Genomic DNA, 69,176 nt, shown 5'->3' with positions numbered 1-69,176 from the left:
CATGCCTGCTCCAGGGCACACAGGCACCTCTCCTGACCAGGCCTGGGCCCATGCTCCCTAGGTGGGACGGTGCTAAAGGTAGGTAGGTATGAGGCAGGTGAACTGGCATCTGGGCACAGTGCTTGCCTCAGCTACCTCGCCCTTCCCAGGTATGGGAAAAGAGACAAAGAGGATACACTGGACTTCCTGCTGTAGGGCGCCCTCATGCAGCTGCCCCCAGGTAAGTTTGACTCTCTTTCCCGACTGGTTGGGGCTGAAGCTGGGGCAGGAGGAGGTATGAATTAGAGCCTTGAAAAGGTGGGGAGAACAGGGGCCCAGGGCTGTTCTGAGGACCCCCCACTCACACCACATCTGCTTCTGCACCCTCGTTACAGAGCGCTCAGCCAGATGGATTTGTAAAGCCACCTCCTGCCTTCTCGACTCCCTGGGCAGTGCTGCCCAGGTTCGCCTTCTGCCCCTTGTTCTCTGGTCCCTCACAGGCTAAATAAAGCAAATCAAAGTCACAGCTTCTCTCTCCGTGGACCTCTGGAGGGGGCAGGGGCAGGCCAAGTGCACATGCCTGGGTGAGAGAAAGGGTGGAAATGGGGAGGCGGGTATAAATGATGGAGAACACCTGCAGGGTCATCAGAGCCATTCCGTGCACCTTCTCCACTTCAGAGGGCAAGTGGTGGCCCTAAGGGAGGCAGCGACTCCCCCAAGGTCATCCACTAGTCAATGAAGTGGCAGTCTTGAATTGCTCCATTTCAGCAGACCCAGGCCTTTCAGATTATCAGTTCAGTGACAGTCCTGCCCCCAGCAGACTCCCATCGAAGCTTTCCTATGCCCCCCCACCTAAGCCTAGGACGTCTCCCATCAAAACTGCCTGGTGCAAGTAGTAATTTATACCACCATGATCTTGGCATGGAGGCAGGGCGCTGGGTCAGCCTGGAGCAATGACTCTCCTGCTGAGGCAGTCACTGCTGCCTCAGTGGCAATAGAGTTGCCCTCCTTCGGACAAGTCTGAGCACATCTCGCTGTGCTGTTTTTAGCTGGGGCTTATCAGGGTACACAGGGCCCAGCTGAAGCATGGCCGTGGAAGGGGCCTGTGATGAGGAGGAGCCTGGAGCTGGTGACACGGGAGGCTCATTGCTTCCAGGGGGGTGGAGTGAAGTCAGAGGATTGGAGCCTGGCTCCTGAGATGGCTCTGCTCCCCCTGCCCTCCGCGTCCCCCGCCACGCCCTCCTCCTGCCCCTACTCTGACTGAAGGGGTGGTGCTTGTGGATTTGGTGGATGAGGTGGTCCACCCGCTGACCCCGTGGTGGTGATGACACCACAGTTGTGTACCCCTTCAAGGCCTGGCTCTGTCTAGTGTGTGTAAATGACCTGGAAATGGAGCCAGGCCCTAAAAGTCTTCAAGAGGGCCCAATTGCTACACAAATGCATGGCTCAGATGATTCTTAAATCAAGGGGGTGTATGGGTGGGGCTGGTTTCGACAGGACAGAGTTTGAGCTTGGATGTTGGAGCTTGAAGTCCCAGCATTTTCTCTGGTGGCTAAGAGAATGGGTTCTGAGTGTAGACACTTCCCAGGGGTAGGACCCTGCTCAGGACAAGCAAGGTCCCCTAAAGGTTTGTGGTTTGAACCCACCCAGAAGCACTTCAGAAGAAAGGCCTGGCAATCTACTTTCATAAAGAGTGTTGTTGCTGTTAGCTGCTGTTGAGTCTGTTCCTGACTCATGGTGACCCCATGTGATTATAGCCAAGAAAATCCTATGGAGCAGTTCTACTCTAACACATGAGATGCCAGGAGTTGGAATCAACTCCATAGCAATGAGTTTGGGTCTTTTTTTTTTTCAGGATAACCTGTATGTGAGATTTGGTTCACGGGAGCTGCTTCTGTAGCCAGCTGACCCCTGCCCCTGTCCAGGCCTCCCTGATGGCCACTGGCCTGCAAAGGGGAGTGCCACCCTCAAAACCAGCTTCTCAGGGACAGGCCCTGGCTGGGCTCCTGACCCTCCCTGTGCTCTACTCAATGCTAAAGGGGCTGAGAGGGTCCAGGAAGCAAAGCGGGCACCTAATGCTCTGTGCACTGAGGGGCAGACAAAGGACTGCTGCTTGTGCCTGTGCCAACACTGACACCCAGACTGGCATGTGAAGCTGCCCCATTTTGTATAGAAAGGTGGAGGGGGGTGTGTCTGGATGAAGTCCCTCCTGTTGCTCTGACCTCTCTGTGCTCAGAGTTCCCCACTCCCACAGTGGTGTAAGTGTGTACGGAGGGGAAGGTGGGTGGGGAAGACCCCCAGGCAGCTGAGGTCTTTTTCTCCCAAAGAAGGAACTCCAGGTCCCCTTTCTCCTTTGAGAACAGGCTCCCTCCTACCCACTGCCCACAGAAGTCACACTAGCAACAGGCTTTGTTTCTCTTTATTGTTCTCACTGGGGGGGTGGGGAGCTGAGGCACCACCTCTCAGGATAAAAAGGGGTCAGCCATAGGGAGACCTGGGTCAGAAACCTGGAGTCAAGGCCCGGCCTGGAGAAGGAAGTCCCTGGGGCCCTGGTATCCCTTCCAGTGGCTTCCTCTCGCTCCCACCCAATCTGCCCGAGTCCGAGGTCCCTGACTTGGTCTCAGCAGTGCTTGGGGCTCTCCTACCTGGCGTCCACGGAGGGGGTCAATGGTTGGGATTCCTAGGCGTTTGGTGGTGGGGCTTTAGTAGCGTTCAAAGGTTTCTTGGAGTTTTTATCGTCTTTAGACTTCTTGGTGTCCTTAGACTTCAAGCTGGGGAACACGTCCTTGCATCAGTCAAAGGGCTGCGGTGCACGTGGGAGGGGTCCGTTTCCTCCCCCAAGCCTGTCCTTTCTCCCTCCCATCCTCCGCTGACCCACCTGCTGTTGAAGAGCTTCTCCATGTATTTGTTGAGCTGGCCAAAGTTTGTCAGCCATTCGGCGACTCTGGGCCCGGGGGAGTGGGACAGTTGCAGCTGCTCACCCAGGACGCCCTCGGGCAGCAAAAGAAGCGGCACCAGGTAGACCAGGACCAGTGCACATGCGCAGTGCAGAGCCGGTCTCTGGAGCGGGCGGGATAGACAGAGCCGCGGGGCGGTCACGCGAGGCCTAGGGGAAGCTTACACCGAGGAGCTTGTCTGCCCCTAGGACATACACAGGTGCGTGAGCGCCGTGAGGGATACCCAGGTGCCAGGTGGAATGGTGCACACCTGGACATGCACAGGGATGCACACAAAGTACCTAGGTAAATGGGCACACATGGCACGTAGGGAAGGCGCGCCTTGGGGTTGATACATGAACACAAGGAGGGCATATGCTACTGAAAGTAGGGCCTCACGTAGTCTGCCTTCTAACCAATCACCTCTCCCTCAACTTCCTGTCCCCCCCTCCACCCCCGCGCTCACTGGACTCCAGCCACTCTGACCTCCTTGCTGTTCCCCCAAAATGCTGAACACGCTGTTCTCTCTGCCTGGAAGACTGTTCATCTGGATATTTGCTTTCTTTTTTTTTTTTTTTAGGTATAAACTCAAAACTCACCTTCTAATTGGGTCCCACCCTGACACCTCTATTTAAAATTGCAGCCCATCCCATTGTCTTGCTTTTTTTCTCCCGTTGAGCTGATCACCTTCTAACTTATTGTATTCTATACTTATTTATTACGTTTATTGTCTGCATCCTTCCCCAGCGTCACCCCTCCCCCAGTGTGAGCACCAGGAAGGCAGGGCTCCTTGTCTGTTTCACCCACTGATGTATCACAAGCACCTAGTACAATGCCTGCCACTTAGCAGGTGCTCAATAATACCTGTGAAATGAATGAACAACACAGTTGAAAAACAGAATGCGAGCCCAGGGATTCCCACGTGCACACCCAGTGATGCACAGAGAAGGCACACACAGTGATTCACACAATATGATGCCCATAAATACCCCCAGAGGCCATCGGCTGTCTTGACCAGGGTTCCCCTCATCCCCAATCACCCCAGCAGGGAAAAAAGGTCCTAGCTCCTGGTCATCCAACTGGCAGAGAGGGCTGCCCTGGCCTCCCTTCTCCATGCCCTTAGTGGGCCTGGGAGGGTCCCTTGGTGCTAGCCCCATCCCTAATCTCATTGAGGGCATAGCTGACTGAGTCCAAGACTCAGACATTATCAGACATTACCATGGTGCTGGGCAGGTGCAGAGCGGCTGGGCAAAGGGTCTCTGGCTGGGACCTCCAAGGCCTTTTATATTCCATTGGGTTCTTGTCCCCCTTCCCTCTGAGGCTGCACACACAGCCTGGGCTCCTCCTCCCACCCCTGTTGGGAACAGGGAGAGGGTGGGGGTGGAAGCACACAGTGCCCAGAGCTAGGGCTGCCAGCTACCCTGACCAGGGCACAGACCCTGCCAGGGGCCTGGAAGGGTAGGTGGGTGGGTGACAGAAGCCAGGAGGCACTGGGGAGGCGGTAACTTTTAGCTCTAAGTCTATAATCTAGGGAGGAACTATCTATGGGCTTGAGAGGGGACAGTGCTTTCTCCAGCCGTTCTTCTCAGGGTTGAGGGGGGTGGGCTGTACTGAAAGACCAGATGCCCCTTCCTGTCATGCTGGACCCAGGACATCTTCTTTCCCTGCTGGGTTGCTGTGGGGCCCAGCATCAGGCTCCTGGCCCCTAGGCCTGCTGGCATGGGAAGGGGTGAAGTTGAAGATTCTGCTTTCAGGACTGCAGGCCTCACTACCCATCCAAAGATTTTCCCAGCCTGCCCAGAGATTTTGGAACCCCTGATGGTGTAGTGGTTACGCATTTGGCTGCTAACCAAAAGGTTGGCAGTTCGAATCCACCAGCCCCTCCTTGGAGACCCTATGAGGCAGTTCTACTCTGTCCTATAGGGTTGCTTTGAGTCGGAATCAACTCAGTGGCAACAGGTTTGGTTTTTTTGGATGGATGACCAGGTCCTTACCAAAAAACCTAACCCATTGCTATAGAGTCAATTCCAACTCATAGCGACCCTATAGCACAGAGTAGAACTGCCCCATAGGGTTTCCAAGGCTGTAATCTTTATGGAAGCAGACTGCCACACCTTTCTCCAGCAGAGGGGCTGGTGGGTTCAAACCGGTGAACTTTCAGTCAGCAGCTGAGCGCTTTAACCACTGTGCCACCAGGGTTCCTAGATGGCACAACCTACAAGTGACTACTAACCTAAAGGTTGGTAGTTTGAACCCATCCAGCAGTACTGTGGAAGAAAGACCTGTCAATCTGCTTCTGTTCAGATTGCTGTTAGGTTCCATGGAGTTAGTTCTGACTCATAGCAAACCTGTGTATGACAGAAGGAAATGCTGCCCGGTCCTGTGCCATCCTCACAGTCATTGCTATGAATCAAAGGATCCGTTAAGATTATAGCCAAGAAAACCTTGTGGAGCAGTTATACTCTGTAACACATGGGGTCATCATGCTTCATAATCAACTCAACATTTTTTGTTTGGATGGATGACCTGCAGAACCTCCTGGAAGGTGGTAGGTCTTGCCCGCTGAAGGATGAACTCCAGGCCTTGGGCTGCCTCAGATCACAGAGCCTCAGCAAGCCCCCAAACCCATGACTAATAAGCCTCCCATTACTTCCAGGAACAAGCCCAGACTTCTGAGCATGACATTTAAAATCCTTCAAAATTTGACCTCAGCTTTCTTTTTTAAAAACCTTTAAAATAAACTTCATGGAAGTATAATTTCCATGTAGTAAAATTCACCCCTTTTAAGTGTACAGTTTGATGAGTTTTGCCAATATGTAACCACCCCCACAGTCAAGATAACAAACATTTCCATCACCCCAGAAAGTTTCCTGCCCCTTTCCAGTCAATCTGGCCCCAGGCAACTACTCATTTGCTCTCTGCCACTATAGATTGGTTGTGCCTCTTCTAGAACTTCATATAATGGCTTCTTTCACTCAGTATAATGTCTTTCAGATTCCTCCCTATTGTTAGGCTTATCAGCCATTTGTTCCCTTTTGTTGCTGAGTAGGAGTCCCTGGGTAGCACAAACTGACTACTAACCTGTGAGGTTAGAGGTTCGAACCTACCTGGAGGTGCCTCAGAAGAAAGGCTGGCTAATTGCTTTTGAAAGGTCACAGCCTTGAAAACCCTATAGAGTGCAGTTCTACTCTGCAACACATGGGGTCACCATGAGTGGGAATCGAATAGATGAACTAGTATGGTGTGGTATTGCTGAGTAGCAGTATTCCCCTGCGATTACCCAGTACCCCCTGTGATTAAGTACCACAATTTGCTTATCTTTATCTGTTTTGAGCATTTGAGTTTTAACCTGCTCTCTTCAGCCCTGTTTGCTGCTGTTCCTCCCTCACAGGGGTTCAGCCCTCTATCTTTATACTCCAGTGGCATCCTGAATAGTTGTGCTCTTTTCCATCCAGGAATTTTTGCTAGTGCTGTTCCTCCCATCTGAAACGCCCTTCTTCTACTCCACCTGGCAGAATCCCACCCCATTAATTTAAATGTGCAAAGACCCCAAGTTACAAAACCAAAAAGGAAGAACACACTAAGCATTTTTGAAGCTGAACAGAACTGAAGGAAAAATTCAAGCCCTGAGTTGCAATTTTGAAGGATTCAGTGGACAAAATACTGAACAACACAGGAAGCATCAAAAGAAAGATGGAAGGAATACACAGAGTCACTGTACCAAAAAGAATTAGTCGACGTTCAACCATTTCACAAGGTAGCATATGATCAAGAACTGATGGTATTAAAGAAGTCCAAACTTCACTAACGGCATTGGCGAAAAACAAGGCTCCAGGAATTGACAGAATACCAACTGAGATGTTTCAACAAATGGCACTGGTGGTACTCACTCATCTATGCTAAGAAATTTGGAAGACAGCTGTCTGGCCAACTGACTGGAAGAGATCCATATTTGTGCCCATTCTGAAGAAAAGTGATCCAACAGAATGCATAAATTATCAGACAAGATCATTAATATCACTTGCAAGTAAAATTTTGCTGAAGCTCATTCAATAGCAGTTGCAGCAGTATATCGATGGGGAATGGCCAGAAATTCAAGCCTGATTCAGAAGAGGATGTGGAACAAAGGATATCATTGCTGATGTCAGCTGGATCTTGGCTGAAAGCAGAGAATACCAGAAAGATGTTTACCTGTGTTTTATTGACTATGCAAAGGCATTTGACTATGTGGATCATAACAGATTATGGATAACATTGTGAAGAATGAGAATTCCAGAACATTTAATTGTGCTCGTAAGGAACCCATACCTAGATCACGAAGTAGTCAATTGAACAGAACGAGGAGTTATGGTGTGATTTAAAATCAGGAAAGGTGTGCGTCAAGTTTGTACCTTTTCATCATACTTATTGAATCTGTATGCTGAGCAGATTATGTGAGAAGATGGACTATACGAAGAAGAAGGTGGCATCAGGATTGGTGGAAGACTCATTAACAACCTGCAATATGCAGATGACATAACCTTGCTTGCTGAAAGTGAAGAGGACTTAAAGCACTTACTGATGAAAATCAAAGACCATAGCCTTCATTAAGGATTATACCTCAACATAAAGAAAACAAAAATTCTCACAACTGGACCAACAAACAAAATCATGAGAAATGGAGAAAAAGATTGAACTTGTCAAGGATTTCATTTTACTTGGATCCACAATAAATGGCCATGGAAGCAGCAGTCAAGAAATCAAACGATGTACTGCATTGGGCACATCCTTTGCAACGACCTCTTTAAAATGTTAAAAAGCAAAGGTGTCACTTTGAGACTTAGGTGCGCCTGACCCAAGCCATGGTATTTTCAGTTGTCTCATATGCATGTGAAAGCTGGACAATGAATAAGGAAGACCAAAGAAGAGTTGATGCCTTTGAATTATGGTTTTGGCGAAAAATATTGAATAGACCATGGACTGCCAGAACAAACAAGTCTGTCTTGGAAGAAGTATAGCCAGAGTGCTCCTTGGAAGTGAGGATGGTGAGACTTTGTCTCACATACTTTGGACATGTTATTAGGAGGGACAAGTCCCTGGAGAAGGACATCGTTATGGATTAGGTTGTGCCCCCTCTAATGTGTATCAACTTGTCTAGTCCATGATTCCCAGTATTGTGTGCTTGTCTACTATTTTGTGATCTGATGTGATTTTCCTATGTGTTGTAAATCCTAATCTCTGCCTGTGATTAATGAGCCAAGATTAGGTTATGTTAAAGAGGATTAGAGTGGAATGCAACACCCTTACTCAGGTCACAGCCTTGAACTGATATAAGGGTAGTTTGCCTGGGGTGTAGTCTGCATCACCTTTTATCTTACAAGAGATAAAAGGGTAGAGAAGCAAGCAGAGAGATGGGACCTCATGTCACCAAGAAGGAAGCACCAGGAGCAGAGCGCATCCTTTGGACCTGGGGTCCCTGCGCTGAGAAGCACCCAGACTGGGGGAAGATTGATGACAAGGACCTTCCCCCAGAGCCCACAGAGACAGAAAGCCTTCCCCGGGAGCTGGTGCCCTGGATTTGGACTTCTACACTGTGAGAAAATAAATGTTTGTTAATGCCATCCACTTGTGGTATTTCTGTTATAGCAGCACTAGATAACTAAAACTTCATGCTTGGTAAGGTAGAGTGTCAACAAAAAAGAGAAAGACCCTTAACGAGATGGATTGACACAGTGGTTGCAACAATGGGCTCAAACATAGCAATCATTGTGAGGATGGCGCAGGACTGGGCAGAGTTTTGTTCTGTTGAACACAGGGTCGCTATGAGTAGGAACTAACTCCATGGCACGTAACAACAACCTAAACTTCCTGCCCTCAAACCTTCTCATCTGTTTTTAAAATAGCTGTCAACCATTTGGTCTTATATAGATAATTTTTTTAGAAAATGCAACACTCAAGGTGAGTTTCCAACTTTGGGCTGTTATGAATAATGTTGCTCTGAACAGTCCTGAACAAGTTTTTATGTGGACATATATTTTCACTCCTCTTGGTTACATACCTAGGAGTAGAATTGCTGGGCCATATGGTAACCCAATGTTTAACCTTTGGAGGAACTGCCAGACTGGTTCCCACAACGGCTGCCTCCTCCATTCCACATACTTTTACTGGCGCCTCCCTTGGGCCAGACAACAGTGAGAACCAGTTAGCCGAACCCCAAAACCTGAAAAACAAAATACCAACAACTTCCCCAGCCTCAATGTAAGATTAAATTATTTTCATTCTTGTCAATTTAATATTTATTTCCCATTAACAAGGGCTTACTATATAAGCTGTTTAATTTCTTAATGCAACATCTACGTCTTTTCATCCAACAGCACAGACAACTGTTTCTATAGAACGCCCTGTCCTGGACCGCATTCTCAGCCTGATGGATGCCCATTTCTGGCTCATTGTCAAGGTGAGCAGCAGTGAGATAGATACCCTAGCAGCTTTGTGCCTGAGGTCTGTGCAGGCAGTGGGAAGGGGAGGAGTCAGAAGGCACCTTTGCTGGGAGAGGGGCTCCCTCCTGTTCTGTGGCCCCCAGACCCAGGAGGAACTGGAGGACCAGCTCAGTTATGGGTTTATCACATTATGTCAAACAAAACTAACCCAGTGCCATCAAGTGGATTCTGACTCATAGTGACCCGGAGAACTGCTCAATAGGGTTTCCAAGGTTGTAGTCTTTATGAAAGCCAATTGCCACATTTTTCTCCCTTGGATCTGCTGGTACGTTCAAACCACAGATCTCGGATCTCTCGGCAGCTCAGCTTAACCCCTACGCCACCAGGGCTCTTCTCCACATTGTGTCACAAAATAACAAATGCCTAATGTGCCCCATTCTGAGCCCCCTTCCTCCTTCCAAATGGGGGTGCATCTGAGAGGGTTGTTAGCCTCACACCAGGCCCAGAAGAAGTGGAAGAAGTTTGGCATTGACTTTATAAAATGTCTGCGCTAGAGAAGGAAGGCGGTCCCTGAAAGCGAGAAAGCTTTAGCCTTAGGGAATCCTTGATAGCTGCTGGTAAGTACTGCTAAGCAGTCCTCAAGCCCAGCATCTGATGCCAAGTTAATATAAGATTTAGAGCATATTAGTAAAAGCGCTTTAATCAAGTCTAGATAAAGTCAAGATTAAATTAAGCTGAGAAGGATAACAGCAAAGGTTTAGGAAGAAAGATAACAAATTGTTTCTAGGTGTTTATTTTTAATGCTGGTAATTATATGCATAGTCTTAAATCAAGCCAAATTTAAATATTTAATTTCAGTGAGGAAGCACTGCTACCGTAAAGTTACAGCCTTGGAAACCCTATGAGGCAGTTCTACTCTGTCCCGTAGGGTCACTATGAGTCAGAATGGATGGCAGTGGGTTAAGTTCAGTTGCTTTTGTAAGTTCCCATCTTTTTGTAAACTGAAGAATAATTGATGGAAAACTAAGCAAACCTCTCAACTCTTTAGATCTCCTAAGCCTAGCTCTGCCATTTTCTTGCTGTGTGATCCTGGGCAAATCATTTACCTCCTCTGACCTTCAGCTTCTTCATCTACAAAATGAAGATAACAATAGTACCTGGTGGCATAGTGATTAAGTGCTACGGCTGCCAACCAAAGGGTCGGCTATTCGAATCCGCCAAGCACTCCTTGGAAACTATGGGGCAGTTCTACTCTGTCCTATAGGGTCGACTCGATGGCACTGAGTTTTTTTTTTTTTTTTAATGAAGTGAGATGCAACATCTACAGGAGCCTGCTGCCAGGTGGCCCGGGGTCAAATCCTGGCTCTACCACTTACTAGTCTAATGCCTTGGGGCAAATTACTTAACTTCTCTGTGCTTCAGTTTCTTTACCTGTAAAATGGGGTACTAATATTAGCTACTTTAACAAGCTGTGAGGAGGATTAAATAAATTAGTCCATGTGAAGAGACTAGCACTGTGTCTGGCAGAGAGCTCAGTGTGCTCAGTAAATGGCAGCTCCAGGCGGATGTTTAGAGCACAGGGCCTCATTCCACAGCTGCAGGATAAACCTTTGAGTTATGAATAAACCTTCTGAAACTTGAAGAATGCAATCTAAACAGTGGAGTGAATCGACCAGGCAAAGGTCCCAGTCACAGTGGGAAGAAAAGAATTGCCCCATTTCTCCTAACTCCATCCAATCTTCTCTCCCCCCTGTAGCTCCTGGGCACTTCCTGGTCCTTTGGGTGGGGTAGGTGTACGACCAGAAAGGGGACCGCCTGAGTGTTCCCTTCGTTAGCACTGGCCCTGCCCTCTTCCCACCTCCAATACAGACCCTGAGATCTGCTGCCCATGGGGGTATCTATTTGACAGTGAGCATGGCCTGCACCTCCCAGGGAGTTTTAGGCAATTGTGGGCCCTCCCACATCCTGAACTAATAGGGGCAAGGGTGGGGCAGCCCAAGCCCCTCCCCCAGTGGCTCTGGCCTGAAAAAGGGCTGTGGTCTGAGGTTGCGGGGATAGCACAATCAAGGACTTCTCCCCTCCCAGGCCCCCCTCCCACACCAACACCTCAGGGCAGGCAGCTGGGTGTGGCAAAGCCAGAGGGCTTGGACGTTTGGGGCTGCAGGGGACTAGCGGGAGGTCCTTCCCCCCACTTTGTCCCCAGGCACCTCAGAGAGGAGAGGCACATAGGATGGATCCACGTAGCTAAACCTTGGTGCAGAGGGCTGGAGAGGGTCCCGGATGGATGGGGTTGGAGCTGAGCAGCTGGTGCCAAGAAGGGTTGGGGGGAAAGTCTTGTTGGGTGGTAAAGGTGGGGCCGGGCAGAGAGTGGCTGCGGGGCTTGGGGCTCCCTGCATTCCTGCATTCCTGCAAAGGGCTATGGCTGGGGACTGGACCTGGGGACCTGGGTGACTTTGAACCAGGCACACTAGTCTCAGCTCCAAAGTTCAGTCACGGTGTAAACTCTTACCCTATCCTTGGCCTTTCTCTCCCCCAACTGTGACTCACAAAGCACTTTTATATGGGTTATTCGTTCAGTCTTCACAGAACTTGTGAGTTGGATGTCACCCCTCTCCATTTTACAGCAGAGAAAGCTCAGTCCCGGCCCCCTCCCTTCTGTCTCAGCCTCAGCTTAATCTGTAAGCACTTCCTTGGTGCAGGGCGGATGGGAGGGAAGCAGCACAGAGCAAGTGTGTGTGTGTGTGTGTGTGTGTGTGTGTGTGTGTGTGTGTGTGTGTGCCCACGCATGCGCATAGACATGCAGCCCCCCTCTAGGTCACCAGTTTAGGTGGGGACACCCTTCAATCTTTCCTTCTTGTCTCCAAATAGCAACTCAAGTGCCTTCGTCTAGTCCTCAGGGTGTTAGTTGTTACTTTGGACCCCTACCCTATCCTCCCTCCACTCCACCTTTGCCCTGCATTCTGCTCTGTCCAGGGCCCCTAAGGGTGCTCCAAGGCATAGTTGGCTTGTAGGAGTCTCCAGCAAGGGACTTTGGGTTACTGGCGTGGTAGTAGGACTTCCTTCCCTTCCCAGGGTTTGCACTGACTTTTGCAAGCTTTTCCCCACTCCTTGGCTCTGTCCCTGAGGCCCACTTTGCCACCCCTCACCCACCTGGCATAGCCAGTCCCTCCACTCAGGTGATGGGCTGCCTGTTCCTGGCCCCCTCATGTGCTCATATCAAAACTATTGGCACATCGGTGGAGGCACTGGAGGGTGAGGAAGATTAGAGAAGTGGGTGGCATAGATGAGACTGGGCAAGTCCCACTAAAGGGCGTGTGGGTAGTAGGAAGGGACATGCTGTCTGTACCAGATAGCTGGGACTCCAGAAGCCCTGGAAGACCTGAGGTCAGTCATGGCACATCAGACAGTCAAAGACAGGGGCTAACCACCCACTGGCCAGCTGGCATTTACCCAATACCTGCCCAGATCTGGTCCTAGAAAAGAACGACATTTATGGAGCATCTTCTGTGTGCCTGGCACTGTGGCAACCGCTCTACATCTGCCCTCGCCCTTAACTCTTCCCAAGGTGGAGGTTGTCACCTCCATCGTACAGATGAGGAAATTGAGCCTCAGAGAGGCTATGTAACCCACCTAAGGACAGGCACACCAAGTAGCTGAGCAAGGAATTCAAACAGAATTGTCTGGCTTCAGAGCTTCCTGCCCCATGGAGTTGTGGCAAAGTACAGCAAGGGGGTGGGGTGAACTGTGAGTACTGGCCAGGGTGCGGTGGGAGGAGGGAAGGAGGCTGCTGCAGGGAGAGGTTTTGGGTCTGCTGCATACAGGCAATCCGATGTGGGTGCAGGGCAGGCTGATGCAGGGGAGGGTGGTTGCGGGGGGCGGGGGGCGGAGGAGGCTTCAGGCTCTGTCTTGAGGTTTGGTGGGTGGTGGAGCAGGACACTTAGCCCTCCTGGGAGGCCTTGGTTTGGCCCAGGGTGGAGGGAGGCAAAGCTACCTTTCTGGTTGCCTCGTTAAGTCTGGGATCATGGGTACTGTAGCTTTTCCTTTAGAACAGTGGTTTCCAAAGCCAGGGTTCACAGTCCCTAGGGGTGTACCAGATGATCATTTGAGGTGTGGGCCTAAAGTATTGGAACTTGTATTCAGAGTTTTTTAAAAAGTTAATCCTTAAAAAAAAAATTTTTTTTTGTTTAAGCCGATCGAAAAAGGTTTTCAGAACTAGGCTCTCGCGGAGAGGATAGGTGTAGACAGACACACCCGGGATAGCTTTTGGTGGCCCCTGCTGGCCATTACCTGAAGTGCAACATCACTGAAAGGGCAGGATCTGCTGGAAAGTCAGAACGTCTGCCCTGAGTTTTACTTCTCTCTATGCCCTGACTCCCAGCGTCCTGGGTTGAACACCCACCAGAAAAAAAACTCCTTGATTTTCGGGTGAACACAGAAACTGCTTGCACCCTTGTGACCTCTGGGCCAGAGGCAGGGAGGGAGACAGAGATATTACAGACCCCAGAGAGGGAGGACTTCTTTCCATCCAACTGGGTACAGCCCCTAAGTGCCATGGGACGCATTGTGGACCTTCTCAAACCTGTTTCCTTTCCCAGATACTCCATTTTCCACCTGTAATACCCCCATTCCTTTGGCTTCCCAGCTTAGAACACTTATTACACCTTTATTATGACATTCTATACCACCATAGAGAACGTGCTTTTTGTGTCTGTGTGACCCTTCCCCACACCCCACCCTACACTGATATCAGGGCCCTTATCTGTCTATCTTGGTATCACTGAAGCTGGCACAGTGTCTGGAACAGAATTAACAAACCCATTGCTGTCAAGTCAATTCTGACTCATGGAGACCCTGTAGGACTGAGTCGGGCTGCCCGTTGGGTTTCCAAGGCTGTAATCTTTATGGAAGCAGACTGCCACATCTTTCTACCGCAGAGCAGCTGGTGGGTTCGAACCACAGACCTTTCAGTTAGCAGCCAAGTGCTTAAACACTGCACCACCAGGACTCCTTGGAACAGAATTGCAGCTCAAGAAATATTTCTCCCCCACTCCGTAACCTCACAGGGCTGTTGTGAGAATCAAACAATTCATCAATTGTACAGCCTTGAACAGATATGAAGGTTGTCCTTCTGCAAAGCTGTCATCAGAGAGGTTCTTATAGACTGACTGATGGGGGAAGCAGACTGTAAGGATCATGAGTTGGGCTCCACCTCCGCAGGTGGACTAGAATCTGCTATCCCACCTTGTCCTGGGGATCCTACCTGAGTGGAATGAAAGGTTTGCTGTGGGTTGCTAAAAAAAAAAAAAAAAAAAAAACGAATTGCCAGATCAGGGAGAAGTTACAAATATTTTGGAGAGATTCAAGATCCTTCCACTTTCCAAGCACATGCAAATAGCTGAGTGATTCCCTGTCCAGAGACAGACAGGTGAGAGTGGACATAGCCTTCACCATGGGAAGAGGACCTCTTTTCTTGAGTTGAATTAGGAGTGTCTTCTGGCTTGAAACTAGAGGGTTGGAAGCAGTGTGCCTTTTTGGTGGGAAACTCGAAGCCTGCAATTCTAGCCCCCACCTTTTGGGGTCACTAAGTAACCTTCTTCCCCTGGCGAAGGGCACCTACACAAAAGGGCTTTCAGCAGCTTGGTCCTGCTCAGTGGCTTTTCCCTCTCCCAACCCCCAAACCTATACCTCGGGGTTTAGGGGCCAGCTGAGTCTCTTGGGACTCAAGGACGAGTCCCCTGCTTCCAGGATGGACTCCCAGCTTAAACCCATTCCGAGGTTCCCGAGCGTGTTTCCAGGACGCAGTCCATTCCTGATCTTAGGGGCCAAATAAACAAGGAGAGGAATAACCTCGCATATTCCGGAGGGCGGCTGGAGGAGGGTGGGCATGAGTTTCGACAGGTACAGCTGCTGGTCCCAAACGCTAGAGCCTCCAGTGTTCCGTGGCATTCAGTCGGAGGCGGGGCGAAGGCGGGCAAGTGGGTTTAACCCTTAATTTACTTTTTGAGATGGGATTCGGAAGAAGGCTAGCGAGTTACTTCTTTCAGTATTCCGTAGGCAGAAGCATGGACCAGCGTCCCAGTCCCGGCCTAAAATAGGACCTCAAATCCCTTCGCAAAGATGTTTCCATTTTTTAAGAGTTACGGACACTGGTATCCACCTGAGTCCTTAAAAGCTGTTCCTGAGCCCGAGGCCCTATGGGGGTATCTCCGGTTCCTGAGAGTCCCTCTAAAGTCCCCCTGTTCCCTTTCCCAGTTGGTGAGAGGGACAACGAGGAAACTGAGGCACGCCTGGAACTGGACCTTGTGTCTAAGCAGAGGGGAGGGGGCGGAGTAATCGATCCGGCCCCACTCGGAGCTGTCTGTCACCATTGCCCTTTTAAGCGATCCCTGGGCCCCGGAGGACGCTATTGGGTACCGGTCGCAGTCCGTGCATCCCCGAATAGGAAGCAGGGGGTCACAGGCTGTGCGGTGTCATCCAAACCACTACCTCCCCGCCGGCCACCAGCTGCTCAGGGCAACTGCTTCTCTCCAGGTGGCCCGCGGCGTCCCTATTCCCCCTCCTCTCTTCTCCCCTCGCGGTCTCCGCCCCTTCGCCCAAAGGAGGCCTCGCCGCTTTAAGAGCTGGGTTAGAGATTGACAAGCGAACAAACGCTGAGCGCCGGTCCGCGCAGGAGCCGCCCCGAGATAGGGGCTACCCGGGAGCAGGTAGGCTCCCCCCTCCCCCGATCATCGGGCCAGCACCCTACCCCTGGGCCCCTGCCTCCTTTCCGGCCTGGCATGGCTCTTGGGGCCCTATTCTCTGAGTCTAGCCTTCCCGGGCCCCCTCCCCAGTCCCGTACCCCCTCTCTCGAACCCCCATCTCCGGCCCTCTCTAGGGTGCTCGAGGGGAGATACCAAACCCCGCTGCCATTGACTCTGGCCCCTGCCCTTGCGCTCTCGGCAGGGGCTCCAAAGCGACACCGGGCACAGAGGTGGTGAACAGTGCGGTCCCGGGTATCCGAGCAGCCTCTCAGCGGGCTGTGCAGGTCCGGGGGACTTCGGAACCCGGCATTACGTAAGAACTGCGCTGGTAGGCATCCCAAGGGGGGCGAGGGGCAGAGGTTCCCCCGGGTCCCCCGAGCGTCCCGTTCCCCAGGGAGGCCAACACCTCAACCTTCCCTGGGAGGGGGGTCCCCAGAGAGGGGTGCGCTGCTTCTCCAGCCTCCCAAGGGTCAGAGGCCTGGGTTGACACCTGGAGATCTGGGAGGGGATCGGTGTCAGAGCAAGGGACCAGGATCGGAAAGTTGGGTCAACTAAAGGTGGGGGGAATGGGGGTTGGGGGGATAGCCATTCGGTGACCTCATCCCCTGGCCTCCGCGGGCGCGCACGCAAAGAGCCTTCTTTGATGGCTCGCAACACACCCCCCTTCCCCCAGGTCCTAGCGCCGAGCGTATTAGGGCTGGGCTAATGGGGCGGGGGCGAGCTGATTGTCGGTTTGTACCCACCGTTTCCGCCTTCAGGTTCCCGTCTCCTGTCCCTCAGTTCTGTCAACCCTCCCCACGGCCTGTCGTGCCCAAAACGCCTTTGCCAGACCTTTCCTCCCCGCACCTCTTTGTATGTGTATTGATGAAGGGGTGGGTGGGAGGTTGCAGGAAACCTCCCCCTTTAGGGCTGGCCTGCATCACCGTAGAAAGTCAGGGTGATGTGGATAACCTGGGAGTAGGGATGTGAGGGCATCTGGGCCCAGCCTTTCGGAAGTCGAGGTGCAGGCTCCCTGTATGCCTGGCCCCCGGCCTTGGCACGCAGCCAGGCTGACTTGCCTGGCACTGCGTTCTCTTGAGGGTACAGCCCGGCCTGCCCTCTCGGAGACTTGGGTGGGGGTGGGGCAGAGCACGCTGATGCCGTGGGAACCCGATTCCCCAGGGAGAAAACCCAGGCAGGCTGGGCAATAACACTTCTGGGTACAGGAATTTCATACAGCATCTTTCCAGCTGCCACCTTCTAGGGAAGGAGGGCATCTGGAGGCCCCCAGACTGCCGGTACCTCTGTCAGATCCCTCCCCCCTGCTCTCTAGGAATAGGGACAGCAGGGATTGGCACCAGGGCACAGGCTGGCACCGTGGATCCCAGCTCTTTCTACCAGCCTGGGTTCTACCCGAAAAACAAAACTGAATGCTGTAGAGTCGATTTCAACTCACAGTGACCCTATAGGACAGAGTAGAACTGCTCCCTAGGGTTTCCAAGGAGCAGCTGGTGGATTCGACCTGCTAACCTAAATGGCCAAGCTCTTAACCACTGTGCCACCAAGACTCCAGCTTGGTGCTAGCCTCCCTGAAAGCTACTTTATTCCATGTCCTCAGGGGCAGAGCCAGGAAGAAGGGGAGTCATCCCCCTTTTATGATTTCTGCCACCTGAGCCCAGGTGACCAGCACAGGCGTGGGAAAGGAATGGGAGCAGAGGGTTTTTTTTTTTTTTTTTTTAAATCAGGTGGTGGTCCCATTTTGGTAGGGGGGAGGTGAACCTGAGGTCCTTCCATCCCCAGGGCCCAGCATACATTCAGTCCTGAAGTGGGCACTGCCAGCTGCTGCTTCCAAGTTTCTCTGCCTCTCCCAACTTCCCCCACCCCTGCTGTGAGCCACTGCCTCCTGTTGTCATGCCAACTGGGAATTAGGGTTTTATCCACAGCACATGCCCAGGAAGGCAAAGGGAGGGTGGGTGGTATCCCCTCCTCTCCCCCTGAGAATGGAGGAGCAACCTCAGTTTGGGGAAGCCCTAGGCTGAAAACTGTAGACTCCATGTCTGGTTCTGCTAGGAGGCCCCTGCTCTCCTTGTCCCAGCTCTGGGCTAAGATGGTGAGAGGGGAGAAAGAGGAAGCCAGAGAGGCCTTGAGGAGGTAGGATGTCCTTTCTATCAGACAGACATTTCAGTCAGTGCAGCCTCAACACTGGTCTCAGCTGGGATCCAGAGGTGAATAAAATGTGATTCTTGCTTTCAGGGAGCTTACAGTCTGGGAACGCGTTCTCTCCTGTTTTTGACTCAAATTCTGCCACCCCCCCCCAAAAAAAAAGAGAGAGCAGGCAGAAACAAACAAACAAAAAAAGTCATAAGATCTGAGTTTTCACTGTAGCTCTTTATTAGCTTTATGTCCTTGGGCAAATCACTTAACTTCTCTGATCCTCAGTCTTCTTCTCCGAGCAATGGGTATGTGTATATATATATATATATATATATACATATATATATAATACCTGCCCTTCTGCTTCCCAGGACTGTTGGATCATTGTTCTCCAATCCCAGTTTCTGGGTGGCGCCCTTTCCCCTCACCTTGTGGTTGGCCCCAAGAGGTGGGGCCCTGAGAGGGAGATCCTTTCTATTCCTTTCCCCTTTGCTTTGCTTTTGCCCCTCCTCACCCCCTTCTTTCCCCCTCCAGGAGAGACATTTCAAAACCCTTGCTGACATCACCATGCCAGTCGCTGCCACCAACTCTGAGTCTGGTAAGAAGGGGATGAGGTTGCCAGCTTATTCCAGTGATTCAGAGGGTGCCAGACAAGGCCTTGGGGGTAGAGAGCAGCAGACAGGCACTCCACAGCTCCCTGCAAACAGCAAAAAACCTCTCCCAACCCCGCCCCCCACTGCCGCTCCACCCACTCAACCATTCATTCAGGCACCTTCTCTGGCTGTCTACTCTGTGTGAGGCCCTGTACTGGGACACAGAAGAGGAGGAAGAAGAGGAAGAAGATCTACACCTGTCCCAGGGCGGGGCTGGAGCCACAACACAAGTCACCTCTGTGGAGGGCAGGGGGAGGCCAGGCTGGTCAGAGAAGTGACTTGCAGGATGTGGCCTAGGTGCTGGGCAGTGGAGGATGGCTTGGGGTGGAGGGACTACAGCGGTGAAGCCTGGGGCTGAGAAGTCCACGGGGTAGTGCTTGTGAGTGTGGAGTAGACCAGCAAGTGCTGGAGGCGAGAGGCAGAGCCAGAGACCTGGGAGGGGGATGCTGGGGCAGGAAGCTGTGTGTGGAGGGGCAAAGGTACCACTGGGAAGCCTGGTCTTGGTTCTGTAGGAGGTTTTTTTTAGGACAGGGGATGGTCCACCTAGACAGGTGAGCAGCAAGCTGTGGAACCTCTCTGAACCTTTGCTTCCCCTTCTGAAAATGGGGTAAAAATTTAAATAGGTTGATTTGTGATGGAAAGGGTGCAGCATGTTGCTTCTGCCACCAAATTGTTGTTATGCCATCTGTGGCCTTGAGTCAGTCACTTCCCTTTTAGGACTTGGGTGTCCCCATCTGTAAGATGAGGTGATGGGATGAGATCAGCGTTCTTACCTTTTATTGGTTCTGAGTCTTTTTGAGAGTCTGAGGACAGCAGTGGGCCCTCATCATAGACTAGTGATTCTGGGCTCAAAACCTGTATTCTACTTCTGGGGTTCATGAACCCGCTTTGGCGCATACAGGGATCCACTCAGGTTCAGCTCCCTATGCTGAAAGCTCTCTAAGAGCCCTGCCAGTGTAGCCTGCTAGGGTTGTGGTTTGATTTATCTGAGTTCCTTCTGTCTTGATGTCTCCCTACCCTCATGCGCCTTCCCTTGCCCTAGGCCCTGCCACTGCCCTTGCAAGATGTTCCAGGGCCCCCACTTTTGTTAGAATGACAGCCTGTCTGTCTCCTCTGAGAAACTGAACCAAGAAAGTGAAGGCTGCTGTGAGTGGTGCCCTCGTCCTGTAGAAAAAGCCTATCCTCCATGCAGTGGAGGGGACTGTACCTATGCCCCCCAGCTTCTGCAGCCTTGGAGGGCTCAGTGCCTCCCCCGTTCTGTCCAGCCCACTGGGCCCCCTGGGCTCTCCCCCTGCTCCATCCTGCCTGAGCCCCACTGTAAGCTCCTTACGGGTTAATTAAACCCATCCCTCAGCCTGTGATTAAAGGCCCCTCAATCCTAAGCCCATTAATGGTACCTACAGGGGTGTGGGGGGGAGGAGCAGGCCCAGAAATTCAGCTCCCTGCTGTAGGCCACTTGATGGGTCATGACTGGGGGCAGGGCGGGGAGCCGAGCCCAGAGCCATGGGACCTACCACCTGAAAGGACTCCTGGGGCCCTGCTCCCCTGGGTGCTGTGCCATGGCTGCTTCTGGCTTCCCATGTCCAAAGGAAGGACTACAAAAATTCTCCTGTCCCCCTCAGGCAGCTCTGCTGCCCCTCCCCTGCTGGATTGGCTCCCACCTCAAAAGCATAATGGTGGACTCTACCCCTTGTCATATGGTAGTCATTACTGTCCCCCCAGGACTGAAGGAGGGACAGCTGTGCCTCTGCCTCTGCGGTCAGACTCCCTCTACCCCTCCCTTCTTCCTTCCCCAAAGAGCTCCATCTTGGGCTAGGCAGAGGGTGAAGCTGGCAAGGTCCTTTGCCCACACTTCCCCAAGGGTCAATTTGGTCATTGTCATTTTGGAGGGAGGGAAATGATGTGGATGGTGAGGGCTGCTGAGCCTTGCTATTGACTGATTCTTGCAGATACCCCAATTTGACTTAGAATAGGTGGAGGGGCCTTTTTCCTGAGGGTTGGGGGATGGTTTGGGACATATGTGGATGATGGCATGGGATGAGCCTTTAGAGGTCTTGCCCTAGGGTCTCCTGATCTGTAGCCTCACCCTTTCTTCCACCTTCACCAGACTCCGTCCTTTCTGTGAACCAAGGCTGGGACAGAGAGCTGCTTTCTTCAGGTGGAGCTGTCCCTTTAAATCTCTCTCACGTCCCTGGGTTAATGTCCTGGTGTGTAATCCAGCCTGCTGCCATGGCAACCAGGGGTGCAATGCGACCTGGTGCCACTCCTTAGGGAATGACTGGCTGGTGGCAGCAGCAGTGCCCTAGCGGTGGCCTTATGGGTATAGGGGCTTAGAGTAAGGGAGACACTGGGCTGCTGAAGTGTGGGGCTAGAGGGGCTTGGGGCACCCTTCTTTGCCCACAAAGGTGCCATCACCCCCTGGCTGGCTGGCTGGCCAGTAAAGGGAGGGATTAGGGGGTTGGAGGCTTGTGCCCAATACCACGGTGGGGCCACAGCCTCCTGGTGGAGGACTAAGAGTCCTTCTCTGGGGCTTCCTTTGGTACTCCGTGAGCAGCTGAGGGGTCATTGTAAAGGATACAGGGTCTGGAGAGGGGACAGAGACCAGAGGGTAGAGGGCAAGAGGAGGAGGGGGCGTGGGGGTATATTAGAGGAGAAACTTTCGGGAAAGAGAAGAGAGGCCAAATCCCTTCCCCAGCTTGGCGTTCCTGCATCTGGGCTGTGAAGGGAGTATCTCTGGGCACCGCACCAGTCCTGAAGGGTATCACGCTTACCCTCCCCTTTTCGTAACCCCTTCTCCCCACCCCGACTAGTACCAAAACGAGGGGATCTGGCCGCCTGTAGGATGAGTACTCTTTCCACCCCCCTCTCACCCTCTCCTCTCCCCCGCCCCACCTTCTCCTCTGCCCCCTCACAGTCTCCACCGGTCCCTCCCCAGCTGTCAGCTCTAGTAGGGGCTTGGGCCAATCGGCGAGGTGGGCAGGGCGGCTAAGCCTTGTTATTGGCTGATTGGGCAGAGGGTTCTCCCCTGAGTCCCTCCTTCTCCAGTGCTGCACCCTCTGGCTGGGAAGGCGGCAGACAGCGGCGTGGTGGCGGCTACTCCACTAGCCTCTGGCTGGGATGTGGGGGGGAGCCATGGCGGGCAGCCCGGGCAGCGGGGCCTCCTTGGAGGGAATATCCCTGGGCTCCTCTGAGGAAGCGGAACTCCAGAGGGAAGGTAGGGAAATGGCAGGGCGGGGAGGCTGGGGGGATGCCGGGTGTGGGACATCTGGAGAGGGGGCACTAGGAGCGACCCCTGTAGACTAAAAGTCCTGGGTGGGGCAAGATCCTCCAGGAAAGCTGGCCTGGGCAGAAGGAAGCGACTCCCCCGGCTCAGTCCTCCCCCCATGACCCGCAGGCTAGGGGTCTGTGTGTGAGGATGACTGGAGAGGGTGCATCTCAGGAGACCACGGCAGAGCGGACCAGTTCCCTTCCTGGCCCCACTAAATGCCTCCCAGGTCCCTGACCAATGCCAAGCCCAGGCCTGGATAGTGGTGATGGGGTGGGTGGGTTTGGTCATTGTTTCTGGAGAAGGTGGGGAGGAGGAGAGGCCAGCTAGCGGGAGTCCAGGGGTTCCTGCACCATCTCTGCCAGCTCCTGTTTCAGTGCCCTCTCCTCCCCACCCCCATTCCTTCCTGGAGGAGGGGAGCAGTGACAGAGCTTTGAGAGGTGCCAGGGACTATATCCACCCCCCTCTTCCATGACTTGGGTGCTGTTAATGCAGATGTGGGTGTGGGTGGCAGGGTGGCAGAGTAATGATAGCCCTGCCCATCTTGGCCTCCAGCTGGGCACACTCTGCTTCTCCCTTCCTTCCCCCGGAACCTGTCCCAGCCTGGAGCCCTCCTCTCTGCCAGTGCGTGAAGGCAGCCCCCCTCGCTTACTCTTCCCTTTCTGTCAGCCCCTTGGTGGCCTGTGCTGTGGCCCAGTTTCAGGTACACTTATGTCCCTGGTTATGTCCTGTCCTAGGTTGAGGGTTTGCTGATGCCTGGGCTCACTTGGTCTGACTTCTACCCTGGGGTGCCCACAGTCACCCCAGATCCCAGGTGCCTGTTTCCCCAGCTCCTGCCAAAGTTCTGGGCCTCAGCGTTGGCTTCCTATCATCCATGTTAATTTCTCAATGCTTATTGATCTGTCAGTGCTGAAGGGCCTGTAGACTCACTCCATCTAGTCCAATTCACCCATTGTACAGGAGGGAAAGACTGAGGCTAGTGAGGGCAGTGACTTATGCAAAGATACACTGAGTTAGTGGTGTGGCTGGCGCCGGAGGCTGTGCAGCTCTGGCCTCCCACATGACTCCTGCTTGACTCTGGGCCTGTGCTCAGGGACCTGCTGCAAGCACTGTCTTTCCCATCCCTGAGCCCCACCAGGTGCAGGCAGCTGGGTCCCAGGTTGAGTGAGGAGCTTGCAATTCTTTGGCTCGAGGCAGAACCTGGAACCTGATACCTGCTTTGCCTTTTCCCCTCCTCCACCTCAGAGTCCACTTCCTGCTGCCTGGAGCCTCCCATTTGCCCAGGCTGGCATTACCTAGGGCATGCAGGGAGGGAAGTGCTGCTGGGACAAGGGGCAGGGGCAGGGCATGTGGCATGTTTAGGCCTCCTGCCTGTTGTACCCAGCTGGTATCTGTGTGTCTCATTGCCTACCCCTTCCCCTCAGCCATGCAGCAAGTCCTGGACAACCTGGGATCCCTTCCCAATGCCACAGGTGCTGCGGAGCTGGACCTGATCTTTCTTCGAGGCATTATGGAAAGTCCCATAGTAAGATCTCTGGCCAAGGTACAGTGCTCCAGGGAGGCAGGCACAGGGGTACTGGGCCTGGGGAGGTACAGTTGTGGGTGGGGTGGTGAGCGGTAGCCACAGGGACCCTAGGAATGGGGCAGGTGGCACGGGAGACCATGTGTGTGTGGGGTGTGTGTGGTGTGTACACGAATGAACATCCACGCCCGAGTAATGAATTGGAGGAACTGCAGGGAAAGGGGGCTGGCCCCACACCTGGGCTGGTGAGTTGTGTGGACATGCCCACGTGGCTGGTGTTTGGTGTCCCCAGTTTGTGGAGGGTGTGATTGATGGGGAGTGAGCATACCTGTGTGTTGGAATCTCCAGATTCCATTTCTCTGCCTTTGGGCCTTTTGTGCAGACTTATTATTATTATTATTATTTTTTGGTATTTGTCTCTTTTTCTGTACTTTAAAAAAATTATTTTTTTTTTGTTGAGAATATACACGGCAAAACATACACCAGTTCAACAGTTTCTGCGTGTACAATTAAGTGACGTTGATTACATTCTTTGAGTTGTGCAACCATTCTCACTCTTCTGAGTTGTTCCTCCCCCGTTAACATAAACTCACTGCTCCTTAAAGTTTCTTATTTAATCTTTGGAGATGCTGTTGTCAATTTGATCCCATATAGATAGTTCTTAAAAGAGCATAATGCTCAAGGCAGATATATTTACTAGTTAATCTAAACTATTCTTTGGTTTTAAGAAGACTTCAGGGGATGTTTTTGGTTTAAGGTTTAAAGATTAACTCTAGGCAATAATTTCAGGCTTTCATCCAGGCTCCAGGACTTCAGAGTGTCTGGAGTCCATGAGAATTTGGAATCCTGGTCTGCATTTCCCTCCTTTTGTCATCATCCTTCTATAGAATCTTTGATCAAAATGTTCAGTAGTGGTAGCTGGGCACCATTCAATTTTTCTGGTCTTATGGCAAAAAGGAGGTATTTTTTTATGGAGGCAATTAGCCACACATTCCACTCCCTTCTCCTATCCCTGACTCTCCTTCCTTTGTTGCTCAAGGTGAAAAAAAAAAAAGGTGAATATAGATCAATTGTTATGCCTCAGATGGCCATTTGCAAGCTTTTAAGACCCTAGGAATTACACAACAAACTAGGAGATAGAACAGAAGCACTAAATGTGTTTTTAGGCCAATTAACTGGAATGTCCCATGAAACCTTGAACCTAAACCAAGGATCTGAATTCCATGAGGTATCTGGTTGTACATATGCAGCCTCAACAGCTACTCTCTCTCTTTTTTTGTTATTGTTGTAAATATGCCTATCACACAACTTTTGCCAATTCAACTTTTTACAGGTGTACAACTTAGTGTTTTTAAATAATTTGATGTGCAACCCTTAATCAATATTTTTTTCCATCACTGTAAACTGAAACTCAGTACTCTGTAAGCAGTAACCCCCCTTTTCCTGGCCCTCCCTCCCCTCTTCTCTCCTTCTTTACCTTTTTTTTTTTAAATTGTGCTTTAAGTGAAAGTTTACAGTTCACGTCACTTTCTCATAAAAAACTTATACACATGTAGTTCTGTGACCCTAGTTGCTCTCCTTATAACGTGACAGCGCATTCCTCCTTTCCTCCGTGTATTTCCCATGTCCATTCAACCAGCTCCTGTACTCTTCTGCCTTCTCATCTCACCTCCGGACAGGAGCTGCCCACTTAGTCTCACATGTCTACTTGAGCTAAGAAGCACGCTCCTCACCAGTATCATTTATGTCTTATAGTCCAGTCTACTCTTTGAAGAGTTGGCTTTGGAAATAGTTTTAGTTCTGGGCTAACAGAGTCTGTGGGCCATGACCTCTGGGGTGCCTCCAATCTCAGTCAGACCATTAAGTCTGGTCTTTTTACTAGAATTTGAGTTCTGCACCCCACTTTTCTCTTGCTCCATCAAGGACTCTCAGTTGTGTTCCCTGTCAGGGCGGTCACTGGTAGTTGCCAGGCACCATCTAGTTCTTCCGGTCTCAGGCTGATGGAGTCTCTGGTTTATGTGGCCCTCTCTGTCTCTTGGGGTCATATTTTCCTTGTATCTTTAGTGTTCTTCATTCTCCTTTGCTCCAGGTGGGTTGGGACCAATTGATGCATCTTAGATGGCCACTTGCTAGCGTGTAAGACCCCAGATGCCACTCACCAAAGTGGGATGCAGAACATTTTCTTAATAAACTTTGTTATGCCAGTTGCCCTAGATATCCCCTTAAACCAGGGTCCCCAGACCCCTGCCCCTGCTACTTTGTCCCTCTAAGTGTTTGGTTGTATTCTTAGTTTTTGGTTTAGTCCAGTTGTGCTGACTTCCCCTGTATTGTGTGTTGTCCTTCACCTAAAATAATTCTTGTCCACTATCTAGTTAGTGAATACTGCTCTCTCTCTCTCCCCACAGACTTCTTTTTTTTAAAATTTGATTGTGGTAAAAGGCATAAAATTTGCCGTTTTAGCCATTTTGAAGTATACATTGCCAGTGGCATTCCTCACATTCACAATGCTGTGTAACCATCACCACAGTCTGTTTCCCAATTTTTTCATCATCCCATACTCTGTGCCTATTAGGCAAGAATTCCCACTTCCCTGCCCCCAGCCCTGGTAACTTTGCTGTTTGTTGTAAATTTTTTTTTTTTTTTTTGTGCTTTAGATAAAGGATTACAGGCCCCTGGTAACTTCTAATCTACTTTCTGTCTCTATGAATTTGCCTATTCTAGATATTTCATATATTTCGATATTTGTCCTTTTGTGTCTGGCTTCTTTTTTCTTAGCATGATATTTCAAGTTTCACCCATGTTGTAGCTTGTATCAGAACTACATTTTTTCTTTACGGCTGAATACTATTCCATGGTATGGATATACCACATTTTGTTTATCCATTCCCCCATTGGTGGATATTTGGGCTCTTTCTGCCTTTTGGCAATTGTGAATAATGCTTCAGTGAGCATTGGTATACAAGTATGCTTGAATCCCTCTTTTCAATTCTTTTTGCTCTATACCTAGGAGTGGAATTGCTGGGTGATATGGTAATTCTATGTTTTAGAGGAATCACCAAACTGTTTTCCATAGCTGTTGCACCATTTTACATTCCACCAGCAATGCACGAGGTTCTAATTTCTCCACATTCTTGCCAGCACTTGTTATTTTCAGTTTTGATAATAGCCATCCTAGTGGGTGTAAAGTGGTATCTCATTATAGTTTTGATTTTCATTTTCCTAATTTTTTTTTAATGACTAATGTACTTGAGCAACTTTTCATGTGCTCACTGGCTATCTGTATATCTTCTTTATAGTCCTTTGCCCATTTTTTAGTTGGGTCGTTTGTCTTGTTGTTGTTTGCCAAGACCTCTTTTTAAGGTACCTGCCATGCATCAGGTGGGAGAGAGACTCACTAAAACAAACTTACAGAACAAAATGGCAGTGATAGAGGCAGATGCGCTGGGGCAGGTGCCTAACCCAGCCTGGGGTGGGCAGAGAAGGCTTCCTGGAGCAAGGGCCACGTGAGCTGAGTCTTGAGGAATGAAAAGGAGTGGAGGGCATTCTGGGCCACAGAAGAGCTTGAGTAGAAACAGAGAGGTGAGAAAGATCCAGAAGTACAACAGGGACTGTAAGTGTTCAGTGTGAGGCTGGAGTGTCAGGTGCAAGACAGGAGTGTGAGTTGTGTGGATGTCACAGGTTGTAGGAGGCCCTGGGCAGCCATTTGGGTGTAGTTCTGTATGTATCACAGAGCCTTTCATGGGCTTTAAGTGGGGGCCTGATGATGGCCAGATGGGTGTTTTAGGAGCCTTCTAGCAGCCATATGGAGGATGGTTGGAGGGTTCTGGGTTGGAGGGTTGTGCCTGGAGTTGGAGGGACAGTTGGGGGGCTGTGTGGCAGTTCCAGTTAGGGATGCTGAGAGCCTGATCTGGAGCTATGGTAACAGGGCTAGAGGGAGGGAGGCAGAAAGAAATATTTAGGAGGTAAATTGGCAGAACGTGGTGTTTGGGTACAGAAGGGGAGAGGTAGCAAGGCACTTTGGATTTTGCCTGGGGAAAGTGTGACATGGTGCCACCTTCAACTAAGAGTGCCAGCAGGGGAGGGGGTCGAGGAAGGACAGGAGGTGAGCTTGGTGTGGGTGGCTGTGTGGGAGGCGAGGCTGGGAGTTGAGAGAAACCAGGCCTACTTAAACAATGTTTCTCAGTAAAGGTGGGGTTGAGCATGGGGATTCAGAAATGAAGGTGTGACTAGTCACTGATGGGGAAGGCAGAGAGAGCCAATCAAAGCCAAGGAGCAGGGATGTCCATGTCAGGCGCCTGATTTTCTGGGGTGGGAGGTGACTCAGTCCAGAGACATCAAAAAAAAGGGGAGGCTTTTGTCCAGAGTTTGTGCTGGGGGGTGCTATGGCAAGGCACAGCGTGAAGGGGGCTTGGGAGAATGGCAGGTCTGGGGGACGACACGGCAATCCAGAGTAGCTGCAGTGGACAGGGAGGTCATTGGTGTGGAGGTCCAAGAATGGAGGGCTTGGGTGTGGGGTGGCTGTCTACACAGGTGTTGGAATCTAGGGTTATGGTAGCTGTTGGGGTGGAGAGAAGACTGAAGCAGTTTCCCTGGTCTTCAGTGAATGGCAGTGCAGTGGGGGGGTGGTGACCAGAAAGTTGGCAAATGACAGTGATGGTAAGGGAGATGGTGGTACTGCAGGTGGTGAGAGCTTCCAGGTTGTCTGGGGGAGGGGTGAGATTGGGAGACCCTGTCACAGGGAGGCCAAGGCCCTGGCCTGGGGCTTGGAGGAAGGCCAGGACCCACTAGAGGGAAAGAGCTGATGCAGGGATGTGGTGTCCATGGGAAGCAAGCAGGTCACAATACCATCTTTGGAATGGTTGAGGACCTGGTGAGGTTGTTAACAACAGAAGATGAAAGGTCTGAGAGGGTTAATGGTGAGAGGTTTAAGGAAGACAAGTCTGAGGAGATTGGGGAAAGGCAAATTGCTTTTCATCAGTGATCGAAGGCTATACTCATTCATGAAAAATAAAAACAAGGAGCTATGCACATTGTAAACAAAGAGAATGTGAGCTCCGCAAGGGCAGAGATGCCTGCTCACTGCTGTATCCCCAGAGCCCAGAACAGTGCCTGGCACATGGTAGGTGCTCCCTGAAAATTTGTTGACTGAATGAATACAAAAGAGTAAAATAACAGACCTTGGAGTCCCTGTCTCCAAGATGTTCACGCTGGCTGCATTTGCCTTAGCTCTTCTTCTTTCTTTTTAAGAAATAAAAAGTACAGACACAGCTAATGCCCTCCACCTTCCTCACTTTCGCTGCTCTTTCCGCATTCCCTCGTCTTCACTTCCACCTCCACACTGGTCACCACTGGCTTGACGTGGGTGATGTCACCTCCCTGGATGCTTGTGTGTCTTGACTGCAGATGCGCTTAGCTGTAAACAATATACTTTTGTTATATGTGTTTTTAAATGTTATATAAATGGAGTTAAACTGTCACTTGCTTATGTTTTTGAGATTTATAGTTGACATAAGTAGATACAGATGAAGATAGAAAGATACTCATTTTGAGTGTTTGCAATACTTCAATATACAAATAGAGTCTGATTTATTTATTGGTTCCCCTCTGAGAGACAGGTATGTTCTTGCTGATTTTCCTCTATTAAGAACAGCGCTGCAGTGGCCATCCTCATAGGCACCTGCGTCTGCACAGGTGTGAGAGTTTCTCTAGGGTGGACACTTGGCAGCGGAATTGCTGAGTGTGTGCATTTCCAGCCTTATTAAACTAAAACCTAACCAGTGGCTGTGGAGTCAATTCCGACTCATAGTTGACGCTATTGGACACAGTAGAACTGCCCGCATAGGGTTTCCAAGTCTGTAATCTTTACAGAAGCAGAGTGCCACATCTTTCTCCAGCTGAGCGGCTGATGGGTTCAAACCGTTGACCTTTTGATTAGCAGCCCAACACCTAACTACTGTTCCACCAGGGTTCCTTTCAGCCTTACTAGTGTTGCCAAATTGTTCTCCGGAGGTACTATATCAGTTACTCCCACCAGTGATGGATGAGTCCCCACACTTGATGTTAGCAGATGGATTGTTAGTAGACTTTATTTTTTTAGAGCAGATTTTAGGCTGGCAGAAAGTACAGAATTTTCATATATCCCCTTCCCCCTGCACATCATTTCTCCTGTTAATGTCTTGCATTCCTGCGGTACATTTGTTACAACTGATGAACCAATATTAACATGCATGATTATTAACTAAAGTTCATAGTTTACAGTACTGCTCTATTTTGAGCTGTGCAGTCCTATGGGTTTTGACAAATGCTTAACGTCAGTATCACACAGGGTAGTTTCACTGCCCTAAAAATGCCCTGGGCTCCAACTGTTCATCCCTCCCCCACCCCGACTACCTGGCAACCACTGACCTTTTTTCACTGTCTCTCATATTGTTGGAGTCGTATAGTATATAGCTTTCCTGGACTGGCTTCTTTGCCTTAGCAGTGTGCATTTAAGCCTCTTCCATGTCTTTTCATGGCTTGATAGCTTATTTCTTTTTATTGCTAAATACAAGTGCATCGTATGGGTGTACTACACACAGTTTGTTTATCTGTTCACCTATTGAAGGACATCTTGGTTGCTTCCAATTTTTGGCAGTTATGAATAAAGCTACAATAAACATTCGTGTGCAGGTTTTATGTGGACATATGTTTTCATCCTATTTGGGTAAATACCTGGGAACGTGATTGCTGGATTGAATGGTAACCCTGTGTTTAGCTTTGTCAGAATGTCTTTTAAAGTGGCTATACCATTTTGCATTCCCATCAGCAATGAATGAGAGTTTCTGGGAGAGCCAGCCACCCATTCTCTATCTCTATGTTCTGGGGTGTGTGCACACAGCAGCATTATCACCCATAAAAGTGTGGGAAGAGCTCCATCGAGACTGTGGGAGAAAGCTCATGACCATTTGGGCAAAACGCGGGGTCTCGGCTACCCAACACAAGGCATAGAAAGAGGAACTCATATGTGAGGGCACGTCTCTTTGGCCCCACGGATTCCTGGCACTGTGAGGGATGGGTGCAGCTGGAGGAGGGCCAGAGCGAGGCCTTTTAAATCAAGGGTCAGGGAAGGTACTGCTCAGGAACTCCCATAAGGAAGTTGACCTCTGATCCCATGTTCCCACAGGGACACACATATCAAGTCATACAACACATGGGCAAATGACATTCTTCCTCATGCTGACACCTTTAGCGCCCAAATAAAGGTGCTAGGACTGGGGGAAGAGTATAGTAGAAAGCAGGGGAGTCATCACACCTGCAGGTGAGTATGTGTGTGTGTGTGCACCCAAGGGTGTGTGGTCTGTGGGTCAAGAAATCTGTGATTTGTAACAAAGGTCGTTCTGAAACTCTCAGTCTGAGCTCCCTACATTGTAACCCTGAGACTGAATAAGGTCAAAACAGTCGGGTGAGATTGAATCTGAACATCTGTAACCTTCCAAAGCTGATTTCAGAGTTGGATTTGTTAGACCACGCCATCTCTGGGTTGCTTTAACTACTGCTTCTACAGTGAGATAACCAAAGAAAGAAGGAGGTCCATACGGGATGGCAAATCTCAGGGTAGTAGGTCCTCTAGCTAATCCCCTTCAAAGCATAACCTCTATCAATAGCATTTCTCTCTGGTGACCATGTCCAGCCTACTTGACAGCTCTCCAGTAATAGGATTGCCAGCTGAATGGCTCTATCACTCACTCACTTGCTGATTAATCCATCGATCCATCGATCCATCGATCCATCGATCCATCGATCCATCGATCCATCGATCCATCGATCCATCGATCCATCGATCCATCCACCCACCCACCCACCCACCCACCCACCCACCCACCCACCCATCCACCCATCCACCCACCCATCCACCCATCCACCTACCCACCCTCCATCATCTGTCTATTCAACAAATACCTATTGGATGCTCACTGTGTACCAAGTCCAGTGCTGGGTCCATAACAATGAACTGCCAGATAGTTTGTCCTTCTCCTGATGGAGCCCAGGTCTATCTTCCTGTATCTTCCTCTCACCGACCCTGCAATGTCCCAGTCCTAGGACTGCACCAATGTTCTGTACCAGCTGTAAGTAAACTCCCTCCTCTAGAAATGTTCTTGGGGATAAGCCGGTCAGAATTTCCTCCCAAGAAATTCCTAGTTTGGTTTCCAGATGCATAGAGCATAATAGAAGATGGTGTGGCCTCTTCTTCAATTCTGAGACCTGCAATAATAGGCTAATGGGCCAAGATAATCCAGTGACTTCTTCCCTTCATCTGATTGTAAAACAATCAGGAAGTGAATATCCATAAAGGCATGTCTGAACTCAGTAAAGATGGAACCTACGTCTTACTGATTTTTTTTTATAATTTTTATTGTGCTTTAAGTGAAAGTTTACAAATCAAGTCAGTCTCTCACACAAAAACCCATATACACCTTGCCACACACTCCCAATTACTCTCCCCCTAATATTTTTTTTTAATGAGACAGCCCGCTGTCTCCCTCCACTCTCTCTTTTCATGTCCATTTCTCCAGGTTCTAACCCCCTCCACCCTCTCGTCTCGCCTTCAGGCAGGAGATGCCAACATAGTCTCAAGTGTCCACCTGATCCAAGAAGCTCACTCCTTACCAGTATCCCTCTCCAACCCATTGTCCAGTCCAATCCATGACCATCAGGGTCCTTCTACTCTTAGTCAGACTATTAAGTCTGGTCTTATGAGAATTTGGGATCTGCATCCCACTGCTCTCCTGCTCCCTCAGGGGTTCTCTGTTGTGTTCCCTGTCAGGGCAGTCATCGGTTGTAGCCGGGCACCATCTAGTTCTTCTGGTCTCAGGATGATGTAGTCTCTGGTTCATGTGGCCCTTTCTGTCTCTTGGGCTTATAATTGCCTTGTGTCTTTGGTGTTCTTCATTATCCTTTGATCCAGGTGGGTTGAGACCAATTGCTGCATCTTAGATGGCTGCTTGCTGGCGTTTAAGACCCCAGACACCACTCTTCAAAGTGGGATGCAGAATGTTTTCTTAATAGATTTTATTATGCCAATTGACTTACATGTCCCCTGAAACCATGGTCCCCAGACCCCTGGCCCTGCTACGCTGGCCTTCGAAGCATTCAGTTTATTCAGGAAACTTCTTTGCTTTTGATTTAGTCTAATTGTGCTCACCTCCCCTGTATTGAGTGCTGTCTTTCCCTTTACCTAAAGTAGTTCTTATCTACCCTCTCCCACCCTCCCTCCCTTCCCCCCCCATAAACACAAAAGAATGTTTTCTTCTCAGTTTAAACTATTACTCAAGTTCTTATAATAGTGGTCTTATACAATATTTGTCCTTTTGCAACTGACTAATTTCACTCAGCATAATGCCTTCCAGGTTCCTCCATGTTATGAAGTGTTTCAGATTCCTCACTGCTCTTTATCGATGCGTAGTATTCCATTGTGTGAATATACCATAATTTATTTATCCATTCATCCATTGATGGGCACCTTGGTTGGTTCCATCTTTTTGCTATTGTAAACAGTGCTGCAATAAACATGGGTGTGCATATATATCTGTTTGTGTAAAGGCTCTTGTTTCTCTAGGATATATTCCAAGGAGTGGGATTCCTGGATCGTATGGTAGTTCTATTTCTAGCTTTTTAAGGAAGCACCAAAATGATTTCCAGAGTGGTTATACCATTTTGCATTCCCACCAGCAGTGTGTAAGTGTTCCAATCTCTCCACAGCCTCTCCAACATTTATTCTTTTGTGTTTTTTCGATTAATGCCAGCCTTGTTGGAGTGATATGGAATCTCATCGTAGTTTTGATTTGCATTTCTCTAATGGCTAATGATCGTGAGCATTTCCTCATCTATCTGTTAGCTACCTGAATGTCTTCTTTAGTGAAGAGTCTATTCATATCTTTTGTACTTCTTACCGATTTTAATGATTATGTATACATGGTTAAATTTCTGTAGTATGCAGACAAAGTACTTCGATCAAAGAGCCAGCTGTAAAAACATGGTTCTTCTGGCATAGTGACCCAGAAGCCCACAGGAATGGAGTCAAGTTGGAACTGCATATGGTAGCTCTCAGCCTCTTCCTCTTACCTTTGTGGAGCTGGGCTGGAGTCTCCTTTCTGGGGGTGTGGCAGACAGTCTTGGCTGGGTAGACCTGGGACCTAGGAGGGGCAGGGCCTGGCTCTGGAGGGAAGTCAAGGCTGGTAGACAGATCATAAGTCCAGGGGGTTGGCTGTAGACAGCAGGTGGCAGCAGCCCTGGTAGGTGAGTGGCATCTGGGAGGGGTGACAGGGATCCAGCAGCAGGTGTTCCAACAGCATGCAGGGCCAAGGTGAGTAATTCAAGGCAGGTGATATTCAGAAATGCAGGCAAGTACTAGTGGGAACATCTGCCAGCTGGGAGGCATGTGAGGGCAGTGTGTGAACTAATCCAATGAAATGAAGAAGAAAGAACACAGGGCTGGGAGTCAGAAGATTCACTGGCTGGTTTTATGACTTTTGTATGCCCATTAACCTCTCTGAGCTTCACTTATTTTTTATGAGAAATGGGGCTAATGATACCTATTTCTCAGAGCTATGGTAGCCACCACTCCCCGCCAAAAGAAATCAAGATTCATTGGAGTAATTGCTAAAGTACAAGATGTACCCATTTCAGAATGGAGGAAGGTGCTCAAAGGCTGATGGAACATATCAAAATGACACAGGTGTGAACGGGGCTCCCACTGGACACATTTGGGATAAACTGAGACAATGAAGATAGTGATGATAATGAATTAGAACACATTGAGTTAAAAAAAAATTCTTAGTGATACAGAGAGACAGGAAAAGGGAGGCAGGGTGGGAGAAAGGGAAAGCTCTTTCTTAAGGCAGGATGCCATCTAATAAATGTAGACTGAATGATGGAGTTAAATAATCATGATTTTGCAACTCTTAATGTGATCACTGATTCAGGCAAGGATCATAAATGAACGCTAAATCCACTGGTGAAAGGTGATTCAGAACAGGACATTCACACTGTCTCAAAGTATCACCCACAGATCTGTGCCTCCTGTGATACAGTAGGAAAGACACAGGTCACCTATATAGAAATTTCTGCCAAAATGGTTAAACTGAGTCTAATCATGAGGAAAAAATCAGGTAAATCCAAGTTATGGGGTAAGACTCTTTAAAAACGTCCGGAATGACCAAAAGTTTCCGGGGTCTCTTCTAGATTAAATGAGACCAAAAAAATGTGACAACCAAATACAACGCATGATCCTTGATTGGCTCCTGTATCAGAAAAGTTAAAAAACTGTAAAGAACATTTTTTTTCTTTTTTTTAATTGTACTTTACATGAAGGTTTGCAGAACAAACTGGTTTCTCATTAAACAGTGCACATATTGTTTTATGACATTGGTTAACAACCCCACGGCATGTCAACACTCTCTCTTCTCAACCTTGGGTTCCCTGTTACCAGCTTCCCTGCCCCCTCCTGCCTTCTAGTCCTTGCCCCAAGCCTGGGTGCCCCTTTAGTCTCATTTTGTTTTATGGGTCCGTCCACTCTTTGGCTGAAGGGTAAACCTCAGGAGTGACTTCATTACTAAGCTGAAAGGGTGTCCAGGGGCCCTGCTCTCAGGGTTTCTCTAGACTCTGTCAGGCCAGCAAGTCTGGTCTTTCTTTTTGAGTTAGAATTTTGTTCTACATTTTTTCCCAGCTCTGTCTGGTACCCTCTATTGTGATCCCTGTCAGAGCAGCCAGTGGTAGCAGCCAGGCACCATCTAGTTGTACTGGACTCAGTCTGCTGGAGACTGTGGTATATGTGGCCCATTAGCTCTTTGGACTAATCTTTCCCTTGTATCTTTGTTTTTTTTTCATTCTTGCTTGCTCTCAAAGGGGTGAGACCAGTGGAGTATCCTAGGTGGCCACTCACAGGCTTTTAAGACCCCAGATGCTACTCACCAAAGTAGAGTGTAGAACATTTTCTTTATAAACTATGTTATGCCAATTGAGCTAGATGTTCCCCAAGACCACGGTCCCCAGAGCCCTTAGCCCAGCAATTCGGTCCCTCGGGAAGTTTGAATGTGTCTATGGAGCTTCCATGACCTTGCCTGTAAGGGACATTTTTGGGACAACAGGGAACATTTGAACATGTACTGTCTATTAGATAATCTTACATCAGTGTGTCAATGTTAAATTTCTTGGAAGTAATAATGATATTGTGGTTTATGGAGCAGAATGTCTTTGTTCTGAGGATGTACGTGCTGAAGAACTTAGGGATGAAGTGATTTGTGTCTGCAACTATCTTTCAAATGATTCAAAGGAGAAAAAAGTCTTCCTAGGTCCCTGGGTGGTACAAGCGGTTTGCAATTGGCTGTTAACCTAAAGGATGGTCGTTTGAGCTCACCCAGTGGCACTGTGGAAGAAAGACCTGGTGATCTGCTTCTGTAAAGATTACAGCCAAGGAAATCCTGTAGAGCAGTTCTACTCTGTAACATACGGGGTCGACAGGAGTTGGAATTGGCTCAACAGCAATTTTTTTTTTTTTTTGACTTTTATATATCCCCGAATCCCTGGATGGTGCAAACAGTTAACGTGCTCACCTGCTAACTGAAAGGTTGGAGGTTCAGATCCACTCACGGGTGCCTCGGAAGAAAGGCCTGGTGATCTACTTCTGAAAAATCAGCCACTGAAAACCTTATGTGTCTGCTCTGACACACGTAGGGTCAACTGGTTTTGGGTTATATATCCCTGAATGGAACTCCTTTCTTCCCTACCCTCCTACCCTAACTCTCACCGCTAGGCTAGCCACTGGCAAAGGTCTTCTTTTCCTTTTCCAGAAGCACCTTTTCATGGGAGCCCAGAGTCAGTAGAGTAGCAAGTAGGTGTGAGGCCCTGTCCTGGCATCGTGTGCTGGTTTATTGTCCCGCCCCTCACTGGACAGGCAGCAGAAAGCACTGGACTGGGGGCTTCAAGACCCAAGTTCAAGGCCCTGTGACCTTGGGCAAGTTACTCCATAGCTTCTTCACTCTGGGCTACAGGGTGTCCAAGTTCCCACTTAATGATGACATCATTTGGAAGAAGCCGCCCTTGAATTCAGATGCTCACAGGGTCCTGGGAGCCTAGGATAGTTTGAACAGTGTGGCAAGAGGGTGGAAACGAAGTCTGTCCTTTGGATTCTTCGTTCCCTACACTGGGTCCTGTGCCATCCTCACAATGCAGGACCTGGCATCATTTCATTCTGTTGTACATAGGATCGCTATGATTTGGAACCTAACATCAACAATACGCTGGGTTCTAGTCATCATTCTTGGGGGAGGAAGAAGAAACAAGGTGTGCATGCACACCTCGTGGTCTGTGTGCGGATGAATGAGGGTCTGAAACGTGATATCACCCAGCAGTGCTGTGGGTGGGCTCTAAAGTCCAGACTTGGGGCTAGGGGCTGAGAAGGAGCCAGCAGAGGGGTGAGATGCCTGAGAGCTGTGGGGTGGGTGGTGCTGTTTGGTGTCCTGGAGCCTCTGGGGGAAGCACAAAGCCTTCCATGTCGTGCTCCCACCCCCAGGCTCATGAACGGCTGGAGGAGACCAAGCTGGAGGCAGTGCGTGACAACAACCTGGAGCTGGTGCAGGAGATTCTGCGAGACCTGGCGCAGCTGGCCGAGCAGAGCAGCACTGCTGCCGAGCTGGCCTGCATCCTCCAGGAGCCCCACTTCCAGGTTTCTGGGAGGGCCCTCAGGGCCGTGGTGGGGTGCAGTGGCCATTGATACGGGATGCTGGGGAAGGGGCCAGTGACAAGTTGGAGCTGGGATAAGAGATGGGATAGGAAGGGATCATAAGGCGCTGTCCCATTGTCCCCCACCCTCCCCCAATACCTCACCAGTCCCTCCTGGAGACGCATGATTCTGTGGCCTCAAAGACCTATGAGACACCGCCCCCCAGCCCTGGCCTGGACCCCACGTTCAGCAACCAGCCTGTGCCCCCTGATGCTGTTCGCATGGTGGGCATCCGCAAGACAGCTGGAGAGCATCTGGTGAGGGTGCCGGTAACCGGGGCATGTGCAGTTGGGAGAGGGCTGAAGACAGAGATGGGGTCAGCTTTGCTCAGGAAGAGCCCAGTGCAGACCCAGGAGACCACACACTGTGCATACCAGCATGACCCTGTGCCAGGGCCCTCCTCATTCTGCCCATCTTTTCTCCTGCAAGTGATGAATCTGGGCAGAAGGATGGAAAAGGAAGACAGGGGGTTGTGGTGGAGTGGTGGCATTAGAGGACCCTTTTGAAGATCTGACTTGGAGCAGCTGGAGGAGAAGGAGGACTCAGACTCCTAAAAACACTGCAGACCCACCTCATCATACCGTCTCCTCCCCTGCCCCCCAGGGTGTGACATTCCGTGTGGAGGGAGGAGAGCTGGTGATTGCGCGCATCCTACATGGGGGCATGGTGGCCCAGCAAGGCCTGTTGCATGTGGGTGACATCATCAAGGAGGTGAACGGACAGCCGGTGGGCAGCGACCCCCGCGCGCTGCAGGAGCTCCTGCGCAGCACCAGTGGCAGCGTCATCCTCAAGGTCCTGCCCAGCTACCAGGAGCCCCATTTGCCCCGCCAGGTGGGCCCTGCGCCTAGCCTGCCACCAAGCACAAGGCTCAAGGGATGGCTGAGCCACACCCAGCTTCCAGGGTCACAGGCTTCGTGGCGGGTGTCCCCCCTCTCCAACCCACGTGCACAAGGCAAGATAGCGAGACCTGCAGGCCAGGGGAGGCAGAACACAGGCCTCTGTGTGTGGTGCAAGTGCGCGCGCTCACATATACCCTCGTGCCGCTCGGGACGCATGCATGTGCAAAGGCCGTGCACGCATCCATGGCCAGGGGAACCTGAGTGTACAAGTGAGTGCCTGCATCCTGGGGAGCGGTCTTCCTGTGGTGGTGTAGGCACTGAGGTGAGGTCGTCCTGTGTCCACTGTACAGCTGCCTCCTGATTGGTGGATCATGGAGGTCTGGCTGCTCTGCTCACCTCTCTTATTGGCTGTCTGTAGCCATCTGCCGGGACCTCTGTCCTAAGCAGGGTTGGGGCTGGACGTACGGATCCAGCATTGATACCAGTGTCTGGTCACTGACCCAGTGATCCTGCCTCCTCAGTGGGTAGGGCCAGGGACTTAGGCCTGCACAGATTTCCCATCCGTCCATCTGAGTCCCATTTGTTCTAGACCCAAAGGGAGGCTGGTACTAGGGAGGGGTGTCAGGGCAAGCCAGGGGGCATCACCCCTCTAGAGTGTCAATACCAAGCCCTTAAGAGGGCTTCTCTGTGAGAGGAGGGATTAGAGAGTAGAGGGTATGATCCCACGCCCTGGCCATCGTCTTCTCCAGCCTTCCTCCGCACCTTCCCTTGACCTTTTGCCAATCCCTGGCACCCAGGTATTTGTGAAATGCCACTTTGACTATGATCCGGCCAGAGACAGCCTCATCCCCTGCAAGGAGGCAGGCCTGTGCTTCAGCGCTGGAGACCTACTCCAGATCGTCAACCAGGATGATGCCAACTGGTGGCAGGTGAGCCCTTGGCACCCCTGTGGTCTCTCCAGGTGTGGTATGGAGGAGGAGAGGGAAGCGGGAGGTCTTGGCTCTGTCCCCTGTTGGTTTCAGGCATGCCATGTTGAGGGAGGAAGTGCTGGGCTCATCCCCAGCCAGCTGCTGGAGGAGAAGCGAAAAGCCTTTGTCAAGCGGGACCTGGAGCTGACACCGACCTCAGGTATGAGGTCCCCACCCCCCACCAGGTGCCCCCAATCTGGGATCTGGTGTGGCCCTGCCTGAGCTCACCTGCCCATCTCCCTGTGAACAGGGACCCTATGTGGCAGCCTTTCAGGAAAGAAGAAGAAGCGCATGATGTATCTGACCACCAAGAATGCAGGTGGGTGTCAGCCTCTCCCCCTGTCCTCCTCTAACGTTGCGTGGCACCCCCCTCCACAACAACAGAATATGCTCTCCTAGCTCAGGTGCTGCCAACCCTGTCCCTAGGCCCTGCCCAGTCCCTTCCTGATCCCCTGCTCCCAGCCTTCTTTCCCTGACCTAGTCCTGCGGCCCACCACTGACAAGCAGTGCCATCTCCTTGTGTCCAGAGTTTGATCGCCATGAGCTGCTCATTTACGAGGAGGTAGCCCGCATGCCCCCGTTCCGCCGGAAAACCCTGGTGCTGATCGGGGCCCAGGGTGTGGGCCGGCGCAGCCTGAAGAACAAGCTCATCATGTGGGATCCAGACCGCTACGGCACCACTGTGCCCTGTGAGTGGGAGCTGGGCCCTCTGGGTGGGCCAGGGAGTAGGGGCTGCTCTCCATTAATGGGCATCTGTGTAGGCATCAGGTCAGGTGGTGCCTTTAGGTATGAGGTATGGGGCTCAGGCCTTGGCCTAGGGCCTCACAGGGTTCTGAAGGGCAGGGCCAGAGGGGACATGGCAGGAGTCTGGAGTGTGAGCGAGAGGGGACACCGGGAGGGCATACTTAACAGCCAGACTGTCTAGGTTCAAATTCCATCTCCACCATGTATTAGCTGGGTGACATTGGACAAGTTATTTAATCTTTTCGTGCCTTAGTTTAAGGGCCCTGGTGGCACAGTGGTTAAGTGCTCGAATGCTAACCAAAAGGTCAGCACTTTGGACCCACCAGCTTCTCCTCGGATGAAAGATACGGCAATCTGCCTTCATAAAGATTACAGCTTTGGAAACCCTATGGGGGCAGTTCTGCTCTGTCCTTATAGGGCCACTAAGAGTCAGAATCAACTCGACAACATGTACAGGTGCCTTCATTTTCTCATCTGCAAAATACTGCCAACTTCCAAAGGGGTGTAAAGATTAAATAAATTAATATATGTAAAATCTTAGAAGAGTGATGAACACACGGGAAGTGCCCACATGTACCTACGTTTAGTATTACTATCTGAAAGGCAAGAAAGAGTAGGGCAGATGGAAGAGGATAGCATTTGCCAGGGAGAGAAATGATGGAAGCTTTATGAGAGGCAGGGGCTGAGGTGGACAGAGCCAGGAGGACAAAAGGAAGAGAGCTTGATACCTGGCTTGGAAGTGCCTCAGAGACGGCTGGTGCCCACTGTGGGTGGATGGGAGAACTGCAGAATGGGAAGGGATGGGGAGGAGTCCTGCAAACAGGTGGCCAGGGGGGCTGGGCCCGCCTGGGTTTTCCTTCTCTCTCCTGTTAACACTTGCTAAAAGCTAGTGTGTGCTCAGCTGGGGGGTCAGGTAAAATGGGATTATGAGCTGTGTTTGCGGCCTTACGGAAGACAGGGCTTCTCGATGACAGAATCATCTGGGTGGTAGAAGCTCTCAGTTCCTGGAAGCATGAGGCCTGAATTCTGGCCCCCGGGTGGGCTTAGCCTTGCTGTGTGGCTTGCTGTGCCGGCTGCACACAGCAGTCTCTAGCCCTCTGCTCCCATCTGTGAACACTGGGTTGGACCAGGTGATCTCTGTGAATCTTCCCAACATGGACTCCCGTGGCTGTGTGTGCCAGTGGTAAGGGCGAAGGCAGCAGTCTCTCTCTCTCTCAATTTTTAAAAAAAAATTTCTCTCTCTCTTTTTTTTTTTTATTGTACTTTAGATGAAGGTTTACAGAGCAAGTGAGTTTTTCATTAACAGTTAGTACACATATTGTTTTATGACATTGGTTAACAACCCCACAACATGTCAACACTCTCCCTTCTCGACCTTCAGTTCCCTTTTACCAGCTTTCCTGTTCCCTCCTGTCTTCTAGTCCTTGCCCCTGGGCTGGTGTGCCCCTTTAGTCTCGTTTTGTTTTATGGGCCTGTCTAATCTTTGGCTGAAGGGTGAGCCTGGGGAGCGACTTTATTACTGAGCTAAAAGGTGTCTGGGGGCCATACTCTTGGGGTTTCTCCAGTCTCTGTCAGACCAGTAAGTCTGGTCTTTTTTTGTGAGTTAGAATTTTGTTCTACATTTGCCTCCAGCTCTCTCTAGGACCTGCTATTGTGATCCCTGTCAGAGCACTTGGTGGTGGTAGCCGGATACCACCTAGTTGTACTGGGCTCAGTCTGGCAGAGGCCATGGTAGATGTGGTCTGTTAGTCATTTGGACTAATCTTTCCCTTGTACCTTTAGTTTTCTTCGTTCTCTCTTGCTCCCAAAGGAGTGAGACCAGCGTTGTATCTTAGGTGGCCACTCATCGGCTTTTAAGACCCCAGATGCTACTTACCAAAGTAGAATGTAGAACATTTTCTTTATAAACTATGTCATGCCAATTGAGCTAGATGTTCCCCCCATCATGGTCCCCACAGCCCTCAGCCCAGCAATTCGGTCCCTCAGGGAGGAAGGCAGTGGTTTTGGGAAGGTGGAGGCCAGGCATGCCCCCAGGGCTGAGTGACACATGTAGACACGTGTGCACGCGTATCTGTGTCTGAGGAGAATATACGTGCACGTGTGTCTGAGGTGGCGTGGCCTGCCTGCACCCATTTGGGCCCCTCCTCCTTTTAGACACTTCCCGGCGGCCCAAGGACTCGGAGCGGGAAGGCCAGGGTTATAGCTTTGTGTCCCGTGCCGAGATGGAGGCTGACATTCGTGCGGGTCGGTACCTGGAGCATGGCGAGTATGAGGGCAACCTGTATGGCACCCGTATCGACTCCATCCGGGGCGTGGTTGCAGCTGGCAAGGTGTGCGTGCTGGATGTCAACCCCCAGGTACTGCCCAGCCTGCCCAATATCCTTTCCTGGCTCTCTGCCACCCCCATCCCTCTCCCATCTACTTCCAGGCACTTGTCCTCCAAGTATCCCCCTTCAATTTCTGGTAGGGGCCCAGCCCCCCGGAATCTCTCTCTCAGCCCCCCAGCTCCCTGGCTCCTCCTCTAGTCTCCTCCAGGGACCCCAGCCCCAGCCACCTACAAGCTGCTCCTCTTCCATCCATTCCCAGGACTCAAGTCCCAGACCCCCAGGTATTCCTCCCTCATCCATTCCCAGGTACCCCCCAGTCACCCCAGATAGCTGTCTTCTAGTTCCCAGGGTGTACACAGAGATATACTCACCGACCCTCCACCTCTCCTTCTGCAGGCAGTGAAGGTGCTGAGAACAGCGGAGTTTGTCCCTTACGTGGTGTTCATCGAGGCCCCCGACTTTGAGACCCTGCGGGCCATGAACCGGGCTGCGCTGGAGAGTGGGGTGTCTACCAAGCAGCTCACGGTGAGGGTGCTCTTAGGTGCGGCGGGACGGGTTGCTGGCAGCCTGGAGTAGTAAGGGCTTCGTGACCTTGTGTTACATGACATGGCCTCCGGGGCCTAGGGAGCTATGCCTTGCTGCAGCCCTCCCCAAGGGGTACAGGGCTTGCAGAGCTCTGAGCACAGGGTCCCTCTGTTGACTGTGCCTGGTACTGCAGCTCTCAGGCACCAGGCTCAGGGGCTCCCCTCTGTCTGTCCCTAGGGCTGGGGGAACTTTGGGTCCTCGCCTGAGCCCTCAACTAAACCCAAAGACTGGGGCCTCTGGGAGGCAGCTGGGCGAGCCCTAGAATCCCTGCTTCAGCTTATTTAATTCAACTGCCTAGCCAGCTGCATCTGGGTCTGGGGTGGGGGTTGCTCCTGGCACTTGTGGGTGGCTCTGGTAGGTCAGGGGCCTAGTCAGTCTGTGGAGGGAGCACCGGCTTTGGAGTTGGCAGACCTTGTTTAGCCACTGGCTGACTGTGTAACCTCTTCGTACCTCAGTTTTTTCCACTGTGAACGGGAAATCATTGTTCCCACCCTGCACTGCTCAGGCTATAGTGATGACTACGTGGGTTGTAAACACTCAGGGCAGTGCTTGGCACTTAGCAAAGGTTCTTTCCTTCCTTTCGTCCACCCTTCTCTCTATGGTTGCAGAAAAGGTGCCTTGGGTGTCCAGGGAGGGGCTCTTGCCTGTCCTACCCAGGGTCTTTGGGGAGGGGGCTGGTGATGGGGATGAGTTGGAGCACTGACCAGAGGTCCTCTTGTGCCGGAGCAGGAGGCGGACCTGAGGCGGACAGTGGAGGAGAGCAGCCGTATTCAGAGGGGCTACGGGCACTACTTTGACCTCTGCCTGGTCAACAGCAACCTGGAGAGGACCTTCCGTGAGCTCCAGGCAGCCATGGAGAAGCTGCGCACGGAGCCCCAGTGGGTGCCCGTCAGCTGGGTGTACTGAGCCCTGCTCACCTGACCTCACCTCTCTGGGTTGTGACCCAGAACCCTGAGTCCGCCCCCTTCCCCAACCCTGGCCACCAGCCACCATCCTTAGCCCCATCCCCGGGTCTCCCTAAGGCTGGCTTCAGTGTAGATGTATGCACTGCCAGGGGGTGAATGTTCATGGGGTACCTCTGTGCCCAGGTGCTGCCCACTCCCTATACCCAGTGGCCACCAGATGTCCCTCTCAGGGTGTCAGAGTCACCTTGATAATGCTCAGTCCAGAGGAGAGAAGAGCCGTTGGACTGTGTGGTCAGTGGATCTGCTGCCCCCTGGTGGCTGCCCCTCTTCAATGGCCTTTTCTCCTCTGGACTGGCCATGCCCACCCCATTCTCGGGCCTCCCCATCTTTTACCCTGCATCCTAGGAGCGGGCCTGGGGCTGTTTCCATGTGGCCAAGGGTGTGCATGGCCCACTGGCAGCCAGGCAGGCCCGGGTAGTGGTGCCACCCTGAAGCCACCCTGAAACCCGGAGGAGCCAAACGTGAGCCAGCTGCCCTGGCTGCTGCGGCACCACTCTTGGCTCCCTCAGAAGCGGGCAGAGGTCCTAGGGGTGGACACTGCTTTGTTCCTCCCTCGTCCACAGCTTTTCACTGCCGAAGTCTCTCTACAGACTCTGTCAGCTTTGCCCCTGCAGGGCAAGGCTGGTAGGGGCCAGCAGGCTCAGACCAGGTAGGGGTGGGTTGGAGGGCTGAGATGAGGAGTCTGTTGCTGACAGAAGAGCTCAAGCTCTCTATGGCCCATGGTAGGGACACATCTGGGCCCCCTGCCCATGACCGTTGTCCTTTAGGTCGTCTCTCTGGCCAGGTCCAGGTGCCCTGCTTGCATCAGGCACATCAAGGCTGCCTTGGCCCCCCAACCCTGCGGGGCTGAGGCATGGTGCAGAGGGACCTTGTGAGCTCTGGGTCCTGGAGCATAGGCTTGGAGAAGGTTTGTACGTTAGCAGGCTCCTCGCTGAACAGCCCCAGGGGGCACCGTTCACACTGTAGTCTGCACAGTCTGTGGCTCGGCACTCTGTAGCCCCTTGATTTGTGTTTCTGGCACTGATGTGTGTGCGTCAGGCCTGACTTTGGGGAAGGGAAGCAATGGGTTATTTTGCTTTGGAGCCACTCTTTGGGGGCCCTTGTCATGGATTCCCCATCAGCCCCTGTTTCTTATAAGACCCTTCTCCCCAGATTCTAGAGCCTTAGCCCCCGCCAGATGTCTTCATCAAACTCTCCTATTGTCCCCCACCCTAAATGCCACCCCAGTCCTTGGGGAGGGCAATTTTGTAAAATAGGAGAATCCCTTCTAAAATGCTGTCTGGACCTCTCCAGTCATCTCACTCCTCATGCTTCTCTGCCATCCTTCCCCAGGTGAGCCCGTTCTCACAGAGGACCCCCTCCCCTGACCCCCCACCCCAGCCCCTTGCCTCCCTGCCCTTCTGGTGTGTAATCTGTCTTCGCTGCAGTGTCAGCCCAAGCTGGCTCCTGAACCACTGTGTGCCCATTTCCTAGGGAAGGGGAGGGAGAATAAACAGAATATTTATTACAAATGTTAGAAAAATATTTATTATATTAGAAACACATTTGCATAGGATATGCAAATGAGATGTAAAGGCCCAGCCTGTGCCCATCTCATTTGCATAGCTCTGCATACACTATGCAGTCATCTTTATACTCTTCTTTTCCCTTTAGTCAGTGTCCTTGTTATCCTTGATTCTGCCTAAGGGGACTGGGAGTCAGAGGCAAATGGGGTGTTTTCCTGCTTTGGTTTCCTCTGCCAGTTCCCGCTTCACCTGGGGCACTTGGGAGTAGAGGCAGGGAAGGGTCTGTTGTCACAGCTACCTTAGTGAACCTCCAAGCCCCCTACCCAAAAGACCATCACCTCTGGCACCTGGGTCTTTCTGTAGAGCTCCCTGGTGATGCCCAAGGAGCAGGGCTGGCACCTCTTCTCCTGCCTCTTCTCTGCCCCTCCTCTGCACAGCTTCCTGCCTCCTCTGTCTGAGCCCCACTTCATGCCCATTCTAGACATCAGAAGGGAGACAAGGCTGTCAGAGTTCTCAGCTCACAGGGGACAGGGCTGGATTGGAACTGGGGTGTGTGCCCACCGGATTTGTTCTGTGACTCTGTATCCTCCTCCCCTCACTGTAGATGTTTGTATTTGAAGGACCTCTGGATAAAGAGGACCCTGCCCCCATTGCCCAGACTCAGTTCTAGCCCCATTGCCCTTCCCTCTCCCCTCCCTCAGCCATCTACTCCTCAACTTTCTCTATAACTGGTTTCTTTCTTTCTTTTTTTTTTTTTATTAAACGTTAAAGCAACGGCTTCTGGACTGTCTTTGGTTGGGACTGGGTCGGGGAGGTGGGTGAATGCCTCAGGAGAGGGTGGTACGGGGAGTCCTGAGAGCCAGGAAGCACAGCACAGATGAGTCTGGAATGGAAGTTGGAGAGACATGTTGTGTGCTCTGTGATGTCTTCCTTTCCCCCAGAGGAAGCTCTTTCTGAGTGCTTGTACCCAGTCTGTGACCATTTATAAGGGCTGAGGGACCCCATGGCTAATCCACTTCTCCACCTGGAATTTGCTGTGTAGCCTCCCACAGGTCCCTCTCCCTCTATGGGCCTCAGGTTCATTCTCTAAAAAAGCATTAGGGACTCTTCCAGTGACAATACCAGGCCTGATACCAGAGGCTTAACAATAATGGTCACTTAGAGGTGGTTGAAATGTCACTATGACAGGGGAGTCTCACATGCCTGTGGAGACTCCTGCATTGCTCTGAGCTTAGTCTACTGGATGTCTATCTCCCTCTCTAGACTGTGTATACCTTGAGGGAAGGACTTTGTCTCGTACTCTTTTGCAAAAAGCTTCTGACACCAACTTCCAGAGTTAGGCCAAACTTCACAGTTAAGGGCACAGTCTTCCCCAAGACTGCCCTTACTTCAGATACCAACTGCAAGTTTGGGGGTCTCCAGGGCCACCCTCACTTCTGACCAGCTGTCTCCACATTTGAGGGTTCCTATTACCTTATATTCAGGCATTCTCATTATACATAATTATATGGACTATACTTGAAAGTCCCTGCCCCTTCCTTCCACCCCTCCCCCATGCCCCTCCCTCTGTTCGGAAGTAAACCCTGTTAGCAGGTTATGTGTCTCCTTCCTGGCCTTTTCCAGTACACACTCATGGCTCGCGTATGTACCCATGTGGATTTTATTACTCAAATTGGATCACATTACTTTCTAACCTAGTCACTTAATATGTCTTCTCTATTTTTATATGCTGTTTTAAAGTAGGAAACCCTGGCGGCGTAGTGGTTAAGTGCTATGGCTGCTAACCAAAAGATCGGCAGTTCAAATCTAACAGGTGCTCCTTGGAAACCCTATGGGGCAGTTCTACTCTGTCCTATAGGGTTGCTATGAGTTAGAATTGACTCGACGGCAGTGGGTTTGATTCATTTTTTTTGGTTGTAAAGTAAGTTATCACTACCCCAAAAACCTTAAGTAAGGTCCCCGGGTGGCGAAAACAGTTTGCACTCAGCTACTAACCTAGAGGTTGGTAGTTTGAACCCACCCAGCGGAACCTCGAAAGAAAAGGCCTAGGCCACCTGCTTTCGTTAAGATTACAGCCCAAAAAACCTTACGGAGCAGTTCTACCCTGTAACACATGGGGTCACCATGAGTCGGAATTGACTCAGTGACTAACAGTTGGTACCCAATTCACCATTCCTTCTTATTAACCTGGCCTTATACAGTAGTTCTCCCTTATCCACATTTTCGCTTTCCGTGGTTTCAGTTAGTCAACCTCAGTCCGAAAATGTTAAACAAGTACATAGTGTGATGAAATCTCATGCCTTCCCTCTCTGTCACTGTCATGGATTGAATTGAGTCCCTCGAAAAATGTGTCAACTTGGTTAAGCCATGATTCCCAGTATTGTGTGGTTGTCCTCCATTTTGTGATTGTAATTTTATGCTGAGAGGATTAGGGTGGGATTGTAATACCACCCTTACTCAGGTCACCTCCTTGATCCAGTGTAAAGGGAGTTTCTCTGGGTGTGGCCTGCATCACCTTTTATCCCTCTAGAGATGCAAGGGAAGCAAACAGAGAGTTGAGGACCTCATACCACCAAGAAAGCAGCACCAGGAGCAAAGCGTGTCCTTTGAAGCGCCTGAGAAGCTCCTTAACCAGGGGAAGGTTGAAGACAAGGACCTTGCTCCAGAGCTGACAGAGAGAGAAAGCCTTCCCCTGGAGCCGACGCCCTGAATTTGGACTTTTAACCTACTAGACTGTGAGAAAATAAATTTCTCTTTGTTAAAGCCATCCACTTGTGGTATTTCTGTTACGGCAGCACAAGATGACTAAGACAGTCACCCACATAACTTTTATTACAGTATATTGCTATAATTGTTCTATTTTATAATGAGTTATTGTTGTTAATCTCTCATTGTGCTTGATTTATGAATTAAACTTTATCATAGGCTTGTATGTACAGGACAAAACGTAATATACATATGGTTCCATACTGTCTGTGCTTTCAGGCATCCAAGGGGGGTCTTGGAACGTATTCCCCAGGGGGTATTACCTGTATTTAACATTCCAAATGCTAATATTAGCCTTTGCCCTGGGACAAAACTGCAGTTTTCCTGTGTGCCTGTTCACTCATGGCGCCAGAGAAGGTGGTTTTGTTTTGTGGCCCTCAGAGATTTCCCTCTCTTCCCCAAATCCCAGAAACGCAATCAAAATTGTTCTTTGCAGGATCTCATTGTTTAAAAGTACAGATGCTTTGTTCACTACTTTGCCTGAAATACATCTGACTTTCATTTTCCACACACTAGGTAAGCCCTTCAAATTTCTGTGTGACTCTAGGGAGCGGAAGGAGCCCTCCACAACGGGACTGAGATTTTGTTTCTTTCCACTCTGATGAACAGGGGCTCAGGAAGGATTTTCTTCGATTTAGAAAATGGGTATTTCTTACGTCAGCATGTGATGGAATAAAACCCACAACTACCGAAACAGAATAAAGGCTAATTCTTTAAATATATTCAGCTGAACGATAAAATTCTGCATGGCCCTTACTTTTCTCATTTTGCCACAGACAAACTGGTCCATAGGCTGGCATGTGGCACCACCACCCCAGAGTAGGAGAGCAGGTTTATGGGAAAATGCAGAGAGAGGAAGAACTGCTTTTGGAAGGAAGACCTTTCCCTGCAGGAAAGGCAGCGGTGGCACTGGGGGCCTTAAACAATTTGTGGAAATGCCAGGCACTGTGCCAAGACTTGGAAAAGTACAATAAGAGAGAATACAAATATAAACATCAGGAGACTGCCCATACTATACTTTCTCTTTCTCTGGCAGAGATGATGGTCAGAGGTCACGTGCCTGGCGCATCTGGCTCCCACAATGCACTGTGGCTCCAAGATGGCTGCCCCCCATGAGCTGGGCACCGGCACGGCATGAGAGGTGTCCTTCCTTAAGCAGGTCCACTGAATACCTGTAATTGGCAGCTCCAGCTTCTGGCAACTCTCCAGAGCCTCTGCCTCTGGCTTTATCTCACTTCCTAACCTTCTTTCTCCTTGATCTCTCAGCATAAGACCATTTTCCAATTCCCTCTGACAATCGGCCTGGCCATAGCTATCTGTTATTTTTAACTATCATGGTCATTACTGAAATTTCTAAGCACACTGAAACCTCCCATTAGCTGACAGGACAGATCCCACGTGTGGAGCTGTAGCTCAGAGGATGTGTGTAGCCTGGAGGGTGTGTGTGTGTGTGTTTGTGTGAGGGTATGACCTGGGAGTGTCTACATTAGGGAACGTTTCCTGCGTTTCAAATGTGCGCTTATTTCTCAAGAAAAATTCTTAATTCCTTTGCCTACTATGTGTCTTTTGATTACTTTTAGAGATACATCATGCCTTTAGTATTTTACTTGTTTTTAATTACCCAATTTAAAAAAAGGGTAATTAATGTTGATATATTCAGAGTCTGCAGATAAAGACCCAGCACACTGTTATTTATAATAGTGCAAGTATAAACAAGCTAAATGTCTAGCAATAGATCATTGATTAAGTAAGTTGTGGCATAATGATATGAATTATTACACAGCTGATAAACATTTTATTCACAAAAGGTTTGTAATAACCTGGGGGATGCTTATGATATAGTAAGTGGGAAAAGCAGGGTAAAAAATTGTTATGTACAAAATAATTACTCTGCAAAATAGGACCAAAAAATTATGTGGATGAAAAGAAACAAACAAAAAAGACTGGAAGGAAGTGCAACCAAAGAAATAATGATTGTGTCTGGGTAGTGGTGAGACTATGATGGCTTTCCTTCTTTTTTTTTTTTTTTTTGGTTACATCTTTCTACTTTTCCTTTTTAAAGAAAATAGAAAAAGAAAAAACAATAGCGGTTCCACTGCTCTATCCCCTGACCCCTTCTCTGGTGCCTGACTCAGGATCTCACCCAGGTAATCTTCAGGCTCCCCTCAGGTTTCTGCCCTGTCCCCTGCTCCTGCCTTTTAGAGACCCACCTGCACTCTGTGGTTTCTCCCCACCAGATGGCCTACCCCTATTGTCAGCTACTGGAACCCACAGGCAATTAACCCTTTCTGGACAAGAAAGAAGCCAAGTTTTTCTCCATCTTCCTTCCAAAGTCAGGAAAGCAAGGCTGGGCAGGGAGAATGGAGAGGCAACTGCTCCTGCCAGCCCTGGGCTTACACCTGACCTGGGCCTGGACTCAGGTTGGCCTCAGGAAAGTCCCCACCTGGGTCACGGTATTGTGGGCAGGATAGCCCTTATAGGGGACAGGTGGAAGACCCCACACACAGCAAATGTGGACTTTCTAAGCTGGAGGATCTGAGAATTCCTGGGCTCACTGGTCCTCAAACTCAAGCTGAAGAATCACTAGGGTGCTTGTTAGAAATGCAGAGTCCTGGGCCCAGCCCCAGAGATGGTTTTGGTGGGGCCAGAAGCCACATTTTTAACTAGCTTCCTGAAGGACTGGGACGAAGATGGTTCACAGCCTCACTCTGAGAAAACTCATTACCAGCTTATACAGGAGAACATGGTGCCAAGACCACCAAAGTCAAGTGTGAAGATGCAAAGGAGGGAGTAAGGGGGCCTGTTGCCAGGGACCCAGGCCCAGGGTATTTGCTATGACTGATACAAACTCAGATCAGATCCCCCAGCCCTGCCTGGGCCCCAGTAAATGTCCAGCGGCTTCGCTCCCTGGTAATATATTACCAACCAGTTGCCATCATGTCTACTCTGACTCAAGATGCCCCCCATGTGTGCCAGAGTAGAACTGTGCTCCACACAGTTTTCAATAGCTGATTTTTCAGAAGTAGGTCGACAGGCCGTTCTCTGGCTGGACTCAAACCACCAACCTTTTGGTTAGCAGCTAAGCTCGTGAGCATATTAAAAACAAACAAACAAACAAACAAAACCCACTGCCATTGAGTCAATTCCGACTTATAGTGACCCTATAGGACACAGCAGAACTGCCCCATAGGGTTTCCAAGGAGCGCCTGGTGGATTTGAACTGAAGACCTTTTGGTTAGCAGCCAGCCGTAGCTCTTAACCACTACGCCACCAGGGTTTCCGTGAGCATATTAAAGAGGTCCAATTCTCCAGCTGGAGCTGTGAGGTGGCCACCTGTAGGCTCTAGGCCTGACAAATGCTTCCAGGTCACCTGGGGCAGGCAGGAGGAGATCCTGGGCTGGGGAGGGTGGCAGAGCCTGGCATCTGGGCAGATGAACTGTGCGGTGGTGGCATAAAGCTTGTGCAAGTTAGTGCAAAGTCGGTTGTTCAGTTTCACAGCAGGCCTGGCCAGGAGGGCGTGCTAGACAGAGATGAACTCTGAGCAGAATAGCTTCTCCTCAGACAAGTGGTGGGGAGGCACTGGGATGCTGTCCCTCTTGGGGTCCTGGGAAGAGGCCTCCTCTTCCTTTGATGTCTGTAAAGACAACAGTAAGGGTTTAAAAGCCAAGCCTAGTCCGGAGAGTCTACCCCAGCCTTTCCCACAGGTCCCAGGCCTCTGCCCATCTGCAGGGGCGCAGGAGCTAACAACTTCTCCTCAGAACCCCCAGGCTTTGACTCACCCCCCCAATCCATCCATGCCCTGAGGGACCAACCTCATTGTCTCAGGCCAGGTTCTAGCTGCAGTTATGGGAATCCTGCCAGCCCAGAGCTCTTTAAGCCCAGACACCCAACAAGCTATTCTAGAATTTTCTGGACCAGGACAAAGGGGATGTGAGGTCAAGAGCCCTGGCTTCTTTGGTGGCATGGCCTATGGAACTGTGATGGGGGAGGTGGGCGGCTGCAGGAGAACAGAAGTTGGGGAGGGAATGTGGACGAAAGAGCCCTACCCAGCTTCCCCACATTGTCAGCCTGGAGTCAGGGAAGGTGGCCCTTCTGTCCACACCTGCCTTAGGCATCACATCTCCGTGTTAGGTGGGGCAGAGGGCTTGTGGCTGGCCCAAGGCCCAGTGGGTCTTGAAGTTCCAGCAAGGTTGATCACAGCGTACTCTGGGACTCAGCCGTTCCCAGGCATCTATAACAAAGCCTCTGTCAGAACAGACTTTCCTTGACGGGAGGGACGGTCTGTGTGGGAGGAAGGGGGGGGGGACACCTGGGGAGGGGGTGGGCGAGGCAGGCAGGGGCAGGGCAAGGAGAAGACCACTGCTTTGGATTCAGACTCCTTGGTTCCAATCCTGGTATTGCCACTTCCTGTGTCTGTGTGACCTCTGGTAAACCATCTAACCTCTTAGGCTGAGTTTCCTCAGCTGCCAAATGGAAATAATAATTTCCCCCTCAGGGTTATTATAAATATTTATGGTAATGTCTTGCCACTCAATAAATGGGAACTCCTGGGATGATTAAGTTGCTTTCATTACTGTTATTTCTATCCTCTAAGTGGAGGTCCCTGGGTGGTACAAACGCAGGGACGGATTATCCAATAAGTGAGGCACACACAGGCTTACTTACTTATCCGTAGTGCTCAATTTCACATAGGTTTCACCACATCCAAGATCAAAGATACGGTGAAAAAACAGGTGAAACTGTGCACTACAGATGAGTAAGTAAGCACAAGTAAACTTGTGCATACCTTGCTTGCTGGTTAATCTGCCCCTGCCAAATGGCTAAGCATTCCACTACCAGCGGAATGACTGATGGTTCAAACACACCCAGGGGTGCCTCTAAAGACAGGCCTGACAGTCTGCTTCCAAAGGATCACAGCCTTGAAATCTCTACGGAGCAGTTCTACTCTGTCTGCACACGTGGGGTCACCATGGGTTAGAATCCACTCAATGGCAGCTAACAACAACAACCCTTTAAGCTGAAAGAACCTGTAGGCTGCTGCCTTTGTAACAGGCTGGGAGAGAGCGAAGATTCACTGAATAACCGCACAGGAAGGATTCTTAGATCATCTGTCCAAGAAGCCCCATGATAGGATGAGGAAACTGAGGCCCTGTGAAGAATGGCAGGCAGTCTGGGGTTGGCGGGGAAGCCCACCTCCTGACTGGGCCTGGCTGCTCCCCTGTGTCCTCAGGTCAGGAACCTAGTACCTTCTGTCCCCTACTCCCTTGTCCTGCCAGGTAGGCAGCTGCTTCAGAGCAGAGGCTGGAGCTGGGCAAGGACAAGACCAAGGCCCCCAGCTGAGCCGCCCCAGCAGTCAGCCAGGTACTGAAGCCAAAGAAAGAAGCTCCCATTTAGAAGGCACCTACAGGTATCTCATCTCGCTGATGGCTAACTACAACCGTGTGAGACAGGGAAACCAAGGCTCAGAGAGGCGGTGTAACTTTCCTGAGGTCACAAAGCTGTCAAGTAGCCTAGCTGGGATTCATACTCACAACAGTTTGACCCCAGACTCAAGCTCTTTCCCTACCATGCAGCCATCTGGCAGGGCATGTCACACTTTCCTCTTTGTCTCAGGGTCCCTTGTGATGGGGCAGAGGCAGATGTTGGAGCTGTCTCTTGACATCTTCAGCCTCACAGGAACAAGGTAAGAATTAGGGCAGAATTCCTTCAGTGAGATGTGATTTGGGGGATGAGGGATTGGAGGAAGGAGATTTCACAAATGCTGTGTGTCACTCATGGCCCTTGTCCCTCCTAGCACTGCCAATCTGAGGAGGACAGAGGGGACCTTGGTGCATGGCAGAGCTGGGGCTAGACCAGAGGACTCCTGAAGTCAGATCCATTTCCCATTAATTGCATATTTACAGCTTTGCAACTCAGTCACAACCCAGTCACTGCTGACCACTGACCACTGGCAGCCACAAAGGTGTCGCTCTGCTCAAGGCTGACCGAGTTTGAGGAAAGAATGTCACAGGCAGAGACCAAACCACAGTGGTAGGCCACGGCCAGGACCACAACCTGATGTTCGGTGCAGCTGCAATCTCTCATCGTCCCCCTGCCCATGCTGTGGACATTCTGGTCCATTCCAGCAAGCATGGCAGCATTTCCTCTGCATCGAAGGTACCCCGCCTCTGGGTTGTTGAATACACAAGCCACAAATGAGAGCCCCTGTTTCTAGAAAATAGCAGCAAAAAGGAGGGAATGCTGATCTGAGCCCAGCACTGGTGTTCCCCAAGTAAGGCAGCCACTGCCTTGTACTTCTTCCCATGGACTGATCTCCCTCCTGAGTCTGGGAGAGGAGCTTTGGGCTGTGGGCTTTGCATCACTCCTTATATCCCTCATACTCCAATGTAGGGGGGCAGCAGGAGAAGCACAGGGTTTTGCAGCCAGCCCCACAGACTTCAGTGAGTTCCCCCAACTCTGCCTCTTTCTGGCTGGGCGACTGTGGGTAAGTTACTTATCCTCTCTGAACCTCTATTTCCTCATCTATAAAATGGGGGCGATAATAATGCCTACTTCATGTAGGACTTATGGAGATTCAGTAATATACATCAAGCCCCTGGCACACAGTAGGTGTTCAATAAAAGAGTAAATGGATGAATGGATGGTGGCCAATCCTTCTAGTGATAGGAAGGATTGCCTCTTGGGAAGGAAAATGCTGGCCTGACCCCAAACGCTTCCCTCCGAGTGTTCACCCTCCCATTGGGGCTCTCTCTCAGGGCAAGTAGAGCTCCCCCTTCTTTGACCTGAATGTGGGCAAAGAAAACACCTCATCTCTGCCTTCAGATGGCAGTAAAAACTACAGGGAAACTAAAAGGGAAATAAACCAAGAAAAAGCAGAAGGCTTCAACTGGTCATGGGTACAGGGCTCTGCCTCTGACCTTTGGGGGCTTGGGAGACCCTGTTCCATCCTTCCCCCAACAATAAGGGGCCACCTCTTAGAGCCCTTCTGCCCTTTCCTGTCCCCTCCCACATCATCGGGGTGGCGACAGGTGCCTCAGGCAGGGAAAAGTCCCAGGTAGCCCCTCCCAGAGTGGGCAGAGGAGGCAGCAGGGCAGGAAGTGTGGCTGGTACAGGCACGGTGGCAGCACGACGGTTGGTGTCACCCAGTGTGGTAACTTATGGTGCCACCCTCCCATGGACCGCCGTACCAGACCATACAGAATCCTTAGCAATCTTTTTTGTACTAATGTTACTTGTAAATCATGATTCCCGTATATCACTCCTCCTTTTCCTTTAATTACCACTTCATTCTCAAAAAAGTTATTGCTATAGGTTCACAAATACTAATTACCACAATATTATAGCTAAAACACCCAAAATGTTGACACAATCAGCAATTATAAAAACACCACAGCGTAGAAGACAACAGTGCGTGCCAGGGCGCATTAAAACCCATTGCCATTGAGTCGATTCTAACTCATAACAACCCTATAGGACAGAGTAGAACTGTCCCATAGGATTTCCAAGACTGTAAATCTTTACAGACGCAGACTGCCACATCTTTCTCCCATGGAGTGGCTAGTGGGTTTGAACTGCCAACCTTTTGGTTAGCTGCCTAGCACTTTAACCACTGCACCCCCCGGGCTCTATAAGAACCTGCACCCACCTAGCCACAATGTGTTGTTGTTGTTAGGTGCCATCAAGTTGATTCTGACTCATAGAGACCCCAAAGCACAGAGTAGAACTACCTCATAAGGTTTTCTAGGCTGTTATCTTTACAGGAAGAGATCAACAGCTCTTTCTTCTGTGGAGCACCTGGGTGGGTTCTAAATACCAACCTTTTGGTTAGCAGCCGAGTGATTAACCGTTGCGCCACCAGGGCTCCTTGGAGCGCATTCAAAAACAACAACAACAACAACAAACATCATTGCCATTGAGTCTGACTCATAGCAACCCTGTGGGACAGAGTAGAACTGCCCCATTGAGTTTCCAAGGAGCACCTGGTGGATTCAAACTGCTGACTTAACCACTACGCCACCAGGGTTTCCCGGAGCTCATTAGAAGGTTTAGAAAGTAAATCAGCATAGAGTTTTAGCCTTGTAGGTATACTGATACATGTAAGCTGGGTTTATGAAAAATGTTTTTGCTGTTATAACAACAACAACAAAAAAACAAACTACAGGGATATTTTTATAGACAGTCGTTTTGGTGTCACTCCCTCTGATAGTGTTACCCAGTGCTGTTACACCCCCTTTCCCCCCTAGTAATGCCATTGTACAGGCCCCCTCTGGACCTCCCCTCTGCAGGACAGAGGCTCACACCCCAGCCCCTCTTCTGGAGCTGGGTGGGGCGAGCCCCATGGCTCCAGGACCACAGCCAGAAGGCCATGCTCTGAAGATGGCTGGGTGGCAGCTCCTCACCCTGCCAGGACTTTTCCCTCACTGTCTTCTACCACCTTTGGCCTTGTGGAGCTTCCTGAGACAACAACAGCTGCTTCCGAAGCCAAGGCCGATAAACTACTTCCACCCCAACCCCTCCCTAAGGGTATCGGACCTGAATCTTTTGTCCTCACTGGCGCCAGGAAAGAAGGGGGTGGCAGCCCCCCTTTCCTGTCCCCACATTTGAGGGAGTTGGAGTGGAGGCATGTCTGTAAATAGCTGAGGGAAGAGAACCGGTGGGATGGGAGAGTTGGACGAGGCAGGTGGGGCTTTGGTGTCCTGAACCGTGATTCTGCCGGAGGAGTGGGGTGGGAGGGGACGGTCTCTTCTTGCAGGGGTCAAGGAAGGGCCCTGGATCAGGTGGTCTCAGATAGGTTCTCCTCTCCAGGAAGAATGGCACAGAGACCCCCATTCCCTTGGCCCCCTGTTCCCCAAAGCACCACCTTCAGTGTGGGCCTCATGGTAGCCAAGGAAGGCACTGAGAAAACATTTCAGAGTGTTCCAGAAAAAGGAGAAATGTGAGTGGGCAGATCTGGGTCCTACTCTCCATTTGGGTCACCGCCTGCTGTGTGACCTTCGGTGAGACTTTTACCCTCTCTGGGCCTCAGTTTCCTCTTCTGAAAAAGCAGACTAGACACTCTTGTCACACTCTGCGGTGCTGTCAGAGCTCCGTGGGACAGAATTTAAAATGCAGGTTCTTGGGCCCCATCCCTAGAGGTTCCAATTTAGTGTTGGGGCTAGGGCCCAGGAGACTGCATTTCCAACAACAAACCCCCGGGTGTTCTGAAGCGGGGATTTGCACCAAACTTAGAGACACTGGACTAGATGATCTCACAGGTCCCTCTGGGTTCTCTGCGGTTCTCTGATGTTAAAGGGGGGCAATAAGAGGGTGCTGGGCATGGGGAGGAGAACACTCACACAGATTCTTGTGTTACCCCCCTCTGGCCTGGTCCCTGGTGAGAGACAGGGGTGGGGGTGGGCACTCACTACAGCTGGCTGGCACCTGGTGGGCTGATCTCAGAAAGTGAGCCTGACCTCTAGGTCAGGTCAGACATGGAGCGGCAGGTGGGAAGACACAGAGGAAGGGCCCGGGAGGCCTGACTTCCAGGCCTAAGGGGATCTGAGCTTGGACTTCAGCCTCCATCCTTCCTTACCGAATGTGAGAAGTGGACCTTCTGGTTCTTCTCTGTCTCCATGGCCAGATGAGCTGAAAGAGACCCAGGAGAAGCACCTGGAAGTCAGGAGTGGCCAGGAGTAGTAAGGAGTAGCCTGTAGCTGCTCCCAGAGAGGTGAGCTGGCCCCTTTGGAAACCAGGGCTTTGCAGAGGCAGTTGGTAGGGCAGGTTGGACACGGGAGCTCTTTCCAGCTCAGCCCCTTGGCAATGATCCAGCCTCTAATGTCAGTGCCATGGACAGCCCCTGTGTGGGCCAGAAACTGGCTGGCCATGCCAAGGCCATGCTTTTTAACTTTAATGTGCACACATATTGCTGTCAAGTCAATTCCTATAGGACACAGTAGAACTGCCCCATAGGGCTCCCAAGGTTGTAACCTTTATAGGGAAACCGTGGTGGCATAGTGGTTCGAATCCACCAGCTGGTCCTTGGAATGGGATGGAGCTGGAGCCCCTTGGTCACACATGGGCCCTGGGGATCCCACAGGATCCAGGGGAGGGTCTGCTGCTGACCCCTCAGAGCCCATATGGCCCCTTGGGAGGTGCCTAACCACAGCCAAAGAGGCAGTGACCAACCACTGGTCAGTACCTGCAGGTGACTCTGCTCCATTAAGCCCTACAGGGAGGCCACAGGGCTGGTGCAGGTCTGAGGGTGACCAGCTCTGAACAACTTCAGCTGCATAGAGAACTCTGGGTTGAGAAGGGGAGTCTGGACCATATCAGGCAGTTGGGGAGGACTCTCTTGGGGCTGCAGAGTGAAGAGCTGGCCTTTTCCAGAACCAGCCCAGGCCCCCCTACCGTCAGGGTAGGTCGTGACCTCAGGCTGAAGCCCAGCTCTGACTAGGGTGGGGTTTCTTCCTGGTAGTCACACAAAGGCCCTTGGCCACCTTCCTTGGGACGTCATTTGCCAATTTACAAGGTGTTTTTGCACACATCCTCCTGGCTCCACTACTTCCTAGCTACGCAACACGGGACAAACTGTTTAACATCTCTGTACCTCAGTTTCCTTCCCTGTAAAATGAGTGTGTTTGTAATAAGTGGAGCCCTGGTGGCGCAGTGGTTAATAGTTCAGCTGCTAACCTAAAGGTCGCCAGTTCGAATCTACCAGCCACTCCTTGGAAACCCTATGAGGCAGTTCTGCTCTGTCCTATAGGGTTGCTATGAGTTGGAATTGACTCCATAGCAACCAGTTTGTTTGTTTTTGTAATAAATAATTCTTAACTCCTCCACAGAGTTGAGGAGATTAAAAGAGATAAACAATGTAAACCTGCAGAACAGTACCTGGCACATGCTAGCTCTTATCACAGTTATTTCCATTAACCCTCATGATCTGTGCTGCCCAGTACGGGGCCATGAGCCACATGAGGCCATTGAGCACTGGAAATGTGACTACTCTGAGTTGAATTGTGCTGTAAGTATAAAATACTCCCCAGATTTAGAAAAAAAGAATGTAAAATATGTATCATAACTAATTTTTTATGTCTGTTCCATGTTGAAATTACAATGTTTTAGATATATTGGGTTAAATAAACTATATTGTTAAAATTAACTTCACCTGTTTCTTTTTTCCTCTTTTTAATGAAGCTACTAGGAAATTTTAAGTTACATACGTGGCTTGCATTCTATTCCTATTGGACAGAGCTGCTCCTAACATCCCTGTGGTACAGAAGTCATGTATATCTGTGATCTGAGGAAACTGAAGCTCAGGGAGGTTAGGTGACTTGTCCAAGGTCACACAGCTAAAGAGTGGCAGGGCTGGGATTTGAGCCTAAGCCTATGGAAGGGTCTGAGCACCTCTAGAGACCTGGTGGTAGGTGTGGGGCCACAATGTTCTTTCTGTTCAAGTTCAAGTGCTTGGTTTGGTGTTCCCTGGCAGTCAGTTCCCCACAAAGGGCTGGACCTGCAGAGCCTGGAGATGAATTCACTGGAACTGACAGGGACAGAAGTGATTGATGAATCTGGACAGGAACCTGAGAATTCCCTATGCTCCCACTGCCACGCTGGAATCGCTTTTTCCTCATGTTTATTGCCTCCTGGCTCCCTTGAAAGGGAGGAGCTGGTTCCTGATGCCTGTACCTCGGCTGGACACACTGAGGCCCACAAGGTCTCTTGGGGAGTAGAGAGGAGGAACTGCGGGTCTCAGAGAGGGTCCCAGCTGAGAGTCGCCCACCCACCTCCTACCACCCTTGCTCACCTTCTTCTTTCCGGCGGAGCACATGGCTGCCGAGACCGGCCAGGCCTGCAGCCAGCAGAAGGGCCAGCAGCACCAGGACTGGGGCCAAGATACGGACCGTCCGAGTGGACACCCTGGGGGCGAGATGGAAGGAGCCCAGTGGCTGTCACCAGATAAGCCAGAGTCTATGGTCTTTGGGGTCCCAAGAACAGGTCTGGGAAAACCAATCCCTAGCACGAAACCCAATTCAACCCAGCAAAGATTTGTGGGGCATTTACTGCTATTGGCGCTTGACATGCATTATTTTATTTAATTAGTGCAGACTCTGAAGCCAGCCATGAGTCAGAATTGACTCGGAGGCAACGTTTTTTTTTTTTTTTTCTGAATCCAGCTACCTGGGTTCAAACCCTGAGTCCACCTCGTCCTAGATGGGTGACCTTGGGCAAGTAACTTAACCTCCCAGGGCGTCAGTTTCCTCCTCTGTAAAATGCAGATGATAAAGACTTCAGGTCTCTGGGTGGTGCAACCAGCTAAGTGCTCAACTACTAGTTGAGAGTTTGGCCGTTCCAACCCACCCAGAGATGCCTCAGGAGACAGGCCTGGCCATCTGCTTCTGAAAGGTCACAGCCTTGAAAACTCTATGGAGCGGTTCTACTCTGCACACATGGGGTCACATGAGTCAGAATCTACAACTAACACTGAGGCTTCAGATGGTTGTTGTGAGAATTAAATGGGTTTGGATGCGCCATGCCTGATACAAGTTAAGCTGGTGCCAGCGTTAGCTATTAATTTTCATGGCTACTGTTTAACTAGGTAGGACTGCCCTGATTTCACACAGGAGGAACTGACACTTGAAGAGATTAAGCAACTCACACAGCTGGGATCTGAGCTCAGGGTAGTGGTACACTGGGCCATTCTCAATGACCTGTGCTGGTTGATATCATTGTCCCCTTCTCTCTCTCAAGGACCTCAGAGGGTACCAGGAACCACAACATCTGGTCAGCCTATGTGTTTGCCTGACTGGTATGGAAGGGCCCCCAGGAGATACTTTCAGCTGGCTCTGAACCTGCCAGCAGTTACCTGGATGTCAGTAACCAAGTGCAATTACAACCCCCAAGAACTGCTCCTTCAGGCTGGGAACTCCAGTTGGCTAACGCTGGTACTTCCATTTTCACTTTTTAAATTTTTTTGGTTCCATATTTTAATGCTTGGCACAGGGCCCAGTGCACAGTGTCCAGGCGAAAGCTATTGAACTGGAGGTAGCTGTCCCCTGTGGCCGAGGCAGGGAGAGGGAGCAGGGCTATGGTTGGACCCTCCAACTTGGTGGAAGGGGGCCTGTGAGTCCAGAGCAGCAGGACCGCTGCTTCCTGTAGTGCAGGTCACTGTTCAAGAACCCTGCCAAGGTTGTGAGTCGGGGCTGAGTTCCAGCCTGCCCTCTAAACCCCAAGCTGGGACTATGATAATAGCCTCTGTCCACCTAGAAGAAGGGGCTTCAGGTTCTTATTTGCATAAAGGCACCTATGTTTGAGTGACAGAAAGGTGACATTGGCCACCTGGGGCTCACCCAGACCTGGAGCTGCTGCTGCTGCTGCTGGAGATGAAACTTGTGCCTTTTGCTGAGGTGGAGTCCAGTTGTATGGCCAGGCGGGAGCTTCTTGCATAAGGAGAGGTCTCAGCCTGAGGAGAGGCTCCTGTGTAGAGAGAGCGTCCTGCATGCCCATGCAGGGAGGTCCTTGTATGTGGAAGGGCCTCGGCCCCTGTCTTCCCTTGCTTGGCTGTGGTGACGCTCAGGTGGAGACCAGGAGAAGCTACAAGTCCAAAAGCAATGCCTCAGCCCTTTCCCTGACCCTTGAACTCCAGCATCCCCACAGCTCACACCCTTGCTTCCCAAACCCTAGCCTCCCCAGGACCAATTTCTCAGAGAAACCCCAGCTAAAAGACACCCAGTTCGAACAAGCAGATCATATATTAGGCACACCCCACCCTGCACATAAGTTTTCACCCCTTTTTGTGCCCACAACCTCTTCTGTCTGTGGGGAGGTGCAATCGTGCACGTGCTCCCGCGTCATGACCCATTCCAGTGACCACTCATGTAGCCGTCTTCCTTCCATCCCCTACAGTCCCAGACAATTGTCACCTCCTCCCTCACCAGAACAGTGAGTCTTTAAATCACCATCATATGCCACCCTGCCACCTACGCCTCATAAGGCCTTGGCAGCCTTCACCAGCCACACAGCTGGGCAGGTGGCAGGGATGGATCCTGAGGTAGGGCCTGAGCCTGGCCTTTCCTCCTCACCCCTCAGGCCCCAGGTGGAGCAGACAGTGCATGAGCTTCGTGGTCAGGCTGTGCCTACTTCCTGGCTCTGCAACTTCCTGTGTGACCTAGAGTGAGGGACCCAACTCCACTGAGCCTCCTCCATTCTGTCCTCAACAGGTCAATCCGGCTCCCAGGCTTGTGGGGGTAGCTGAGTGGTCACAAAGCGCAGTATCAGGCACCGCGTAGGCACTCACTGGGTGTTTCTTGAAAAAGGAGTGGAGCAGGGACAGAAGAACCATTTACTCACTCAATTCTGGGGGCTGAGTTTGCTGAGATTTTGCCTTGGGCTGGAGACTCCTTGCAGCAAGAGTTGTAGCAGGAGGCTGGAAGGAGGGAAAAGGGGAATGAGGACAGCAGGGCCCTAGAAGAAAGGGAGAGGCTGGTCTCAGGGAAGGCCCCACATTGCTGCTGTGAACAGGTTTCCTTTCCTTGTAGCAATCAGCAGCTTTCCCGCCCCCATCTCAGCTCAGAACTGCACCATCTTCTCCCCTCAGCCAACCAGGAATCAAGGGTGGTGGGTTCCAGCTGAGCAGTGGTCTTCCCCTCCTTGTGGTCCCCTTGGCCTCCAGCTTAGCGCAGGCCTTCAGCTTCCCCTGCACCCCACTGCTCCCCAGCCTGCTCTTTCCCATCCTTCACATTGATGCCAATTTTGTCTGTGAAACATACGTTGAATCTCATCACTCCCTGCTACAGAACAGCCAACGGCTCCCCAGCACCTATAAGATGACATTCAAACTCTTTAGCATACCTTTCAAGGCCTCGCAAACTCAGGCTTCAACCCACCCTGGCAGCTTTACCTCTTTTCCCATCTGGTGTTCCAGCCATTCAGAGCTGCTCTCCACTCCCAGTTAAGCAGCCCTCCGTGCCTTTGGCATGCTCTTCCTCTGCAGCCAATGTCTTTCCTGTTCACCGGCACCCAGCTCAAAGTCACCACCTCCCTAACACCTTCCTCAAAAGGAGCAAATCCCTTTCTCCTTTACACAAAGGAGCACTCGTGCACACCTCCAACAGAGCTTATATTCCATTATGCTGCAATTGCTTGTTTACCAAGATGGACTAGGAAGAAAGGCCTGTCCACCTACTTCTGAAACATCAGCCAATGAGAACCCTGTGAATCACAAGGGAACATTACTGGATCTACAACCGATCGTGGGGCTGGAGCAGGACTGGGCAGTGTTTCGTTCTGTTGTGCAGGGTCGCCATAAGTCAGGGTGATTCAATGGCAGCTAACAACAACAACTTGTTTACTGGGTCTCCCCTACCAGGCTGGAACTCCTTGAAGGCAAAAGGTCTAGACTCTGCCCAGCACAAGGCCAGGCCCAGCACAGTGGACAGAAACCTGTTGTGGCCAAACCCCCAGAGCCGCCAAGCTCCCCCAGCTTCCCCACATCCATCAGTCGCCTTCCCAGTCCCTTCTGACTCATGTACCGCCCTGGACTCTCCCACTTGCTCCGCCATCATCTGTTCTAATGCTAGGTCAGTTTATTCTCAGATTTTCTAAGTAGATGGTTGAATCTTCTGCAAACAAAGGGTATTTATCTTTTCCTTTCCAATATGTATACTTCTTCATCTTGTCCTATCTCATTGCCTAGGGCTTCCAGGCAATGATGAATAAAAGACAGGGGACTGGCACACGTGTCTCGTTCCTGGCCGTCCTAGAAATCCTTGCAATGTCTCTCCCTTAGCTGGAGATGGTTCATGCTGGCTCACCAGGGCTGACTGAAAATTTTCCTGAAACTTGGCAGCCCTTGGAGGCTGGAAACTGGTCATGGCAGAAGCATTTACATCACAGAAATCACCAAACACTACAAATCACAGCTCCTTCCCCCTGGCCCAAGCTGTGTGTTAAAACATTTGCCAGCAACCACTGCCATTGTTGTTGCTGTTTGCTGCCTTCGTTGAGTCAGAACAAAATGCTTCCTGGTCCTGCTCCATCCCCGTGACCAGTTGTGGGTCGTGTTGTCGTGATCATACGGTTTTCACCAACTGAATTTGGAAGTAGGTTGCCAGGCCTTTCTTCCTAATCTCAGTCTGGAAGCTCTGTTCAAATCTATTCAGCATCATAGCAACATGCAAACCTCCACTGACAGACAGGTGGTGGCTGTGCATAAGGTGTATTGGCCAGAATTCAAACCCAGGTCTCTCTCATGGAAGGCAAGAATTCTACTACTGACCCAACAGTGCCTTCACACCACTACCTTTAATTAGTCTCCTTCATTTTTAATATCCCAATTGTCATCAGAGAGTGGTCAACAAGGTCTGATACTGGAGGATAATAAGATAAATTATTTGTGTATATGTCACACACAAATAACTACAATTAAGAGTAAGAATTAAGGGGAATAAGAAAAAAAAAAAAAAAGAAAGAGACCCTAAATGTAGGTAAAACTGATCACAACTACGTAAAAATTGTCCCTAGGTGGTACAACGGTTAATGTGCTTGGCTGCTAACTGGAAGGTTAGAGGTTCGAGTCCACCCAGAGGCATCTTAGAAGAAAGGCCTGGCAATCTACTTCTGAAAAATCAGCCATTGCTAACCATATGGCGCACAGCTCTGCTCTGACACACATGGAGTTTAGGGAAAAGTGAGGTCTGAAGACGGACAAGAACCGGAATGGACCAGAGAATCCTGTGAGTAATGGAGAATAGGTTCAATGTGGTGTTGATGCTGCCGTGATTACTTGAGGAGTTTAAATTTATTTTCCTGAATTAAAATAAGGACCCACGGATGATGGATCTGGTGGTGGGATGGGCTCCAGTTATGGGGCCAGCAGAGGAAAAGGGCCAAATACAAAGCCAGAAATGACCTGCGTTTGAATCCTGGCTCCACCACTTCCTGCTGTGAGAACTTGGGTAAAGCATGGTGTCTCTTGGAGCCTCAGTCCTCCATCTGTGAAATGGGGATACAAAGCCTTACTTTGCCCCCGCCGCCTGGCACATTGGGGCTGCTCACTCCTTGGGCTCTCTCTGGCTTCCTTCTACTCAGCTCAGCAGCCCAGGTGGGGTTCTGGGCACCTAGAGAGATGCTCCACCTCCTGCCTGGGCTCCATGGCTCCAGCCCCAGCCCTCGAGAGTCCTCCAGCCCAACAAGTCCACCCGTCTGTCAGTGTGTTGTACTGTAGAGGCTTATATGTTGCTGTCATGCTGGAAGCTACGCTATCAGTATTTCAAATACCAGCAGGGTCACCCATGGTGAACAAGTTTCACTGGAGCTTCCCTGACTAAGATGGGCTAGGAGGAAAGGCCTGGCAATCTACTCCTGAAAATTAGCCAGTGAAAATCTTATGAATCACAACAGAACATTGTCCCACTCGCTTGCTATGGACCCACTGTCACGTGGGATCAATCACTGGAGGAAGGTATCATGTGTGGTGAATTAGAGGGCCAGCGAGGGTGAGGGAGACCCTCAGTGAGATGGATTGACTCAAGAGCTGCAACGATGGACTCAGACATGCCAGCACTGGCGAAGACAATGCATGACCAGGCAATGTTTCATTCCGTTATACATAAGGTCATCATGAGTCAGAGTTGGCTGGATGGCATCTGTCTAATTATCTATCATCTATCTATCCATTCACAGGGTGGTTCCCAGGCTCTCCCAGCACCTGTCCCTGAGACTTAAGGTCTGAGGAGAGGAGGCTGAGAGGGACAGCTGAGGTCACAAGGAGAGTGAGGCCAGTGTGGCCACAGCTTGGATGGTGCTGTGGGTGGGTCTGGGGTGTGGCAATGGTTGTCTCCAGTCCTTAAGAACATCTCTGACTCCAGGGAGGGAGTCTTTTTTTTATTTCCTGGGATGTCCATCTTGTCCCCAGTCCATAACAATCTTCCTCTCACACATCTGGCTAGAAGGAAAGACACTGGAGGCTGGAGTTTGACAGATGTAGGTTCAGTCCCACTCTGCTCCCTATGATCGGTGTGACCTTGAGCAGCAGGAGCAAAAGAACAGCCAGGACTCACGCGACACAGTCTGCACGAGACGCTGCGAGCACTTAACCTGCACCATCTCACAGAGTTGTCCAGATACCTAGGGAGGTTGGTGCGAAACCACGTCCATCTCTGACGACCTGCCCCTCTCCCTTACACTCCGTACCCCTTGGCCCTCAGCCAGGGGAAGTAAAGACATTTGTTACCTGGAAGGACGACCAGGGTGATCAGGAAACTCTCATCGAAGCCCAGTTTTGAGACCCCACACCAGTACTTCCCGCCATCCTTCTGGGTGAGGTTCCTCAGGGTCACGGTGAACGCCTGCTCCTGGCGACTGTCGCGGATGGATACCCTGCCCCACACCGCCTCTTGGCCGTCTTTTCCAGTGTAGATGGTGTCAGAGCAGTGGTAAGAAAAGAAGATCCAGCTCTTCTTGCACCAGTATTTCTGGTGCCCCTTCAGCTCCTCCCCATAGGAGCACCGCACCGACACAGTGTCTCCTTCAAACCCGCTGATCTTCTTCGGACCCTCCAAGGCTGTAGATCCTGAAACCACAGCAGAGGTGGAGGTCGCAATCTGCTGGGTCCATGTGCTGAGTTAAGACCAGAGGCCCCCGATTAACCGGGAGGAAGGCAAGCTTTCCTCCGTCACCACCTTCTGGGGGCAGCCTTGTAAGCCAGACCCCTCTCCCTCTGGGGGACCCAGGGCTGTTGCTGTTTTCCTACACCTGGCATATTAAAGAAGGGCAGTGTCTGGATTCAGACAGATGGGAGTTTGAATCCCAGCATTGCCGCTTAGTAGCTGTGTGACCTTGAGAAGTCGCTTGACTTCTCTGGGCCTCTGAGTTTTCTCATCTATAGATGATGATATCCTATTTCACTGAATTTAAGATATCACCATATGTAAGACACACCATAATTTTATGTTCCCGTTAGAAAAAACACTGCTAATGGAACAATTGACAGTTGTAAGATGTGTCCTGCTTTTAGATGTTGAAGGTAAAAAACAAAAAACCAACAATAATAAAACAAAGCAGTCCTGAGAAACGATGAAATGAAATAATTCTTTATCTCTCAGAGGTTCAATAAATGTTTGCTGAGTTTAATAGGACATCCATAGGGGTGTCTTTCTGCTTCCAGCTTGGTACAGAGTAGGGAGAATAGAGAAGTAAAGCCACCCTCATAGCCAGGGAATGAGGACAGACCGGAACCCATAGGAAAAGCCTTGGATCTCCCCGGAACAGCAAGGGTGGGGCCCTCACTGAGGCTGAGGTGGCTGAGGACAGGTAGCCTGGGGTGAAGCCAGGAGGCATGGACATGGTCAATACCACCTGGGCTTTGAGGAAAGGAAATATCTGTCCAAGAGGTCCTCTGGGGTGGGCTAGGACCCGAGGCCCCCTTCCTTCCCATGGCCCACCCCCATCTCACCTGAGAGCAGGCGGCAACCCCCCAGCAGAAGGAGCCACATTGTGGGCTCTGGACCCATGATTGCAGATGCCAGGAAATGTGAGTTCTCTCCCTGCTGTCACTGGCTTTAACTTCCTCGAGATGCAGGACTAAGGAAAGGAGGGGAGGGGCGTGCAGGGAGGCCCTGGGTGATAAATTCCCTACCACTCCCCGCGCACCAACACTGCAGCTGATCTCCTCTGGCCTAAACCCTTGGAAGTGCTTCTCCCAGTCTCTAGATCTAAACCCTAGATTCTTCTGGGTACTTAACGTGGCCTGTGCACCCAGGTTTCTGTGAGGGGAATTCAGGAAGTCCATGAACTTGCATCAGAAAAAATTAAGTCTTGGCTTTTACTAACCTCTGAAATATGGAGTCCCTGAGTGGTACAAACGTTAATGTGTTTGGCTGCTACCTGAGAGGCTGGAGTCCACCCAGAGGCACCTTGGAAGAAAGGCCTGGTGCTCTACTTCCAAAAAATCAGCCACCGAAAACCCTATGCAGCATATGCTCATATCATGGACAATTGCTGTAGCTATTAGACCTGCCACTAGAGCTGGTTATAGTGGAGTGGTTAAGTGCTCAGCTGCTAACCCAAAAGTTAGCAGTTCGAACCCACCCAGCGGCTCCACGGGAGAAAGACTTGGTGATTTGCTCTGTAAAGATTACAGCCTAGAAAACCCTGTAGGGCAGCTCTACTCTGTCACATGGAGTCGGTATGAGTTGGAATTGACTTGACAACGACTAATAAAAACAATAAAGAGGCACATTTATTACTACGTTAAACAATTAAAAAATTTTGATATCCATTTCCATATTATTGGTTTTCTTTTAAGCGTATGTATTTTATTTTATACATTTAAAGACCATTATTCTAAGACGGGGCCAATTAGCTTCACCAGACTGCCAAGGAGTCAGTTGTACAAAGGTTAGGGGCCCCCGTCCCTCCGCTTCCATCGCCTCCGGGAGAACGCAATATCCCCCTTGGCCACAGGGCGGCAGTGCAGGCAGCAGTGAGGGAAACTGTAGCGCTGGGCTGAGCTGGATACTCTGGAGCCACCTGCAGGCTGCCCTCCAAAGCTGCTGTCCTCAAGTGGGCTGTCTTGGCATTTTAAAAAATGAATCAATGGTTTCCCCACTGCAGATCTGATTCCTCCGTGAGAGGAGCAAAACAAACACGCATGCTAGAGGGAACCCCACATTACTTACTAAAATAGCTCTATCGTTGTTCCTTTTGCAAAGTTCATACAAGTTGCAAGCCAAATTCCACACAATACAGAAATGTAAAAAAAGAACTGGAAAGCTCCTTGCAACCCCCTGTCTCCCTTAGAAGATCACTGTCAACATTCTGGCATACATCCTTTTCCCTATGGACTGTTGGAACCTTACCCACTTGGCCAATTAATATTTTGAAGCTTAACTTAGTGGTTCTCGGGAGGGGGGAGAGTGTGTGTGTCTGTGTCTGTGTGTGTGAGTTTGATAATACGGGAGGACGTGTTTTTGCTTCACAACGATTGGGGGGCACTACTGGCATTTAGTCGGCAGGAACGGGGAGATGGATGTCCTGCAACTACTGAGACAGTCTGTGTGAAGAATCGTCCACGTTCTGTACCTACAGCTTTCCCA

At 50.7% G+C, this 69,176-nt stretch overlaps 3 protein-coding genes across 10 annotated transcripts in view; 2 read left to right on the top strand and 1 right to left on the bottom strand.

Annotated features, from left to right (window-relative positions):
• The window catches only part of PPY (pancreatic polypeptide), a 3,316-nt gene extending 259 nt beyond the window's left edge, over window positions 1-3,057 (top strand). Inside the window, 4 exon segments of the mRNA XM_049861366.1 lie at window positions 150-184; window positions 187-220; window positions 2,234-2,259; window positions 2,870-3,057. Coding sequence (XP_049717323.1) covers window positions 150-184; window positions 187-220; window positions 2,234-2,259; window positions 2,870-3,057 — 283 coding nt within the window.
• A 12,881-nt stretch (window positions 3,058-15,938) lies between these two features.
• On the top strand, window positions 15,939-48,096 carry MPP2 (MAGUK p55 scaffold protein 2). 4 transcript variants are annotated; one of them, XM_049860548.1, is made up of 14 exons: window positions 15,939-16,038; window positions 16,277-16,387; window positions 18,742-18,805; window positions 23,550-23,668; window positions 37,197-37,349; window positions 37,514-37,663; window positions 38,010-38,237; window positions 39,043-39,174; window positions 39,268-39,373; window positions 39,464-39,532; window positions 39,741-39,902; window positions 42,112-42,314; window positions 42,681-42,809; window positions 43,599-44,040. In XM_049860548.1, exons 3-14 carry the CDS (start codon window positions 18,775-18,777, stop codon window positions 43,773-43,775), a joined length of 1,659 nt encoding a protein of 552 aa, XP_049716505.1. In that variant the 5' UTR covers window positions 15,939-16,038; window positions 16,277-16,387; window positions 18,742-18,774; the 3' UTR covers window positions 43,776-44,040. The 4 variants fall into 4 exon arrangements, with proteins under 4 accessions (XP_049716505.1, XP_049716506.1, XP_049716503.1 ...); XM_049860549.1 differs by having other exon boundaries at window positions 15,970-16,038; window positions 16,277-16,402; XM_049860546.1 differs by lacking the exons at window positions 15,939-16,038; window positions 16,277-16,387; window positions 18,742-18,805 and adding exons at window positions 21,839-22,074; window positions 47,870-48,096 and having other exon boundaries at window positions 43,599-43,747.
• Window positions 48,097-49,862: 1,766 nt separating this feature from the next.
• CD300LG (CD300 molecule like family member g) lies at window positions 49,863-67,665 on the bottom strand. 5 transcript variants are annotated; one of them, XM_049860550.1, is made up of 7 exons: window positions 67,535-67,661; window positions 66,314-66,652; window positions 62,431-62,544; window positions 61,431-61,674; window positions 59,888-60,000; window positions 57,677-57,729; window positions 49,863-51,739 (listed from the first exon to the last, which is right to left on the bottom strand). In XM_049860550.1, exons 1-7 carry the CDS (start codon window positions 67,590-67,592, stop codon window positions 51,626-51,628), a joined length of 1,035 nt encoding a protein of 344 aa, XP_049716507.1. In that variant the 5' UTR covers window positions 67,593-67,661; the 3' UTR covers window positions 49,863-51,625. The 5 variants fall into 5 exon arrangements, with proteins under 5 accessions (XP_049716507.1, XP_049716508.1, XP_049716510.1 ...); XM_049860551.1 differs by having other exon boundaries at window positions 61,437-61,674; window positions 67,535-67,660; XM_049860553.1 differs by lacking the exon at window positions 57,677-57,729 and having other exon boundaries at window positions 67,535-67,660.
• Between the last annotated feature and the right edge of the window lie 1,511 nt (window positions 67,666-69,176).

Source organism: Elephas maximus, chromosome 19 (assembly GCF_024166365.1).
Source record: "Elephas maximus indicus isolate mEleMax1 chromosome 19, mEleMax1 primary haplotype, whole genome shotgun sequence".
Taxonomy (NCBI): domain Eukaryota; kingdom Metazoa; phylum Chordata; class Mammalia; order Proboscidea; family Elephantidae; genus Elephas; species Elephas maximus.
The sequence above is the reverse complement of the archived record's forward strand: the minus strand, read 5'-3'. Positions and strand labels throughout refer to the sequence as shown.

Bases quoted from the DNA above. Each gene is read 5' to 3' on its own strand.
- MPP2 (XM_049860546.1), top strand. From the start codon at position 21,978: ATGTGGGGGGGAGCCATGGCGGGCAGCCCGGGCAGCGGGGCCTCCTTG. The intron at 23,669-37,196 runs GTACAGTGCTCC...TCCCACCCCCAG, and splicing joins TAGTAAGATCTCTGGCCAAG to GCTCATGAACGGCTGGAGGA. The intron at 39,374-39,463 runs GTATGAGGTCCC...CCCTGTGAACAG, and splicing joins GGAGCTGACACCGACCTCAG to GGACCCTATGTGGCAGCCTT.
- CD300LG (XM_049860550.1), bottom strand. From the start codon at position 67,592: ATGGGTCCAGAGCCCACAATGTGGCTCCTTCTGCTGGGGGGTTGCCGC. The intron at 57,730-59,887 runs GTGAGCAAGGGT...GGTCTCTTTCAG, and splicing joins GCTCCGCCGGAAAGAAGAAG to CTCATCTGGCCATGGAGACA. The intron at 51,740-57,676 runs GTAAGGAAGGAT...TTGTCTTTACAG, and splicing joins AGGTCCACTTCTCACATTCG to ACATCAAAGGAAGAGGAGGC.